Genomic DNA, 72089 nt, shown 5'->3' on the forward strand with positions numbered 1-72089 from the left:
TTTGCACAACTATAATTACCCGGTGGAATTTTCTGAACGCTTGGACATTTCACGGCTGAAAGAATGTCAGTGGCGTTACAAAATTAATATTAGGATTCATCATGATTTATTTCTATACACGTCTATCAAACAGTCGCTGTCATTTCCAAGTTATCTTCAAGTCAATAATATGGTCTGCTTTCTTTCAAAATACGGTTTCGCTTTCTGCCCATTTTTCTGTTGTGTACTTCTGCTATAAAATGGGATGAAGTGAATTCACTGTTAACCTGCACACACACACACACACACACACTCACTCATTGTCTATGCTGCTTTATCCTGTATACAGGTTCGCGGAGGGCCTGTAGCCTATCCCAGGAGACGAGATACAAGGTGTCGTATACCCTGGACAGGGTCCCAATCCATCGCAGGGCATACACACACTCACACACTCATTCACACACTATGGGCAATTTGGAAACACCAATTAGCCTAATCTGCAAGTCTTTGGACTGTGAGAAGAAACTGGACTACCTGGAGGAAACCCACCAAGCACGGGGAGAACATGTAAACCCCATGCACACAGAGACGGGACTCGAACCTGGCTTGGAATCGAACCTGGATCCTGGAGGTGCAAGGTGACAGTGCTAACCGCTAAGCCACCGTGCCACCCACCAACAAGCAGTTAATGTTTAAAATGTTGCATGGACATTAAATATAGGTTGAAGGAGCAGAAAAGTGATCTGAGAAACAATTTTGTTTACCACTTTATCACATACAGTAAAACTCCAAAATTATTGAATAATATTACTTTAAAGTATTATTCATTATTTAATTATTATTATTAAATCTGGGATAAAACAATTATAAATATGTTTTAGTGATTAATTAACTGGCCAGCAGATTACCCCAGTAGTTAATTGTTTCAAATTTATGAAATAGGGTTCTAATTGGGATTGTTTCCGAAGTACTATAAGTACTAAGGTCAATCATTAAATGTAAAAGTAGAAGGGTCAGGAGGTACTTAAGTATTCAAGACACTTAATATGATAAAGTGGGTTTATTCAAGGGTTCACTGAATAAATGAGGGTTCTTAAAGTAGACAAGGGTTCTACTCGGAATACTTTCTGACAGTTAAAGGTTAAAGACTGGATCTGTAACGTATGGATTAGAGTGCTCTTCTAATAAATATTGAAATGCACCTGACACCCTTCCACAATTTTTTTTTCAGCAGTTCATTAAGGGCTCTTTACAGGTTAAATGCAAGTGTTCTTAGCTTAAAAAAAAGGTTGGTTACCTTTTTAAAGAAGAAAAATTCTTCTTTAGAGTTTGAGGGCTTGTTGGATAATTATGGGGTTCTAGCTTACAAAAGAAATCTAATAGGAAACTGTTGTTATATTAAACACTTCAAGTAATCAAGGGCACAAAGCTAGTGATCTATGGAGTGTATAAATTCTAGTAGAGAAGTACACTCTAGCAGATACAATCTAGCTTTTCTTTCATTTCTCCATCCCTTTCTTTTGTAGCGTTTTAAATAAATGGTTAAAGTTTCCACCAGAGGGAAACCTGAACAATCATTTAGATGCTAGACAGAATGATTTTTATATAAGCTCAATTTGCATGAAATAGAAAATTAATTTTAAGTCAAATGTCTGGCTATCAATAGATTTAAATGATAATGTGTTCATTTTTTTTGCTTGGTGGTATGAATGAATGGTTGATGTAAAATATGTTCTTCAATTAAATCAAAACAGGAATGGAAATAAAAAGAGATAGTTGTTTAGTTTGAATAAAGACACAAGTTGATCAAGAAGAACTAAAATAAATGAAGAAGGAGTGGGTGTGTGTTTGGATAAAACCAGTCTTTTGCTTTATCAATAACTTGCCACTCCTTTTCAGAACATTCAGTAGGAGGGCAATGCACCATGCGTGGAGGTGTGTGATCCGGGCCGGTTTTCAGACAGCTGAGCTGGAGAGCTTGACCCAGCCCACCTCTTGGTACGCTCCAGTGATGTGCCAGTAGAGCAGTGCCATCAGTTTGGTCCAGGCCACCTGCACCTCATCGGTGAAACATTCACCCAAGTCTTCAGAGAGAACCTCGAGAATCACGCCGCTTAGTATCTGAGGTGTAAAAGAAGGGAAAGTATTTAAGGATATTAACAGTTTTGATATCCTCGACATCTTATTACATGACCCAAACATTCATGAAATTTAGGTTATTGTCTTGTACCTTAAAGTACATGGGTTCCACTTTATGTTTGACAGCATGGGCTTTGCCCACCAGATCCAGCACAGATGAGACCTTCTCTGGATCGTGGATGTTTTCCACCACTGTATTGATGGCGTTCATGACACGACAAGCATGCTTCCTCAGCTGGGAGCTCCTCTCCATCTCCTCAGGGTCTTCCAGGTCTTGAAACTGAGTGAAGTACTGCTTGGCAGATGGGAAGTTCACAAAGAATCTGGAGAAGAAAGGAGGTCCATCAAATTAGGAGATTGAGTTATGGAGGAATCTGACTTGTCTATTCAGAGCAAGAAAAACGTGCATAAGGCAAAATTTTAATCTTCTGACAGGTACTAGATATTAAGAAGAAACAAATAAGTAATAGTTTGGTGTTTGTTTCTTGATCTATGTACTCTTTTATAGTAAGGGATTATTGGATCTTTTACAAAAATGATCTGGCTTGGACCCGTTTATGATAGGAAAATACACTATTAAGTTCTGCATAGACACTTTAGTTGGTTCTTCAGAGGGACAGTAGGAGAATATAGTTAGTGCAGATGTACTAATGTACTAAAGACATCCCAGTGAATGCAAAAATGGCTCTTTAGGTGATTTGAGAGTTTCTTGGACAATTATGGGATACCTTTGAAAATTGTTCATACTGGAACCTGATAGAAAAAAAAAAAACATTGTTGTTGGGTTAAATCATGACACCTTTTTTCCCAATTACATACAACAATATTTTAATTTGCCATTTGACCACCAAAAACAGTATGCATGTGTGTGGGAGTATGACAATGTCTGTAATTCCTAAATGGTTTATGTGACAATTTTGTCGAGCCCATTGAATTAAAGCAAATGTTTTAATTGTTCAAATGTTCAAGTGTTTTCAAATTTAGTGTGAAGGTGTGCAGAGTCCAAACGCCAAGAGACTTACCATTGTTCAATAATGTATGGACTTGACAGTATGAAACACTCCAGTTTTTCGTTTTTTAGTACGTACACATGTGTTATAGGTTCCCATTTGAGAGTTCATCAAATAATTAGGCTTAGCTTGCGATGTTTCTGATGGAAACATTGTTTTTTGCACATAACCATCAAGGGGTTCTCCTTAAGAGACATCTAAAGAAGTTTGTAAATAAGTCTTGTGGCAGAGACATTAAGTTACATTGTTACAACAAATATAAAAATTAATTATACTTCGAGTCCTTCCTAACCGAGAAACAGGTTGTTTTAGAGGTCTACAGAGACAGCGCCTAAATCATATAGAGTAGATAGGTTAGAGGCACCATTGGACAATTAATGCTTCTTATCCTTCAAAATAGCATTCTATTTCGAGCATTTTATTTATTTATTTTTTACAGAGAAACACTATTGTAGGGTTCTGCATATGATGTTTAAAGTCTCCGCCAGAGGATTATATGGCGGGTGTAGAGGTTGAGAAGTACCAGAGAGACACTTCAGTATAAATATAAACTTGTGGATACTGTATGTGCGTGCAATTGTGACGGGCGGAAGAAGACCCTGAAAGGAGGGATAAAGACGTGGGGGTTAAGGAAGATAGAGGAAGGGAGAAGAGAAGGAGGCGAGTGTGGATGTGGATGATTGCACTGCAGAGCCGAAGTGGTTTTGATGCTTTGACAAGAGGGATGTCATTAACTCACAGCATGGGAAATGGGAGGCAGGTGCAGAGGCAGGCAGAGAGAAAGAGAAGGAGAGAGTGAGAGAAAAGGAGAGAGAGAGAGAGAGAGCGTGAGAGAGACCTATCCCTCTGCCAATATTTCACTCACTATCTCTGCCTGCCAGAACGCCTCAGTGTTGATTATGAGCATCCCATAATAAGCACGTCGAGCGCAAATTGTGTAACCCTGTTTCTGCTTGAGATTCTGCACAGTGCGTTCCGCTCCCTTCAGAAATAATCCACCGGATTCACTTTCATCCGACGTCAAGACGCTAATTAGCGCACTTTTATCGGATGGAAACACGAAGCAGGAAGCGCGTGCTATTAAGACCACGACGTATTAACAACGGCTTTTCGTAGATTGACTTTCCGTGTTGTTAATATAAGCGAATCTGGGATTGGATGCAATAAAGTGGTACGCTTGAAAGACTCTTTGACAAAAGAAATCCCGGAGGAATGTATATGTTTATACCAGTTGTGCCAACGACAAAGTAAATGGAGTTTACTTTGGAACCCCGAGCTGACCTCATTTTCCTGAACCAGTGTTTATGTAGGGAGCTATTTTAAGTGCCATCTTAGCTGTAGAAACCTCAATGAAACAGAGGTGGCGTACAGCCAGGGTTTTAGAGACTCTGCTGTCAAGTATATCGAGAAGAACCTCCGATGAAAGATTGGAGATTTTCCATGAATCCGGGTGACAGATTCCTAAAGCCCTGATGAAATCCATGAACCAGTTCTGGTTAAAAAAATGGCTGGCGTGGAAAAAAACCCCAGTATGACTTAAACCTCAATTTCTGTTCGATATTACTGTAGCTGGTGGCACGGTTGCTTGGTGGTTGTCACTGTCGCCCTGCACCTCCAGGGTCCGGGTTCGATTCCCCCTTGGGTCGATGTGCAAGGAATTTACATGTTCTCCCTATGCTTGGTGGGTTTTCTCCTGGTACTCCGGTTTCCTCCCACAATCCAAAGATCACGCTAATGGGCATTGCACGTGTGAATGTTGCCTGGATGTCCTACCATGGTCGTACAATGTAGATAAATCCAAAGGTGATGACCATTGGCCTCTGGGGTCCCTGGAGGTTTCCCAACACTTGCTAATGAACAATACAAGAAACACCATTTCCAAACGCACGGACCGATTTCAGTTGAGTGTGTGGTGTTTTTTTTATGTTTAAAAATGTGTATTTTATATGTATCGAATCCTGCATTCTGGAAAAACACACATTCATATTAATACCCTAATGTTATAGTTTCTATAGAAACCACACTTCTCGTTATCTACAACTATCAATAAATGATGTCTTGTTTTTTTTTTATCTATAATTGTTATTGATATTGTTTTTTTTTTTAACTTAGAAGATGTTTGTTACATTCTTATAGAAGGAGTCTCCAGTATCAGCGCTTTGTTAGTGTTATTGCTGGAAAGTGTTGGGAAAAATGAGAACAGACTTTTGTAATGACTTCAAATTTTGGCACATGTTCACCTCCTATGAGAGCGATGTTAACTTTATTTATTTATTTATTTATTTTTAAATATCGCTCGCATAACTCTGACCCGTGTTTAACTCTCATTGTAAATTAAATCTGACTTTATGATGGCATGGCTGCGGGCAGTAATGTACTCATGAAATTAAAAAACGTTGATTTCCTCCTTATGATCCTATTAGTCGAGCTATCATATTATATTTGATGCTTGCGGCGATGAATTTAACCGACTTTGTGCTGCGGAGCCAAATGGGGACGTTTTAATTAGTTAGAAAAAGAAAGAACCAAAGATAGAGATTTGAGTTTTTAGTGTCTGTGTACTGTATGGCTCTTGACCTTTTGGATTTTTAGGGAAAATGACGCCTGGAGAACATTTGATCAATCCCGGAATGCTCATTAAGACGGATAACATTAAATCCATATTTGATGACCAGCTTTTTTTTAAAGGTCACACAATATAATGTTTTTTTTTTTTTTAATATAATACTTAAAGTAATATAAGACTTTTAATGCATCTCAGATCCTGCATTTTGGCTGTTCGATTTTTTTTACTCCTTTTCCAATAAAACACCCCTGTATGCGCCTAAAATGTGTATTTTCCTAGCCAATCAGAAATGGAAACGCCCATGCAAGCGCCCATAAGTGGGAAAATATATGTAAAACCCCTCAATCATTAATATCCTAAATATTCAGCATTATACAGAAGCTAAACTTAGCGTTATAGTTACTGCAGCTCTTAAAAAATAATGCCCAGAGAACAGGATCCAGGACTGAATAGGTTTGAGCAGAGCTGTATGGAGCTGAGCATTAAGCCCAGGGGAACACCTCTATATGCTATATGAGGTCACAATAGGGGATTTCCTTGTTTAACCACTAGCCAAAACATATTAAACCACAATATAGTTTGTTTTAGAATTAGAAGTCAGCTCTGACTTTCGTCCTTTACTGTTAATAGAAGGAGAATTTAATGTTTCAGACACGATATGGCCAAAAGAATTGTTCATTTTTGCATGATGTACAAGAGACATCAAAAGAAGCCACGCTCACTGACAGCCCATTGGCTAGCCGGCTCATTCCCTCATAAAAATTTGTAGGTTTCTTTTAACGGACACCTATTATGCGAAATCCACTTTTTGATCATTTTATGGTATTCACCTGAGTCTCTAGTCTGTGTATACAGAGAACGCACAGAATCAACCATCTCTTCCTTTTTTTTCTTTTTTTTCTTATTTTTTGTCTGTAATTGTGCTTTAACACACCTTCGTCACTAAATGAAGAAACATTTTCTGAATTTTGATTGGAAAGTTTAATGCACTTCCATGAAGGGACCTGTGTGGCGGAGCAGCTTGTTTTGATTTAAAGCTACAGACGGAAATTTAAGGATCCCAGAAAATATGATCCAACTAACACATTAAAATTGTAATCAGTGTGTAATAAATCAGAATAGCACACTTCAGTACAGTAAGTGTGTGTAAATGTGTAAAAGTGTCAAGAATAGAGTGAGATCACACCGTCTGAGATGTAACCATAATAACAACAACTATATTCGCATTGCGCTGTCAGGGTTATCTATCATTTTATCTTTATCAAGTGTTTAATATCAATTTGCCTTTTTTTTCAGGCAAGAGTAATAACAAGATGCACTTGCCAGTTTAATCATTTCCAAAAAAAATATGTGTGAAATGAGATGAGAAGCCAAATATCTATCAGCTGCTAAAATCAGCAGTGAAATGAGCAACTCTCTGATCAGCTGATGAGATCACGGCTTGGTTTGTTTTTTTTCTTTTTTTATTAATAACTTCTGGAAATCCGCCTAATTTCAGTCCTAGAGATCTGGACTGGTACCAAACCGTAGTCGAGCATCATCAGCCGAGGAAAAGGCTGCAGTTGTAGATCCGAGAGATTTTAACACCTCTATACTTAAGGGAGAGAATCTCAGGACTTCCAAGAGACGAGACATCACACATCCACATTACAGGACGACTGGAACAACACCTCAGTTGGCTGTTTCTATGCTCGGAAAACACACTGTACAGTCCAATGCACGCACACACACACACACACACACACATGGTGTAGACACTACAGGGACATGCTTACCCCTCTAACCCAAAAATCACATTGTGTTTCCTGACTGTTGTCCTGGTAACCCAAAGAAATCTATTTTAACAAGTCCTCTGGGTTTCACTCATTTAGAACATTGTGTGTGTGTGTGTGTGTGTGTGTGTGTGTGTACTGTCCACTGAATAAATTACCCTACAGACCTCAATATATTGTTCCAATCCTGCCTTGTAGTGAAAAAAATACAAAACACACATCATGTACTGAATCTTTAACCTTCAGCTGTTATAAACTGTAGTGTTAATGTACGTTCCACACTGTTAGTTAAAACAAGTTATGTCCTATTACTCAATCGCAAGTCACGTACTGTCGCTTTAATGCACATTATGCACAGTACAAATTGCGTACTGTAGCTTTAGTGCAAATTTTGTTCTGTATCTTTAATGCTGTATATTTTTACATATGTTATGGACTGTAGTTTTAACACCTTACATACTGTAGCTTTAACGCAAGTTACGATCTGTAGCTTTACTGCGAGTTATGGTAGCATTACTGTAGCTTTAACATGAGTTATGACTGTAGCTTTAACGCAAATTTCGTACTGTAGCTTTAATAAAGGGTGCTGAAGCTTTAACACAAGTTACAGCTGTATCTTTAGTGCAAATTTCATATTTTAGCTTTAATGAAAGTTATTTAGTGTAGCTTTAACGCAAGTTACGTAGTGTAGTTTTAGCACAATTTTTGTACTGTAGCCTTAAAACGCACATTACATCCTGTAGCTTAAACACAATGCATTGCGAGTGCAGCATATACTGTAGCTTTAATGCAAGTTACATACTGTAGCTTTAACGCAAGTTACATACTGTAGCTTTAATGCAAGTTACATACTGTACTGTAGCTTTAACGCAAGTTACATACTGTAGATTTAATGCAACATACTGTACCTTTAACGCAAGTTACATACTGTAGCTTTAATGCAAGTTACATACTGTAGATTTAATGCAACATACTGTAGCTTTAACGCAAGTTACATACTGTAGCTTTAAAACTCATTATGACCTGAAGCTTTAAATGAAGTAATGTAATGTCGCTTTAGCATATGTTTAACGCACGTTTTGTACTGTAGCTTTAACGCAAGTTATGTGCTGTAGATTTTAAAACAAGTTATTTGTTATTTTAAGTAATTAATTTAAGTAAGTGTCTATTGTATCTTTAGTGCAAGTTATGTTCTGTAGTCTTATCACTTTCCAAAAATACAGATTTTTATTTTAACTTGACATATTATTAAAATAAATTTGATTCAACATGTTGTAAATCTTCCCATTCTTGCTCAATAACAAGATCACTTTGTCCCCCATGGTGCTTTTTCTCACGTGAGCCACCAACCTGTGACCTGATTGGTTAAAAAGTAAAAAAAAAAAAAAATCACTGGATTTTGTAAATAAGATTTTAAACATGAAATTTCTTTCCAGTGATCTTACCTTTCTCTTGAAAAATAATAATTCATTTTCTTGATTTTATTTATAATTTATTATGCATAACACATCCCTTGCTGGAGGACGTCAACTTTCGAGTGTCTTCTCGGAAAACAAACAGACATGATACAGACGTGCTCACGAACCCACTGCCAGAAACTAAATCCTTCCCACTAACCTTGTACAGGTTTCTCTTTATTTATTCCTATTTCCTGGAAAGAGTTTTTGTGCATGTGTGTATGTGTGTGTGTGTGTGTGTGTAAGTGCGTGTTCTCTGTCTGTCTACCCACGGCATGGAATTCAGTCAGGTGAGTGTTAAAAAGAGTGCTAGACATAATGCATTCTCAGAGCGTTGAGAGAAAATGTGTGACGGCACCTCCACAGCCGGCGGGCAGCGTTCCACATCAGCTGAACTATTTCAGGAGGCTGTGAGAACACTGACATGGAATTTCTGCAAAACTATGATTTAAAGTCACATCACAATGCTGTTAGAATTCGGATTCTGATTGGTCGGCGGAGGTGCTGATCAGTTTTTGAGCAGGTCTGATATAGTGCACATTTATATTAATGCAATATTACAAATTATATTTGTACAAAATGAATGTGTGTGTGTGTGTAGTTGCAAGTATGAATTGATTGAATTGTACATTACATATTGTGTAAACACTTAGGACAATTACAGTTCAGGTCAATAGACAATTGAATAGATCAACAATAAAAAAGAGACTAAATGAAAAGTTTTAATAATAAATAATGCAGTGTGTAAAATATTAGATTTTAGCACATTAAACAAAAAAATTAATACTATAACATACTATAATTATGTTTTTTTTTTTAGTATTTAAATTCCATTCAATTAAAAACTTAAAAAAAAAAAGAAAGACAGGTAGCCGTACCTGATGAGCACGGCCACGCCCACGTCTTCGCAGTTCTCATACACTCGCCCCCAGGTGTCCTGGACGATGGCGCGCTCCACGGCACTCAGGGGCTCGGCGCGCTCTCTCCGCTCCGGCTCGGCCATGTCGCGCTCCGGCTCCATGCTGCACACGCACCACGGCGGGGAGGGGGGGCAGAGGAGCGGCTGCGGGGCAGGTGGAGAGGGACAGATGAGCGGCGCGGGGGGCGGTGAGGAGCGGCGGAGGGGGCAGCAGAAGCGCAGGGCGAGAGAGCAGAGAGCGTTGAGCCACCCTCCTCTCAGCCCTCGCCCCTCGCGACCCCCTCGGGGAGGCAGTGTGCCCTCGGACTCTCACACACGACTACACGCTCGCGCTCATACACACATGCAGGCGCATGCACTCACGGCGTGTGGATCTTGTTTTTCCTTGCTGATGCTGTCTGAAAAGCCTCTCTCTCTCTCTCTCTCCCTAACTCTCTCTCTGTCTCTCTCGTTCTCTCTCTCAGTGCCTCTGGTGTGTGCTCTTCCGCAGATGTTGCCTCCGCTCTAAAGTTGAGGTTCTGTGAAGAGCTGAGATACAGAGGAGGAGGAGAGAGAGAGATGAGTGGGCGTGGGAGAGAGAGAGAGAGAGAGTGAGAGAGTGAGAGATGGGGAGGGTGAGAGAGAATTCCTATGTTACCCAACAACCCTTTCCTCTTTCTGTTCTTCGTCAACGTGATCGCGCTCCGTCTCTCTTCGTGGAAGCTGTAAATTACAGTACGAACCTGTGTTGCTTCCTTTGAGGGGAAAGAGTCACACTGGCGAATATGATGTGGATAAAGAGGAGAAGCACACACACACACTTGCAATGCTGACCTAATTAGAGGACACTCACTTCATCAGTAAAATACACAAGGGCGACACGGTGGTGTAGTGGTCCGCACTATCGCCTTGCACCTCCAGGGTTTAATTCCTTCCTCGGGGTCTGTGTGCATGGAGTTTGCTAGTTTTCCTCGTGCTTGTGGGTTTCCTCCAGGTGCTCCGGTTTCCTCACACTGTCCAAAAGCTGATTGGCGTTCCCAAATTGCGTGTAGTGTCTGAATTTTGACCGGAGGTCCTACCAAAGTCGTAAGAATGGAAATAAATCCAATGATAATCACTATTGGACGCCACGGTCCCTAGAGGGTTCTAGAGGTTCCTAGACAAATAAATGGATGGAAGATCTCAATCACAATCTGACTCATATTTGTGTGTATATGCGTATGAATTGCTCAAACGTTGCCCTGATGTTGGTTTCCTCAGAGAATTCTGGTTTCTTTCCCTCTTCCGAAAACATTCTGATTGCTGGCAAAATGTCCCAGGTGTGAATGTGTCTCTGTGTGGCGCCATGTGATGGACTGGACTGTCATCCTTTCCAAACTGTTCCACCACCAGGATTGACTTTGGATTCACAGAGAACCTGACCAGGAGGTTAAGTTAAAGATGCCGTATCCAGATCACTTAATTCCAGTTGGAATATTATCTGTTAATGCGATCTGGCCAAGCAGAAATAATGCTAGCCAGTCACATGGGTCAAGAACAGGGAATAGAGCGCTGTACTCCAAGTTCTGGAGTCTCAGGTTGGTGTGTAGTAAATGCTGGTCAAATAGGGTTGACGAGAATTTACATAATTGTTTACGACCACACAATTACAGTACATTTTACGGCGTTTGGCAGACACCCTTATCCAGAGCCACTTCCATGTATCTCATTACACATCTGAGCAGTTGGGGGTTAAGGGTCTTTCCCAGGGGCTCAACAGTGGCAGCTTGGTGGTGCAGGGGTTTGAACTTAGGACCTTCCCGTAACACCTTACAGTACTGTCACACTATTTTGTTTTCTCTCAATGCATCTTATTTATTCGTTTTCTTGTTGTACTGATTTTTTTTCTCTGATTTTGAGGGACTAGATTATTAAAGCGTTCATGATGGCACACAGCTCCTTGAGCGTTTCTCTGGAGATCTCAGCTGTCAGGAAGAGAAAGTAGGTCCTTCTCTTTTGGAGCTTTAAATAAATCTTTTCCCCCGACCTCTTGAAGTCAGAGCAATCCTTTTCCATCAGTATACACAAGTTACGTATGCTGAGTTCAAGCCAGATGTCGGGTAAAGACAGGAAGCAGAATGGCCCAGAGGTAATGGATGATCTGGGGAATGTTTTATAGCCCACTCAGCCAATGTTCCCACTCCGCTTCTGCTGAAGGAAAGGTTTTACCTGGAACTGTTACCTGTTCTTTTGAATAATAAGTCAGGCTGAAATATAACCAAAATGTTTGTTGTGGATCACAGGGTCTGTTTTTTGTTGTTGTTGTTGTTTATCAGTCTTGAACTACAGCTCTGTCATTTATGGAACTTGAGCCAGTCCTGGGAAAAATGTCTGAAAGACTTTATGAGAACACTATGGATGTGATTTAACAAGAAAACTTGTGTTGAAGAGCCATGTATAGAGAACAGAGCAGCAGCTAGCCAGCTCGTTCAAATAATGTTATTGATTAAATACTAATGATGCTGTTAAACTCACCTACACATGTCTCTTTCTGCTGAATTGCTAAAGCATTAATTTCACTGCCATCCTCAGCAGGAGTCCACTTTACGCTGCACTTTGGGGTGAAGTGTGTGTTGATTTTTGCTTTCTTGATGACTCTGTCATGGCCCTGCAGAACACTCGATTAGACTGATGGATCAAAAAGGAGATGCTGACTATAAAGCCCCGCCCACTAAGAATTGTGATAGGTTCACTTAGAGAGACATGTTGGGGGGTAAAATTTAAAGGTAAGTGGAGAACACTGAAACTAATTGCAGTTGTCTTGTACAGTATTAGGTTCAAAATTGTGATTTTTTAAAATAATTTTTGTTTACTTTATTCTTATTAATTTTTGTTCTGTTCAATCCAGTAGTTCAGTAGTTCAGCAGGTCACATCAAAGGGCTGTTCAGAGCAGGAACCCCAAATACAGCAGCAAATCAAACCTTTAAAAGTTGTACTGTATTTTACAAGTTGTTTAATTTACAGTTCACTGTTTTGAGTGATGGAGAAAACATGAAGGAAAACATTGTTTATGTACTTCTCATGTCCAAGGTTACTTAAATGCAACATACGATTTGTTTAGTTTGTACTGTGGAGTGTGGTGAATCTCATGTAAACCAGTTAAATCTTTCTAGACACCACACGTTTCATAAGGAGACATTAACACATAAATCTGCAAACAAAGTTATGGAGACTTTACATTAGCCAAAAGGTCAGAAATTCAAAATTCGCACATCCTCATCTTTAGGTCACATGTAAGGTAGCGAGCTCATAGAGTATTACTGTATGTGTTCAAAAGCTCCTCAAGTGGGAGAAAAGCAGCCCTCCATCATCACAGACGTATCTCCACCCGCTGCTCTGCTGGCACGGTTTTATTAGTTTTATTATTAGCTTATTATTACAAACATGAGCAAACACGAGCCAGGGCCATCTCTGGGGACTTTTTTAATTAACATGTGCATGAACAGGCATACAGCATGCTCATATTGTACATGCATGTGTGCATATTTGTGTTGTGTGTGTGTATCCTTAAAAAGAATGAAATACATCGTCATGTATTCAGTTTACACTTATTACAGAGCTGTGACGATCAGACGAAGTGACGTTTTGTCTGTAGGATGACTTTTTGGCTCTCAGTCTCACTCAGCCGAACCCTGATCAGTCGTAATGTTCAAACCAGCTGCCTGATATTGTGTAGGGTCTCCCTTGTGCTGGTAAATCAGAAATGGACGCCACAAGACCTCTGAAGGTGTGCTGTGGTATCTATTCAATAAAATTTTATTTGTACAAAAGGAAATTATGGAAATGTGTATAAAAATCTAAAAAAATGTGTACGGAAATGTGAGAAAATGCGTACGAATCAAATGATTAGATTGTATGGTAGCCGAGAAATGCAAAACGACATAACAAAAACAAAAACAAATAAAGTTAAATTAAAAACAAAATAACAAAACCAAAAACAAAACAACAAAACCGAAAACGAAAAACAAAATTACCAAAACAAAAACAAAATAGTAAATTCAAAAACAAAAAAACAAAAACAAAATCAAAATAACAAAAACAAAAAAAAAATCAAAAACATTGTTTAAAAAAAAAAATCAAAAACTGAAAACACTGATATCTCCAAAAACAACATACCAAATGAAACAACACAACGACAATTCATTGAAACCGGAAAAGGCAGGTATAGTTTGCAAATGAAATTCTTATCACTGATTGGAAGAGACATCCGTCACTCAAGGCATACAACAAGTACTGCGGCCTCTGTTTTTCTGTTTTTCGCTTTTTTTATTATTTTGTTTTGGACTTCTTACCCACTGTAAGTTTGTCCCCGATAAGTGACCCGAGGGCGACAGTGGCAAGGAAAAACTCCCCGAGATGGTAATAGGAAGAAACCTTGAGAGGAACCAGACTCAACAGGGAACCCATCCTCATCTGGGTGATAACGGAAAGCAGGGATTGATCTGCACTCATACTGTGTGAGTTAAGTGGCTGGAAGTTCAGTATAACAGCTGATGTCTTTGATGGCTCGTATCTGGCACCAAGATGTTAGCAGCAGCTTCCCATAGTGCAACCTCGCGCCGTCTCTTCTTCAAGGAAAGCGGTGTGCGCACACACATCCGTCCACATGATGTAGAAGAAAATGAGATTCATTAGACCAGACCACTTTCTTCTTCTATTGCTCCAAGGTCCAGTTCCAATGCTTATGTGCCAATTGTAGGAGCTAATGGCAGTAACACGGATCAACACGGGAACGGCCTCTTTTTTTTATGTGTAGTAGAAAAGTTTAACAGTCATAGATTTATTTTTCATAAACCACAAATCGTGAGACTTGATACGTTGCGACAGTGACAGTGAAGCACCAATGTGAAAATAAAAGAAGTTTGGACCGAGTCACATAAAACTTCCTAACGTTGCCGCTCTTCAGTATTCCCATCACGTCTGTGAATTTTCTCAGGGTGATTATGTGCCCCTTGCTTCTCTCTAAAATACCATTCAAAATGCTATTCCATGCCTAAGTGCTCGCCGCTAACCCCATCACACCGAGCGCGCTGCGTTCCTCCGGCTGTCAGTCAAACTTGCTGGAGGTTAACATCATCCGCCAGAAGGTCTCCGAACCTCTCTGTGCTTCTGGATTGTCTCTGTTTCTGCAAAATTTTCATCACTGCATGATGTTCTTTTCCTTTTTTTTAATCTTGATTTCTATAAATCACACTCTGGGAGAAACATCCCTGATGTCTACTATATCCCATGAAAAATACTCAATCACATTTATTCAGGTCAGATGCCTGTGCAAGATGCTTCTTCCTGATTGGCGGGCAGATGTTTGCTATGTTACACGCAATTGCACAGTAGCATCATTTTTATTAGTGAACATGGAAACAACCATCATTACCAGTTTTATCACTATTGCTATTGCTATTAAATTACTTATCTTAATTACACATAAATAAACTCCAGTGGCACAATACACGGGTAGCACCGCCAGCTCACCTTCTTGTTAATTGGTGTCATTATTCAACATCAGCAGCGAGGGGATCTCGTAGCATTGCTAGCGAGAGCTGCTAATTTAGCTAAAGCTAGGCATCTGGTTTTTTTCCTTCTTTTGGACCTTAATAAATACAGCCGACTAACTGCTTGCCGTCCTCCAGAGAAAAAACAACAACAACTGTATTTTTGCCAAAATCGCATCAATTGTTTGAAATAAATGATCCTGTGACGTATTTTAACCCAGATCACGTGAGCAAAGCCGTATGCATGTGCGGAAGTGTGTCGTTTCACAGGACAGACGTCTCCATGTTAGAATCAGATAAGAGTCATTAGTAATTATGAATGTGAATCGTCATGACATGCAAATCCGATCTGATCCTGTGCAGCAAGGCTTGTAATGTGAACTTAGCCAAAAATATCATATCATGATGCTTGAAAAGACTTGCGATGAAATGATGATAAAATGGTACAAATTAAGATCTGTTATTTTTAACTTAAATATTTTTTTCCACAAGCTATACAAACTACGTTCTAACATTAAAAAAAGAAAAAGAATTGCAACAATTTATCACAAAATTGATATTGTATGATCATATGACCGAGCCCTACTGTCTGTCCCATATAGTGTGTATTCAAACCCAGTGATTTGGGGTTTGAAAAATCATTTTGGGTATCATTGTGCTAACATATATGACTATATTACAATTACGCCATTCTTAATGGAGCAGGAGCAGGACTTTGGAGGGATAGGAAGCTTCTGGGATGAAGGAAGTCCACGTGCGTTAATGTGTGTGTGAATTTGCTGATTGTTTTTTTCCCCCAAAACCAGACAAAGTTTTCAAACTTTTGATGTGATCATACTGAGGCAGCAGTGGCTCAGCGGTTAAAGGCTCTGATCAGAAGGTGGAATTCATGTCCTTTGATACGCAAGAATCAAATATGCGCCTCTAGGTTTTTTAATACAATGTATGCATGGGAATTTTACGCAAGTAGGGTTTAGTTTTAGCACATTATTAATGATTTGTTAACTTTCTTGTAGAGGAACAGCTGGCCTAGGCGATGCAAAATGAGAGGGTTGTTCTTTTGAACAGATTTTTAAACAAAATAAGAACATACTGTATTTCAGCAACTCAGGCTTTTCATTTTTCATTATTTTTCATTTACCGCTGGTTGGAATCCAGTGAGTTACATTACCGCCAACTGTAAGTCTCATTCTTCCCAATCTTCCCAGCTGATTTTCCAGACCATCCTTTCGTCTAATGCTTCCTTCCCTGATCTTATTTTGTGTCTTGAATTCTTCGTCTGCTTTATCCGGCGCCTCCACATGCTCTTTTTTTTTTTTTTTTGACACGTTTCTCTTGAAGTACCACTCAACATCTTTAGTTGCAGTTCTGTAAGTTGCATCACCACCACCTATAGATCTCTCTCTTTCTCCTACACCACCTACTAAAAATGAGTGTTTAGTTTTTAATTATTTATTTTTTTATGGGGGGGGGGGGGGGGTAGGTTGGATCTCTGAAAGGTGAAATTAATAGAAATATCAAATAAATAAAAATGTAGTACTAAAGGTTATATGTATTTGTTGTGTGCAGTAGACCACTTTTGTGCTGCATGACTTGAGATCCTCCAATCTGCATCCTGTGAAACTGGATTAGGTGTAGAATGTTTAGCAGAGGCTCTATAATAGACGTTCCATTCCACTATTTGTTTCTATTTCACAACAATCATAATAATGGAAACACACTTACTTAGTGCATATATTTATTTATTTAAAATCAATCACACTACTGCAGCTGTCTGTTTATACTAGAGTGGAGTCTTTCCAGTACGAGACTCATTAATGATGTCACACTGGAATCCTCTCCTGCCATCTGGTGGCCGTGCACGGACACACACCCCCAGCCTCAGACACACTCGCTCCTCTCCGGTGCCTTTCTTTTTTTTTTTGGCCAGAAGTTGAGGTACACGTCAGAGTGCAAGGCTTGTACTGGTGAGCGGACGTGTGCGATGACCTCAGCAGTTTGTGCGCATCAGCTGACGCTGGCAGACACCGGAAGACATGCAGCGGAAGATGGAGATGCAGATCAACGAAGGTAACGCGCGCGGGGGGCAATTCAGGCGTTTCGCGCACCCCGCACGCGCGCGCACGCACGCACGCACGGCTCGGGCTCATGACAACCGAGCTCCGCCTGCGTGACAGGGTGCCATTAGTTTTCCACTCTCTCTTTCTCTCTCGCGCGCTGTGTCTTTTCCTCAGTACGTTAGAAGACTACGCATTACAATATGAGCGTATATAATTACTCTGGGACGCGTAGCGTTGTAGCCGTGCGCCTGCACGTACACGGGTTTCCTAAAGAAAAAAGTGCAACACACACGTAACACCGCACATGATATGCGAATATTAAAGATTGACTCATTCATATAGACAGCGCGATCGCCTCAGCGCCTCTGAGTAAGAGTGTAACCCTCGTTAGATTTTCTGTACAATGTTTATTACGCGTTACTGAAACGGCTAAGATGCGAAACGCTGCACTCCGGCGGGAAACACGGGCTCGTGAACAACTCCGTTCCGGTTTGTACGGGTTAACCCGGACTGATATCGATGTGACACCCGTGTTTTATAGTGCGATTTAACGGTTTAAAAAAAAAAGAAATAAAAAAAACTTTTTCTGTCAAATACTTTAATTTAAAGAAAAAAAAAGAAAGAAAAACAAATAATTACATGAGTAAATATTTACCTTATTTAGCAATGCTATTTGTTTTTTTTTCCCAACAAATGAGTTTCAGTGTAGGCTTTGTGTCAAGCACCGTCGCCTCGCACCTCCAGGGTCTGGGTTCGATTCCCACCTCAGGGTTTGTGTGCATGGAGTTTGCATGTTCTCCCCCCTGTGCTTGATGAGTTTCCTCCCACAGTCCAAAGACATGCAGATTAGGCTAATTGGTGTTCCCAAATTGCCCGTAGTGTGTGTGAATGAGTGTGTGAATGAGTGTGTGTGGCAAGTTTAAGTTTTAGACGGAAACTTAAGCACTTTTGTAAGTCGTCTGGATAAGAGTGTCTGCCAAATGCCTAAATGTACAGTATATGTGTGTGTGTGTGTGTGTGCGCCCTGCGATGGATTGGCACCCTGTCCGGGGTATACCCTGTCTCATGTCCTCAAATGGTCTAGACCAGGGGTCTCAGTCCTGGAGGGCCAGTGTCCAACACAGTTTGGTGATTCTTCTTCCCAAACACAACTGATTTAACTAATCTGTTAATTACTAGGTTCAGTGCATGTGTTTAGGTGTTGGTGAATTACAAACTGTGCTGGTCCCTGGCCCTCCAGGACTGGATTTGGAGACCCCTGGTCTATACAATGAGTGAGTGAGTGAATACGTTTCAGTTCCTCTCAGTATTGCCATCTTCATTATTGACGCTTTTAGAGATTTTTGCAACCCAAACAAGCTGCATCGGTTCATTCTAATTTGTTTAAAATTAAAATTTAAAGCACATTCCAAGTGATTAGTCTCTAGTTAGCCTCGTCACTGTAATAACCATGCAGTAACTTCACCATAGGTGTGTAACTAACTAACTAACTATTCACAAACTATTATTAGAGAACCAGCTAGTTAGTAAGAGCACTTGTTTCTGTGCTTTAAAACTGTATATTCGTACATCAATGGCCTAGTATTATTTTTTAATACAGCCATTCCTGTGAACATTCACTGAGTGGTCTGATCTCATACATTTCTTATGTTCTTATATTTCTGTTCATTTTTTCTGTTTCAGGATTCTCCATCGCTGGCCCCTCGTCCACTCCCCGGAAACGGCAGGTGCGTTTCTCCGCCCGCCACGACATCCTGCTCCTGCGTGAGGTAATTGCTCAGAACCCATTTATTTCGAAAGAGTCTGGCCGGATCTGGGCTCGAGTGGGTGAGATTGTTACAGCGGCACTGCAGGATGAGAATTTCGAGGTGGATGGACGCAGGTGCCGGGAGAGAACCATGCTGCTGCTCGACTACTACAAAAAGCAGGACTTTCCCAGCCTGCGCAGGTAAACAGGACTAACATTACATATAGGGTTATAGTCATTCCCTCATGTTCTCTTCTTAAGGAAGCATGATGCATGACAAAAGGTAAAGTTTCCTCGCAATCTGGTCTTTTGAACAATATTCAGGAAGGATTCTGGTTGACTTGTACATAACTTGGAAGGTTGACGGGGAACAAAAGTGAGACACACTTGAAAGAACGACTTCTAGACATTTCTGGATAACTGAATCATGACAAATAAATGTTTAAACAGAATTTTAAAATAAATATCATTTAAGGTTTGGCACAGAGAGGCTCTATGCTCAGAAGGAAGATCTGCTGCATGAGGTCCTGGAACTTGAGGCTGAGAAGAACCTGATGGCAAGTGGTGAAGGAAAATACCAGGAGGGAGAGATAAAGAAACGTTCGCTGGAGGAGCTCACCTTGGCTGAGCCGGACAAACCCACCGTGCTTCCCGTCGCCACAGCGGCGCCTACAGGTGAGTAGGCAATCAGACAAACAAACAGACCTGTTAATAAACAGCAGATGAATCCATAAAGATCATTCTGGTTTTCCTGCAGTGCCTGGTTCGTTGGAGACAGAGGAACAGGAGGACCTGGTCGAGCTGTCGGCACCCACAGCGAAGCGCCCGTGCCAGTGCTGCTGCCAGACTTACTCGGAGATCCTGAGTTTCCTGGAGAAACGTTCGGAAGCTGAGCAGCGACTGCGTGAAGAAGAAATGGCACTCCGCAGAGAAGAACTCGAGATCCAGAGGAGCAAAATCGCTCTGGAACGTGAAAGACTCGGTGCTGAGAGGAAGGAACGTGAGCGACGCTTTGAGCTGGAGAGCCAGGAGAGGCAGGTCATCCTCGACCTGCTCAAGGAGAAAGTCCTCAAGAGTGAGAAAAACACAGAGTGCTGACTATTCTCAGCACAGCACAGTGCTACATGGCACGTAGTTCGGACTCCTTTTGGTTAACCTCTTGCTAACGTTTTCCCTCACAAACTGTCCCGTTTTCTACTTGTCCAAGAGTTTATAGAGTTACTCCTAACAAGAAATAACTGTTTAAAATACGTAAAAAAATAAATTGCAATATTATTTGTAAACATTGAATTGTAATGTAGTGGCTAGTAAGAACTAGCTAAATCATCGGCTAAAAACTAATTTATAGATCGTAGCGCTTTACAAAGAGTTCAACGCTCGCACTTGAGTTTACGGCTGGGGGATTTGATAAAAGTATCTTATTATGATACATGATGACGTTTGTATAACAGTAAAAACAACTAAAAAACAAAACTAATAATGCTTTATAATAATGCTTATAATAATAATAATAATAATAATAATAAATAAATAAGTTTATAAGAATTTAGTTTAAAAAAAGGTTAACATCATATCAGCTGCGCCCAGTCAAGTTTTAAATAGTATAATTTGTAATTTATAAAAAAAATTATTTATTTAAAAAAAAAAATCTAAGTATGTTCTGACATTATTGGACATAATTTCAGTAGTATGAAATCATATTTCCCAATCCCAGCTGAATTTTTTTTTTATAACATTCGTTGAAAAACGACAAATATGAGTCAGTAGGATTTTCAAATGCTAAACACGTGTCCTCCGGCTACATGTTACAGCGAGCGTAGCTACAGTTAACTTTTATTTTATTATACAAATATTCAGAAGATGCAACTCTTTATTTCTGTGTGTTTATGTTTATGGAAACATAAAGTATACTATTAGTGAACTAGCTGTAATATCATTCTGTCTACAAATTAAATTAATGTAAATTCTGCCACATTAAAAAAAAAAATTCCTAAAGCTGTGACGACATTTTATTAAAATATTATTGTAGGTCGGCAGTTGATAATGAAGTTAACGGATATGTTATAATAATAATAATATATAAAATATATAATATAAAAAATATAATAAATAATAATAATAGGTTAATAATAACAGACGTTTGTATAGTGTCTAGATCTACATGAAGAATCATTTGCTAACATTGCTTTACAAACGTTAGCTCGCAAGAATAGCCAGAGTAAATTTACGATAACAACCTTGCACTTTTTTTAATGCTATAACTTATAGATTTTTTTAAAATCCAGAAGTATGTTCTATCCTAAAGATAAACATAATATAATATTATGTTGTGTTAAGAAAAAGCTTTACATAGTAATAAAAAGGAATGCAAGTCTAGTGGAGGGTGGTGTGGGGTGTGGGGTGTGTGTGTGTGTGTGTGTGTTGCCCAACTGTGAAGAAATCTTGTTACACCTAAAAACATTTGTGACGTTTCAAGAAACTGCTGTAAGTTGAATTCCAAATTAAAGCTTTTAAGACTGAGCCATGTTTAGACAACAAATGAAGATTTTATCAGCTGGTAAAACGCTTGCAGTTCCAGTGCCATATCAATTCACTACAAGCACCTTTCAGCTGCTAGCATCATTCCTGTACTTCCTTACATGCATTGTATAACGACGGGCGTCTATGGGTCAAAAAGGATGGAACTCAAGTTAAAAAAAAAAAAAAGCCACCACTAACCTTTTATTTTTTTTTTGATGGACTGCAATAAACAACTTGTACAGTAAATGTATGTTTTACTGAAGCTACTTAAACAGCACTGTGTTAACATTAGTCAGCTAGCTACTTATCATGACGTTACATATCTAGCATAAAATTTGATTTTCTAGAAATGTAGCTAATGCTAGATAACGTGTTTTTACTAAAGCGAGGTTTGCTAGCTTGCGGTATAATCTTAGACTAGCCATTCTATTGTGCACTTAAAACAAGTAGCAAGCTTTGTAGTAGGCTAGGAAAGGTTTATCTTTTTTTATAAGTAACATTGAACTTGTTTTAATACATTTTATTTGTGTAATATTACAATTTAAATTAGCATCTACATTTGCTAATGTTATGTAAATTATTTTATTTTTGTTAATTTTATAAATTGTTCAAGGTCATTAACAACTATTTTGTTTATTTAAATAGAACCAAGCTACGTTTATTGTCAGGTAACATTACATAAACTGTTTAGTCGTTTAATAAACAGTAACCAAAATATGTAAAGATTTTGCGATCGGGTTTGTAATTGGAGCTTGCAGTGAGCTTTCTAGTCTGCTAGAAAGATAGTTTACATTATGCACTCGACTATATATTTAAAATGGGTTGCTAGAAATCAAATTCTTCGCAAACTAGCTATTGCGTTATAGTCTTTAGCGACCAATGTAGCTATATTAAACCAGAAACCAAGTGCGTAGCAAACTAGCTAACATAACCTAAGGGAATTTAACTTGCGAAGAAAATCAGTAGAATGTATCGATGATGATGAAGCTTGTGATTGGCTGAAAGGATTCAACTTAAGCTCCGCCTTTGTTGACGCAGGGTTGCCCGCAAAACTCGACAAAATCAGGACTCGATTAAATGCTGTAATTTACTTGCAATGCTGCAAGTTGCTCATTTTCACAATTTCCACGGTAGTATAAATCAAACTGTTGCTGCATTACGTAGATCATGTGAAAGATGTAGAATCACAATTTGTTTGAGGTGTTTAAAGCTGCTTTTGTTACATTTTTCAGATTTAATATACAGTAAAGTGTTCTCTGTGAAACGATGTAGAACCATCGTTTGCGTCACATAGCCAAGTGTTCGGAGATGACAATAAATAATGTTTACGTTGTCGAATATTTACCACGTGCTGCCCATGTCTTTATTGCACTCATAGAGTTGAAGGGACTGCCCTGACTAAAACAATGCTAATAGTAATGGTAATGTTCCAGGGCTTCACTTGTATGTATTTTGAGCTATATTATTTTTGCTAAATAAAAATTAGTTGATACTACTGAAATGTAACATGACATAATTATTTGGATTACATAGCTTTATATTGTGAATAAAAGTTTGAATTATCGCTATGTGTCATTATTATACAGTAATATGCTGCTAAGGCTTTAAACTTCTTCAGCATGCAGAGTTACCGATGTTTCTTGTCTTTAGATTTGGTGACTTTTGTGATTTTATTTTAACCAACCAAGTCAGCTACATTTTGACCAGATGCTAGTAACGGCCCTGCTCTTTAGGTCATGATGCTTGCTAACGGACCCCACTTGGTTTCTAAGTTCACAAATAATAGAAGATCACAGCTTAGCTGAGTGTTTCAGGATATCTGAAATGAAAATCTGGTCATCCTGTACAAAGTAACATCCAAGTTAGATGTGTAAATCAAAAATAGGCTTAATTTTTGAGACTTCTACACAGACAACTACGAAGATTGGACCATTCCTACTTTCTTTCCCTGGAATGCCTACTACCACTAATCCCAGTCATTGTTTTTGAGAAACTGCCATACAAGTGTTTCACAATCGCCATAACTCTAGGTGATAACAAATGTTCAACATTTAATTAAGCTGGAGTCACCAGTTTTACGTAGTCAAATGCCAGGTTTATAAACCTACCACTGAGCCACCAATGCCCACTGTATGTCAAAATTTTTGTAATTATAGAAAAATTTTTTCCTTTTTTTTTTGTATCCTCAGTTTTGTTGAAGGAAAACCAGTCAACCAGTTTCTCCAATTCTTGAAGGGACTAAATAATAATAATAATAATAAGAGGAAATACCTTTTTTGTAAAAAAAAAAAAAAAAAAAATCAGAAATGTTTTAAGAAAAAATATTATCTACAAAATTATAATTTTGGATAGATGTTTTGTTGAAGGAAAAGGCATACATTTTGGCTGAAACTAAATGCAATGTAATGTCAAAACGTTGAAAAAATATTAATAAATTAACATAACTGGTTTGTAAAAGAAAAAAAGAAATTTAGGGTTAATAATAATAATGTATCCAAAACTGCTTATGATATACTGTATATATTTTTTGTTTTTAAAATATAGTTTTTTTAATGTAAATATTGGCAGAAATGTTTTGAGAGAAAATATTATTTAAAAAAAAATTGCTATGTAACCTCAAAAATTTGTCTTTTTTTAGATATTTTAAAATTTATTTGTCTGGTTGTTTACATTAAAAAATTAAGTGTTGTCATAATAATAATAATAATAATAATAATAATAACAATAATAATAATACATCCAAAATTTCTAATATATATTAAAATATATAATTGTATTTAATTATTTATTTATTTTAATTAAACTTACTATTTTTTTGTTGTTGGATTTGTATGGATGTAAAAAGAAAATAATATTAGATAAAAATTAGATAAAAGAGAAAATATTAGATAAAAAAAATCTGTTCAATAAATATTTCTGTATAAAATGTTACATTTAAAAAAATATTTAAATAAAAAAAAGATCTTTAAAAAGTATTAAAAATTTCTTTTATGTTAAAAGAAAGGCTACCCAGTTCCTACTAGTTTGTTTTTATTCTTTATGAATGTTTAAAAAATGCCAGAAATGATTCGAGAGAAAATATTATTTAATATTAATTTTGCCTGAAACCAAAAGCAGTGAGTAACGTTAAAAAGTTGCCAAAAAATTACTTTACATTTTTTATTTATTTATTACTTTTTATACTGAATCAATACATACTTTCCCGTCCTCGTGACTGCACTCTGAACTCACACGAGACGCACGCGATTGGTTAAAACCGCGGCAGCCGTCACCGCCCCTCGTGCTCCGGCACTCTAACCCGATTGGCCGGTCGGGCTGTCAGTCGTGTGCGTGTGGGCGGGGCTTGGGGCGAGCAGGCGGCGTGCTGGAGCTCTTTCTGTGACCGCATTGCAACAAAGTTTCCAGTGATACAAAAACATCGCGCGCGCGCTCACCTCAACGCAGTTTGATCGCTTTTATAGTGTCGTTAATCGGGTTGTGTATCAGAGCGAGTTCACACACACACACACACACACCGGGTCTGACTTCGAGCTGCTGCATGTCGGGAGAGACCGAAGTCCAGATGCTGGTGGATTTGTGTCCTGCTTTGCCGCGGTGGGATTTGAGATGAAAGTGAATTAAACTGAAAACAGTGACGTTATTCTTATTATCGTTGCTGTTTTTATTATTAGATTGTATTTTTTATTATTATAATAGTTGTGATAGTAGGAGTAGTATGATATAGGATATTTTCCCTTTTCTTCTGTTTATCTGGTAAGTCAGTAGATTTTTTTTTTTATTGTTTTTTTTTCCATTTAAAAATACTTACTATTATTATTCCTTGGCTTTGCATTCTTTCCTCCTACGTGATAAATCTGCTTGAGGGTACTTCTGGGCTTTGCCCCTCTCCGTCTGTCAGTTTTTCTTCTGCAATCATTTGTATCACTGCTGATTTTGTTGCCCAGTGCGCGCACAAGGGGCAGATTTACTTGACAAACTTCCCCCTTAACTTGTGTGTGTGACCATGCCAAAGAGCCGAGCAGGCATCCACAAGTTCCTCCTGTCTCGCCCACAAACCCCCAAGCTGGCCTATGGTCATAACTCCAACATGAACGTGGGCAGGAGCGGGTACAGGGTCTTCTGTGCCAACAACATCCCAGCAAGCACCGAGCTGGCCAACAAGATCACAGAGTGAGTAGAACACGATCGCACAATACAATAGATCATTGCAACGTATTTATTATCAGCACGCAACACAAGGTTGGAACTGTGTTCACGGCAAGATAATTACAGATTGTACTCATGTGAGCCGAAAGGGTTTAAGTTTCTGTACAGTCGAACCAAATTCCACCAGCGAACTGGCTGAGATTCGCATCAGCTTTTATATTTTTATATTTTTTACTGATGTCATAAGAGTGTAATACTGTAACCTTTACCTTTACCTTTGCTCATAGAAAAAACAAACAATAGAAATAAGTTAGATTTATTTTAATGTGTTTAACATTTATAGAAGGAGTCTCCAGTATCAGAGCTGTCTTTTATGTTTATTAATTTATTTATTCCTTTGGTTTCTCGGGATCATGACAAGCTGTACTTTATTTTTGTTTTGTTAAACTCCAGAGGGGACCCACGGCCCGCGCCCAGTGTTTCAGCAGATATATTATTACATCACATTATGACATAACATAATCATGCTGTCTACCGTTGCACTCTCAGTTCCAGTCCATCCATCCTAAAGGTGCTCGATGGGGTTGAGGTCAGGGCTCTGTGTTCGGGCCAGTCAAGTTCTTCCACACCGAACACATCAAACCATGTCTTTATAGTCCTCGCTTTGTAAACTGGGGCTCAGTCATGTTGGAATAAATAAGGCCTTCGCTAAACTGTTGCCACAAAGTTGCATAGAAGCACAGCATTGTCCAGGGTGTTTTGGTGTTTGCTCTTCACTGGCGATAAGGGACCTGATTGAAACACTCAAATTCAATAATTACCAGTTTGCATCAAATAGCTTTGTCTATATAGTGTAGAAAGGCTACAGGTTACCCGTGTGCAGATCCTCCATGCTAATGTGACCTGTAAATGGTGTGTGCTGTCACCTCGCTGCCGCTCCTCAGGCCGCTCCAATGATCCGGCAGATATATTATTACCTCACTGTATGACAATCAAAGGTGATAATGACACTGCAGACTGTTACACGGCGAGGGAAGCCCACTACACTGGTCACCCAAACCCCGGCCACTGGCGGCAGAAAAACATAAGATTAATATTATTATTATTAAAATGAGGCTGTTATAATGTAACGCAGAGCAGAAGCAAATTTTTTTTCTTTTTATGTTTAATGTAGTTGACGCAAAAGCAAAAACAATTCACAGGCCACTCCGCTGTGTTCGGACTAATGTGCTTCACGGAAGGTTTTTTTTTTTTTTTTTTTAATTTAGGACAATAAGATATAAAACTTACTATAGTATAACTGCACAGACACTCTTTGAATTACGATATTGTCACGTCCCGATTAACATTCTGTATGAGAGAAAAATTTCAGAACCTGCTATTTGTATTTAATCCTGCTGTACACCTACTGGACTAAACACGATGGCTTACCCTCGCTTAGGGCGCCTAAATTATTAGCCTACAGTTGTGGAGAAACATAAAACAAAACTTATTTAATAATAAAATATTGACTGTCCACGGGCAGAACGGGACAATCTGGAGAATTGTTTGTTTTTCTTATGATTGTGTGGCTCACTGGCGCCGCCTAGCATCACAGTAGAGTATCGCACTGCATGTTGTCAGGCTGGGAAGAGGTCAAAGTTCATAGTTTCTACAATGAATTAATGTATATGGATGGCTTTTACACCATTGTAAAGTAAAAAAAAAAAAAAAAAGATTTTCCTTACTGACTGTTATTTGTTAGAATGCAAAAAAAGAAAAAAAATCCAACACTTTTTCGCACTGAAGCGTCTTTACCGCCACCGTACTGGTGATGAAACGTGTGTTTCACAGTCGTGGGTTTTGCAAGCCGCTCTTGTTGGAGTGTGATCACACTGACCCGGTCAAACTGTCAGCACTGTTTAATATCAGCCTGGGACGGGCACACAGCGGCGCACAAAATCGCTCGTAACAAAAATCGGGAAACATCAAGAGCAGCGCGAGTCTGAAGCACGAAACTACTGAATTCTGCATAGTGTTTGTTTGGGGAAGGGGTTGATTTGTGTGTTTAGTTTTTTTTTCTCCCCTATAACAGCAGCTCTGATAGAGATAGAGATGTTGCACCTCATGACCTCACACATACCTGAAACAACAAGAGGAACCTACAAGTGTATCCGAGTGTTGTTGTTGTTGTTTATTTTTTAGAAATAATAACATAAAACCAATAAAATCTAACTTCAAGAATAAAAATAACTTTAAACATCGAGTAAAACAAAAAGTTAAAACTCTGATTTATATCAAAGCAATTAAAACCTCAACAGTCCAAACATCAATGCAGCTTCATAGTTGCATGCGAAAGTTTGCACACCCTAAAGACAAACTCCAAAAGCTGGACCCAGTACCAAGTCTTTAATCATTACGATACATGTTTACAGTGTTTATTTACAGTATAGCAGCAGATCAGATTTGATTATTCTCTTATTAGCGTGCTCTCCACTGTCTTTATTCAGCTTTGTTTGTCAGGATAAGACAAATATTTATTTTAGCTGGAAAAGAAAAAAAAAGGTGGGGGGCGCAAACTTTTGCACTCAGGTTTAAATGTTGAGCTCAGTAGGAGTTCCTTTAATCCTGTTAATGTTTACGGATCAGTGTTTGGGGTTGGAAATGAGGTGTGTGTGTGTGTGTGTGTGTGTGTGTGTGTGTGTGTGTGTGTGTGTGTGTGTGTGTGGTCTTATTGCACGCTGTATTTAGGACACTGAGGGAGGTTTCTCTCTCTCTTTATTTCTTTCTCTCTCTCCCTCTCTCTCTTCCTCTCTGTCTTTACTTCTCTCTCTCTCCCTCTCCCTCTTCCTCTCTGTCTTTACCTCTCTCTCTCTCTCTCTCTCTCTCTACCTCTCTCTCTCGCTCTCTTTACCTCTCTCTCTCTCTCTCTCTACCTCTCTCTCTCGCTCTCTTTACCTCTCTCTCTCTCTCTCTCTACCTCTCTCTCTCGCTCTCTTTACCTCTCTCTTTTTCTTTCTCTCTCTTTACCTCTCTCCCTCTCTACCTCTCTCTCTTTACCTCTCTACCTCTCTCTCTCTCTCTCTCTCTCTCTCTCTACCTCTCTCTCTCGCTCTCTTTACCTCTCTCTCTCTCTCTCTCTACCTCTCTCTCTCGCTCTCTTTACCGCTCTCTTTTTCTTTCTCTCTCTTTACCTCTCTCCCTCTCTCCTTCTCTCTCTCTCCCTCTCCCTCTCTCTCTTTACCTCTCTTTCTCTCTCGCTCTCTTTACCTCTCTACCTCTTTCTCTCTCCCTCTCTACCTCTCTCTACTCTCTCTCTCTCTCTCTCTCTCTCTCTCTCTGTAGGTGGCATTAACAATTAATTTATAAAGTTGTCAGTCTTGAAACATCGGTCTCGGTGTTAATTAAAGAAAAAAAAACGCAGCGTGTCATGTTTCAAAGGAACCACAAACAAGCATAAACTTCTCCGTCTTAAAGGTCTCAGGAACCTTCCCTGACACTGGAGACTCCTTCCATTAACCATTTCCATTAATTAAAGGAATGTGAGCGAGCTGTTTCCATAGCAATCATAATTATAACGAGCGCATTAATATAAACTATATATAAACTCCAACTGACCAATCAGAGTCACCACTTTACCTGTGCCCAGTGTGTGTGTGTGTGTGTGTGTGTGTGTGTGTGTGTGTGTGTGTGTGGGGTGCTTCACTGTGGCGACTCTGTAAGGTGATCCAGTTCTCCAGCACTTAGCAGGGAAACATGAAACCTCTCAGCTGAAGAGAGTGAAGTGCACTTGATAAGAGTGTCCTGCTCTCTCTCTCTCTCTCTCTCTCTCTCTCTTTGTGTGTGTGTGGGCGCGTGTAGGTATCGGTGTTTGTGTTTATGTATGAGTGAGAGTTCTGTACTGGAGCAGCGTGCCTAGAAAGTCTCACCGTGCTCATTTTAACTTTGATGCCACGCCTAATCCAGTTTATCAAGGTCTTCTGGAAAATATCTCCAGCTAGGTGTGTGTATCAGTTATACATTACAAAAGAAAGGTGGCCTGCTGTCCCTGTCTGTCCTGGGTGGAATACTGCAAGTCGGAGTGCTGTTGTACTGAATATCAGATAAAACATGTGTCCTCACACACACACACACACACACACACACCCTGAAGGAACGAGCTAAACGCGTCTGGCGGAGCTGGGGGCCGACCGTTAGGGGGTGGACAGTCCTCGGGACACTTACGAGATTTATTTGTGGTTTCACTTATTCCGCTTCAGCTCTGTTGCCCTCTGGGTCCGGGGTTCGAATCCCAAACAGAGTTAAATGTGAAGCCTAGTGCACTATGTAGGGTGTAGAATCCCGTGTGCTACATCCAGTAGCACCCTCAATCAGGATTTAGAGAGAGATTTGGGATTCAGTCTTGTATTCCGGTTCAGAGGCTGAGAAGAACGACTTTCCTCCAGGTACTCCGGTTTCCTCCCACAGATCAAAGACATGCAGATTCCCAAATTGCCTGTAGTGTGTGAATGAGTGTGTGTTTATGTGAATTGGCACCTCATCCAGGGTCTACCCCGACCTCTTGCCCTTTGCCCTCAGTCTCCTGGGATAGGCTCCAGTACCCATGCGACCCCGAGTGAGCGAGTAATAATTGTCCAAATGTCAAGTCCAGGACCAGGATCTCATTCATCCTTGTGAAGTTAAATCTGATGCAGGTGTAATGGTATCAGATCAGGTCACTGTTATTGTCTTTGTAAGGGTGGTGTCACTCCGTAACACACACTTTTCCCCCTGTCTCTAGGCGTCTGGGGGTGGAATTGGGAAAATCGGTGGTGTTCGAGGGGGCCAACAAAGGTGAGTCACGTGTAGTTTTCTGTTTTTCACGTCTGTTTATGTACTTTAGTCAGCACAGAGTGTGTAATAGTGCAAAGTGCAAACTCGTTCTGTAATATGGAGCTCATAAACACACACACACACAAACAAACAAACACAAATACAGCTCAGAAACAGGTTTGTTGTTACTGGTGGTGATGTGGTCACTTGGTCAACGACATTTCTATATAGTACATACGGTGCATCTAAAACACATTGATTACGTGGAAAAAAGAATTTAACTAAAAAAGTAATCTATTATAGATTCATTACATGAAAAGTGAAAATATAAAAAGCCTTTTATAAGCCGTTGATTACGGCTTTTAGTTTATCAAAGTCAAAAAATCCAGTATCTTGACAAAAAAAAAAGGATTTACAATATAGAAATTATGTTCATTTATGCTCAAAGCTTCTTTAAGCACAAATTACTACATCAGGGCGACATGACACGGAGGTGATGAGCCTGTGGCTTTGCTGAGGCGTTAGTGAAGACCAGGTCGCTTTGATAGCAGCCTTCAGCTCGTCTGTATTGTTGAATCTGGGCTTTCTCGCCTTCATCTTGTCCGTATCCCATCTGGAGTTCAGGTGAGGCCAATCAAGGGCCATAATATCACAGTCAACAAACCAGTTAGTGGTAGTTTTGGCACTGTGGGAAGGTGCTAAGTCCTGCTGGAGAAGGAAATCAGCATCTCCATAAAGCTTATCAGCAGACGGAAGCGTGAAATCTTCTGATAAAACGCAGTGGAGCAACACCAGCAGATGACATGATACCATAAGTCATCAACAGGTGTAGCCCATTTCCTGGAGGATGTCTGTATGTGGTCGCTCATTATGCACTGACTTTTAAAATTAAATTATGATTTTATATTATATAAATTTTAAGATGCACTATATATATATATATATATATATGACTGAATGCTGTGAATCCCCACTGATGCATTACTTCTGTGTCTCTGTAAATGTCCCGTCACAGAGACCACGGTGGAGGTGAAGGAGTCAGTGAGAGGACAGGACATCTTCATCATCCAGACCATGCGCAGGTCAGAGGGACTCTGGTGCCTTTTTCATCAGGGGCCAATTTTTTTTTCTTTTGGAATAACAACAGCCTGGAGTGTGTTCAGTGCTCCATGTGGTACAGTATGTACACTGTAACCATAACAACCAGGAGGCCAATAAATGACCATCTGGTGCGAATTTATGACTTTCACACCTAATGATCATAAACAGAAGTTTGACATGTACATGTAAATAAAAAAATAAAAGTGATGCCTTATTGTATAAATTAATAACTTTTAACCTGAGCAGTTTCCTCGTCCCTGAAACTCGACACTTCATCGGTGATCATGCAATGCAAATTGGCACCTTTCCTGTTTTTTTTTTTACTTTTTAAAGTAAAAAGTGGCTCCTTTTTCTTCTTGCTTCCTTTTTTGCTAACAATCTTATGTTATGCCTTCGCTTAATCTTGCACAAAATGAAAAAAAAAAAAAGCACAAAAAATACACAAACTCTCTTTGCTTGAGTTTTGAACGGCTCCCAGATGTACACACAACCTAGCCGGCGTTCAGTTCAGTTCGGTCTCTTGTACTGTATGCCAAAAATGCTTAGCACGTCCAGGCAAGTTTCTTGCAAAACTTTACTTCTTAAGGCAGAAATTCTTTATTTTATTTTCCTTGTCGAAAAAAGTTACTTTGGTGTAATCTGTCATTGCGGTTAGCATATAAGCATTGGCTATCAGCTAGCTTGTAAGTTAAAAATGCACCTAACTTTACACCTAACCTTCTGAACATGATAGCTTTGTGTAGTTTACCTTAAACATGCCAAAATACTAACACTAGCCTACAGGTGAAAAAGGATTCTAACGAGTATTCCTAGCTCAGGAAAAAGTACAACTTCAACTGTACGCATATTGCATTTGCATCTATAGTTAAGTCAAAAAATTGTAACTCAAACCATTGTAAATCAGTGACCATAACCTTTTAAGGTAATGCTACATTCTAACAATAGAATTCTAAGAATTCCCCTCCCCCACATTTTCTAAAAAATGTTTCTTTCTTTTCTTTCTTTTTTCCGTGCATGTTTTTGCACTTTACTGTTTGTACTGTAAATTTTTGCACCGTCCACACAAGACTAAACTTATAACAGTCTGTCTGGTCACTAACTGGTTAGTCTAGTGTGAACTAGTCTAGGCAGTTAGCTGAAAGCCCGTGTCTGTTGTTCAATCTGTTTCGGCTGACTCACCCGAGTCTCTGGTAAGGCGTGGCACAAACTGGATCATGGTACAGGACACTTGGCATCGGATCTGGCAATCAGATTGGATTGCATCTAATCGGATTCCCCAGCGAGCTTTCGGGCTGTGTTATATAAACGCATCTTGAAGGTAAAGAAGGGCTTCAGGGTTAAACTTGACTTGAGTGGACACATGCAGGAGAACGTAAAGGCAGATTAAAAATAAATAAATTTATAAGGTGTGTGTGTAAGGGGGCAGGGGGCAGGGGTGACTCGGTGGTTAAGGTGTTGGATTGCTGATCAGGAGGTTCCCAGTTCAAGCCCCAATGTCACTGGCTGCCACTGTTTGACCCCTGAGCAAGACCCCTTCACCCTCATGGCATCAAGCTGGCAACCCGACCCCATAAAAGTAACTGCCACAGAAGTGACAGACAGCTCTCCAGCGTGGGGTGTATCGGTCACCCGATGTGCCGGATTGCACGTAGATGGTCCCTCCTCCCTGTGTGTGCATGAGCTCTTACTATAGAGGCGATAACAGAAACGGTTTGAGCTGCTGTTGTAGAAAATAAATTAACACTTTCTGACCAATCAGAATCCAGAATTCTCCAGCTATGAGGTTCTTAAATAAAATAAAATACTGCATATAGTGATGGTTTATTTCTTTAGATATTCAAAATACAAGACAGATTTCGGGTTTGTCATAATAATCATAATAATAAAAACAAGTGGTTATAATTCCTTAACCCTATTAAATCATAACCTTTTTATATTACATAATGTTTCTTTAGGCTTAATGGGTCCATAATGATAAACAAAAAATGCCAAACTATTAATCACCGATAATTTTAAATATCCAGATAAAATTCTGATCTGATATTAAATAAAAACTCATAAACTGTATTATGAATAAATATAGCTTTCACTCATCTTATTGTAATAACTAGACGCTAATGAGCGACCTTAAATGTGTTTTCTGGGTCTAGGGATGTGAACACGGCGATCATGGAGCTGCTGGTGATGGCGTACGCCCTGAAGACGTCCTGCGCCAAGAACATCATCGGCGTCATCCCATATTTCCCCTACAGCAAGCAGTGCAAGATGAGGAAGAGAGGATCCATCGTCTGCAAGCTGCTAGCGTCCATGCTGGCTAAAGCGGGTAGGAAGAATTCACACGCTTGATTGGGTCTAGCACAAAAACCTTTCATTCTTACAAGCATGAGAGTCAGGCATGTTCAGCCTAAAATTCATGAGCGTGTACGCATCGTTCCAGGTCTGACCCACATCATCACCATGGATCTGCACCAGAAAGAGATCCAGGGTTTCTTCAACTTCCCAGTGGATAACCTGCGAGCATCACCGTTTCTGCTGCAGTACATCCAGGAGGAGGTAGCACACTTCTGTATACGCATACACACACACACACACACGCACACACACACACGCACCTCACTGAGTCATGCATTCCATCCTACTGCTATGGAAAAAAAAAGCTAAAATAGTAAATGATAAATAAATAAACAAGGATCAACAAGGAATAACCGCCAGGTGTCAGGTCTATTTATTACAAAGAGCTGGACACACCGGAAAACAACAACAACAACAAAAATCTTTTTATGTGTTCAACACACTGCTGATAGTTCTCAGTTTTTGTTCGTAGCGCTTCGAATGAACATTTTTTTTTAGCATTTTAAGCCACGGTCAGAGTGGGACTTTTGATTGTACAGAATAAGATAACACAGTTCTGAGAGTAAAAACTAAACAAATGCACTTATCTCAGGGTTTCACTAGTGCTTGGATAACAGGAAGTTTTCTCAGTGCCCTAGAGACATGATCGGACTGCCTGTCTGATTCACATCTGAAACGCTGGCCTCCCAGGAACTCCTTTAATAGCTTAAACATGTGGAAATGGCTTGGAGAGGTCAGGAATGTCATTCACAGACGTACAGTTTTCTTTGAAATGTTTGCATCATTCTATTTTACTCTTATTTTACTGCGGATAAGAGTCTCATCACTGTGCTGTGCTTAAAGTCTTCTGTAGAGTTTTACATAGAAATTTTAAAAAGAAATTTCATCACAAGTCCTGGTTTGACTTGTATTACTCACCCTCACTCACTCATCTTCTATAGCGCTTTATCCTGTATTCAGGGTCGCGGGGACCTGGAGCCTATCCCAGGAGGCTTAGGGCACGAGGCGGGGTACACCCTGGACAGGGTGCCAATGCATCACAGGGCACACACACACACACCTATTCACACTCTTATTCACACACTACGGGCAATTTAGGAATGCAATTTGAACTGTGGGAGGAAACCGGAGTACCCGGAGGAAACCCACCAAGCATGGGGAGAGAACATGCAAACTCCATGCACATAGAGACGGGAATCGAGCCTGGCTGACTTGTATTAATGAATTCAGATTTCAGGTGGACATGTGCACGTTTTCCTGAAATCTGTAAATCTGTACAAGCCAATAGTACGCCCCTCATGTTATTATTGTTTTATTATTATTATTATGGTTATTATTATTATTATGATGTATCATGATCTTAGTATCATGGCTGTAACTTTTCCTCTAATCCTCTTTTATCCCAGCTTATTAACTTTTAATAAAAAATGACTTTAGGAGTTACATGATTAATTTTCCTACATGAACACCTCTTTATTTTTTCCCCTCTTCAGATCATTGACTTCAGAAACGCTGTTATTGTTGCCAAATCACCCGCAGCTGCGAAGAGGTGAAAACACAGTGTGACTAGGGCGTTGCACAGTTTTATAGTTTATTTTTAAAAAATGTTCACCCCAGGCGTATTTATGTAATGTGCGTGCGTGTGTGTGTGTGTGTGTGCGTGCGTGTGTGTGTGTGTTTTTCCAGAGCTCAGTCGTACGCCGAGCGTCTGAGACTGGGTTTGGCGGTGATTCACGGTGAATCTCAGTCCGAGTCTGATCAGGTCGACGGTCGAAACTCTCCTCCTGTGTTCAGGCCCTCATGCGGACCCCCAGGCCTCGAGCTGCCCTGTAAGCACCGCACCTCTACCACCTGAGGCTCTTGGCCTATCTGTTTAAAACCTGTCAGATAAAACAGATGCTAATTACCTCGTGTCAGGCAGAACTATGCAAAGTCGGCCATTTTGAATAACAGCTAGAAGCCTTTTAGTTATTCATTTATCATCTCATAATACTTTTATTTTGTAAACACGTTAGCCCCAGCTAACAGTATACTATATGGACACAGGTAGAGAACAACTAGCGTGATTAGCATGATAAATGAACACAACATTTAAACATTTTTATGAGGTCAGTCCTGGTACATGATGTTCTTGTATACTGTAACAATTTGATCTGGGCTAAGCAGACATTACAAATGCTAATTAAACACTGAACATCATGCTAGATGCTAGGGCTAGATTGCTATTTAGTGAGCCAGCTAGCAGGTCACAACCGATCTAACTTTGCTAATGCTAGTGCTAGCTGTTTTGTTTTATTATTATTAAGTAATAAATGTTATAAAATTATTATATGATTATATATATGTGTGTGTGTTCCATATTTAAATGATTTATTCAGAGATTTTAAAAGGCAATACAAATACACCAGCTAGCAAAGCTGCTAATCAGGTAGCTAACTTTGCTAATAACAATGATGGACACATTATTAGTAATTAAATCAGAAAGAATAACACAAGTCATGACTTGCCTACTGAAACACTACTGACAAATACACAAGTGAGTTTGTTAGCAGTCGACTAGCCGACTAGCAGGTCACTAGCTACTGTAGCTACAGTAAGTTCGGACTTGTGTTATATCTAAATAGACTTGGATACTAAAGCAAAAGGTCTAAATCCAGACCTAACCTCCAACAGACATCCTGTTTATGTGAAACTTGTCGAGCTTCTGTGTTAATCCTGCTCCAGCTGGAGCATCATCATCATCATCATCGTCGTCGTTATCATGTTTTATTTAATCAGTCCTCCTTTATTTGTCGGCCGTACAGGGAAATACCAAGCGCCGTTTCCTGGCATCGAGCTTCCAAGTACGGCAGCCGAGCATCTCCTCCTAACCCTGTGTGTGCTTTAAAAGCATGACTTGCATTCTGTGTGTGTGTGTGTGTGTGTGCTTTCGGGATTTTCTCACTATTTTTTTTTTTCACATTTTTGTGTAGGTGTGTTTGTGGGGTTTTAACCCCGCACAATTCATTCAGGTTTACAAATAAAATACGTCGAGGGGCGTTCGAGTCAAAGCGGGACTTTTGTTTGTCCAAAAAAATTCCTGAAAGTAAAAACTCCCTTTATTTCTCTATATAATCCCCTGCTACACTAATGCACTTCTCCCACTGGGGGATGTGGCAGTAACTCCCAGTCGAGTTCCTGTGATGTGCAAGTGGTGTTGCTGAATGAGTGTGTGTACAGTTCCCTTGTATACTCCTTTTAAACGTTTGCATCGTTCGAATGTTTTACTGCGGCTCAGAATCTCTTCACCGGACTGTGCTTCTGTAAATGTCAGTCAGTTTTACGACTTCATTCACAAGAAATCCAAATTAAAAATCTAAAGTCCCGGTTTGAATTGAACGCCTCTTGTAAATCCCGGACATCACGATTTCAGCTGGAAACATTAACTTTCCCCCCACAATGATAAAGATTTCTTACATTTTATATGTAAAATCAAGTAAAAGAGATTACCCTGGCCTTTCTAAAATCTCTCGTACATACAGTACGGACCAGTGGGTTTGTAATAGATTTTCTGTAAATTCCTTTTCTTTTCTTGTAACATTTACATTTGTTGTCCTCAGCTCAAACAGTTTGTGTTGGCTTTTAAGTGTGGACGTGTTTACAGTTTTTTTTTAACATGGTTTGATGAGGTATAACAAGTTGTTATTGGAGTTTATTGCTGTGTGTAAGGGGTTGGAGCAAGAGGTGATGGAATGGCTTCACACACACACACACACACACACACACACACACACACACACACACACACAAATCAGCAAACTGAAAATTCTATGTCTAATGAGAAAAGTATGCAGTAAAAAATGTTATCCTACAATTGGTGCTGTGCTTTGTGTGTGTGTGTGTGTGTGTGTGCGTGTGTGATTAAGCTTCGTGGACATGGCCTAAAACAAGTAATTAAGCCACAGGTTTAGTGTGAAAAGTGATGATAAATATAACTGCGCTATTCCTTGCAGTGATGATGGCTAAAGAGAAACCACCCATCACCGTGGTGGGAGACGTTGGAGGTCGAATCGCCATCATTATTGTAAGTATTGTTTACTTTTCAAATGCATTTTGTATGAAATGTCAGGGTCCCCCCCCCCCCAGAGGCTAGTTCTTCAGGGTAATTTCATTTTAACGAGACACATTTTTCCATAGGAAATTATGTAAATGCTGATAATCCGTTCCAGCCACCCAAAAATATTACCAACGTTACCAATTTCCAACACTATAATTATATTTTTTGCATATAAAAACAATCAAAACATTTAGAAAAAAACATGGAAATTAAGTCAAATATTAAATAAATAAATATTAAACCTCACTTAACCTTAATTTACGATTCCTCTTTGCACCGGCTGCTTTACAACCCAAACTGAAAGCGGCTCCCTTTTCTTCTTGCTAAGATTCTTTGGACCCATGGGGCTATGTCTTCACCAAATCTTGCACAAAATGCAAAACAAACAAAACTCACTTTGCTTGACTTTCCACTAAGGCAAGCAAGTTTTGAACGGCTCCTGGACGTAGCCACGACGTAGCCGATGTTTGGCCCTTTTTGTTCTCTCGTATGCTCTTCTCTCGTATGCTCGTAATGCAAATTCTCAGTTTTTAAGGTTGGAGTTGGAGCATTCGTATACAGAGGGACCACTGTAATGTTATCAGCCCCTAAAATCTCTCATGGAAGTCACATAAAAGTAATTACAGAGTTCAAGTTAAACATTACTTTAATTTATTATTATATATTTTTTTACTTTTTCATTGAAAACATTTAGGACGATATCATCGATGACGTGGAGGAATTTGTGGCTGTGGCAGAGATTCTGAAGGAGAGAGGAGCGTATAAGGTTTACGTCATGGCCACTCACGGCTTGCTCTCGGCCGACGCCCCGCGTCTCATTGAGGAGTCCCTTATAGACGAGGTGAGGATGTTTTACCGGTGTAACTGCGTAGTGGTAAATGTGTGCCACTTAGTAAGTCATTTAAGTTAATTAGTAAGTAATTGTGAGTCGCACACGGTTAGAACAGAAACGTAAACCGTTTAATGACAAACAACACTCCTGTGCCGTTTAATGTTGCCGCTGTTGAATTACCGTGACAAGTCATGCGGTTTGTAGGACCGATTGTAGGACATGATTGTAATAATTGATGAACAGCCGAAAGCGCAGAGAACCCTAACTCCGCTTCCTCACACAGGTGGTGGTGACTAACACCGTCCCCCACGAGATCCAGAAGCTTCAGTGTCCCAAAATTAAGACGGTGGACGTCAGTATGATTCTGGCTGAAGCCATCCGTCGCATCCACAACGGAGAATCCATGGCCTACCTGTTCCGCAACATCACGGTGGACGACTAACGGCAGGCTAACAACGAGCGAAACGAGTCCTCGCGCTGATCTTGGATCAGCCTGGTGCCTGGGATTTTGTCTGGTAGTTTCAGATAGTGGTGTTGTTTTTTTTTTTTTGTTTTTTTTCAGAAAGCAAAGGAAATAGTGTGTATGCGGTATGAAGATTTTCCTTCTGCAGAAAGCTTATGCTCCTGGAGGAGGAGAAACACTGCATCACTCCGGTGCTCTAACAGTGTTATTCTCACTTCCACTTATTATTATTATTTTTTTGTGAAATATGCACTACACATCAATCATCATACGCCTCCTGGTCATTTTTTGTGTGTCTGTTGGTGTCATGTATAAAAAATGGTGGACCAATAAATCAAGAAAAAATTCGTTTCTCTTACATTCATTTCTTTCTTTATTTTTTTTTTTAGCTCAAATAGTAAACAAACTGCTTGACATATAAATGGATGAATGGGTGAGTAGGTTAATGAATGAATTAATAGATGGATGCATAGATGCATAGTCCATCCATTATCAAATGGGTTAATAAATATACGGATGGATGAATGGGTTGAATGGATGTATAAATAGATATACTACTGGATGGATTGATACATATATAAATAAATGGGTTGATAAATTTATGGATGTAAAAAAATACTAATAAATAGATTGATGAGTGAATAAATTGATAAATGGACGTATAAACAGATATACGAGAGACAAAATAAGAAAAAAAATATCCAGAAAATCACATTGTAGAATTTAAAAATATTTTTGTGCAAATTATGGTGAAAAATAAGTATTTGGTCAATTTATTTTATTTTATTTACCTTTTTTTTTTTTTTTTTTTTTAAATCAGGCAAGACAGATTAAGAACAGGTTTCTCATTTACAACTGTGTCCTGGAACCAATAACAATTTCATCTCAATACTTTACGTAAGTCTACACAAGGTTTTCACACACTGTTGCTGGTATTTCGGCCCGTTCCTCCATGCAGATCTCCTCTAGAGCAGTGATATTTTGGGGCTGTCGCTGGGCAACACAGACTTTCACCTCCCTCCAAAGATTTTCTATGGGGTTGAGATCTGGAGACTGGCTAGGCCACTCCAGGACCTTGAAATGCTTCTTATGAAGCCACTCCTTCATTACCCGGGTGGTATGTTTGGGATCATTGTCATGCTGAAAGACCCAGCCACGTTTCATCTTCAATGCCTTTGCTGATGGAAGGAGATTTTGACTCAAAATCTCACGATACACGGCCCCTTATATATTTTTTTTTTGACACGGATCAGTCGTTCTGGTCCCTTTGCAGAAAAACAACCCTAAAGCATGATGTTTCCACCCCCATGCTTCACTGTAGGTATGGTGTTCTTTGGATGCAACTCAGCCTTCTTTCTCCAAATACAAGTTGAGTTTTTATCAAAAAGTTCTATATCGGTTTCATCACACCATATGACATTCTCCCTATCTTCTTCTGGATCATCCAAATGCTCTCTAGCAAACTTCAGACGGGCCTGGACATGTACTAGTTTAAGCAGAGGGACACGTCTGGCACCAGTGTTGCCAACTTAGCGACTTTGTCGCTATATTTGGCGACTTTTCAAATCCCTCTAGCGACAATTTTTTTAAAAAGCGACTAGCGACAAATCTGGCGACTTTTTCTTGTGTTACTGGAGACTTTTGGAGACTCTGATGTGTCTGTACTGACTCTTCTCAACTTGCCACAGCAGCTGCCGCCGCCGGCCCCTCCCCCGTTCCAAAGCACTCACAGACAGGCCTGTCCTCTCGCAGGAGTCCTGCAGCTGCAGTTACAGCAGGAGATGCTCACTCCTCCGAGTCTCGACTGCAAATGAATTGCCCATGCGCGAATCCGCCGTTAAGTGATCCCGCCCTGGCTTGTAAGCGGGATGTAAATTAAAACTATCCTGTTCCGATGCATATTAAATGCATTTGTCTAAAAATAAATTGCTGCACAAGAATAAATCGCTGCATTTGACTTAAACAGCCTAATTACTTACCTCATCCACTGTGTGTGTGCTTCTCTGTGACTTTAGCATAAACATATAGCTCGCTAGTTCATCATGTCTCAGTCAAAACTATACTCTCAGAAATTCAGAAAGGAGTGGGAATCAAATCCTGAATTCAACGCATGGTTAAAGCCTTTTATTGGAGATAATACACGGGCATACTGCCTGTATTGCAAGACTGATTTTTATGCCAAACTTTGCGATATAAAAAAACACATGTCAACTCAGAAACATACACAAAAGGCAAAGCCTTACAATAGTTTTACACAAAACAAACTGCCATTTATGGTAAAAAATTACTCTTCAAAAAAAGCTGAAGTCACCATGGCATTAGTTATCGCTAAACACTGTTCTATGCTGGCATGTGATCACATTGGAGAAGCATGTAAAGATGCTTTTTCACACTGTGCAGCGTGCATTATGCAAATTACGTGATGACGTCATCTAGCGACTTCTACGACAGCCAATAGCTACTTTCCTTACTGACGAGTTGGCAACACTATCTGGCACTACAGGATTTGAGTCCCTGGCAGCGCAGTGTGTTACTGATGGTAGCCTTTGTTACTTTGGTCCCTGGTCTCAGCAGGTCATTCACTAGGTGCTTGTGATCATTTTGACCTCACAGGGTGAGATCTTGCGTGGAGCCCCAGATTAAGGCAGATTATCAGTGCATGTCTTCCGTTTTCTAATAATTGCTCCCACAGTTGATTTCTTCACACTTACCTATTGCAGATTCAGTCTTCCCAGCCTGGTGCAGGTCTACAATTTTGTTTCTGTTGTCCTTTGACAGCTCTTTGGTCTTGGCCATAGTGGAGTTTGGGGGGACTGAGGTTGTGGACAGGTGTCTTTTATACTAATAACGAGTTCAAACAGATGCCATAAATACAGGTAACGAGTGAAGGACAGAGGAGGCTCTTTCTTTCTTGAGAACTTGCACAGTCTTTGGACCTGAGCCCTATTGAGCTGTTGTGGGAGCAGCTTGACCATATTGTAAGGAGGAAGACTCCATCAAGCCAATCCATCTAGTGGGAGATGCTCCAGGAAGCATGGGGGTAAAATCTCATCAAATTATCTTGAAAAATTGACAGCTAGAATGTCTGCTAGACTGTAATTGCTGCAAAAGGCGTTTTCTTGTTTTGATAAAGGCAAATTTTGAAGAACACATTTATAATTTCCACCAAAATCATTATTTCCAACTCTGTAAATGTCAGCATGTGTTGTTCTTTTGTTCGTGTGTGTTTCCTTGGAAAACAATACAATTTCCAAGTGATCCCAAACTTTTTTCTAAGTGATCCCAAACTTTTGAGCGGTAGTGTATAGCGATAAATAGTTTGATAAATATATGGATGGACAAAATACTTATGGACTGATTTCTGGATAAATTGTTGATGAATGGATGTATAAACAGTATATACCCATAGATGGATGAATAGATCTATTATATATATAGATCTATAGATATACATGAATACACTGATGGATCGACACATATATATAGTATATCTGCATATATACAGTATATAAAGCTGCTTTGCGACAATGTCAATTGGTAAAAAGCGCTATATGCGTAAATTGAAATTGAAATCTCATCTTTATAAATTGACAGCTAGAATGTGTGCCAGGCTGTAGTTGCTGCAAAAGTTTTTTATTTTTTTATTTTTATGAAGGCAAAGTTTGAAGAACACATTCACATTCATTTCCACCAATATTATGTCAATGATGTCATCAATGTCAGCATGTCATGTTCTTTTGCTATATTTTCTATTCAGACTAATTTCATGTGTGTTTTCTTGGTTAACAATACAATTTCTAAGTGATCCCAAAAGTGACCCCAAACCTTTGAGCGGTAGTAGATAAATGGGTTGACAAATGTATGGATGAACAAAATACTTATGCATAGGCTCATCAATGGATGTATAAACAGTATATACTGATGGATGGATGTCTAGACATACTCTTGCATGGATATACATGAGTATACTGATGGATGGATGGATGGATGCATAGACACATGTGTTGATAAATATATGGATGGACAAATATACAGATGGATGAATAGGTTGAATAGATCTAAACTGTAAATAGATAAATTACTGGATGGATAAATACATGGATGGATGGATACATATATAAATAAATAGGTTAATAAATGTATGGATGGACAAAATACCACTGGATGGATTTATGGATGAGTATACAGTATAGGTAATAGGTTGATGAATGACTGTATATATGAAGTACAGTATATACCGATGGATGGATCTACTGTTGCATGAATATACTGATGGATGGATCGATGAATTGATAATTAAAGCTTATTTGATTGACTGCGTGTTTGAGTGAGACCGATTCCACACTGTAAAATAGATTTCTCGGATTGAGGAATCAGACTTCCAAAAGTCATCAGAAATGCAGAAGTTACACTCATCCATAAAGTCAGAGGAAGTGTGAAGGGGAATTACCGCGCTCTGAGTGTTTTAAAATAGGCTTGTTACATTGAGCTCGAAATATAAACCCATGACATGATGCTGTTCTGTCACACACCAGATGAAGGCTAACGGCTAACGTCACGTCTGAGCAAAGCGCCACACACCTACGTCCGACCGTTCACTGCGATCCCCTCTACGATCTGAAGTTCCACAATCAATCATCCTCTCAGATTGGTATGGAAGGTGTGAAATGCATTCTGGGTAATGTGTTGGAACGGAGTGTCAGAGACGCTGTACTTGTTCTAAACTCCGCAGGTTTCCGTTAAAGCCGCTGTGGAGCTTGGACCAAGTCCAGAGGCAAAGACGTGCTCAGCTTCACTGATCGGCAAAAAAAAATTAGTTTAAAACATCAAATTCAAATTTTATTTGTCATACACACAGTATGATATGCAGTGAAATGTGTAAAAGACTAAACCGTCACCTAAAGAAATATTTTGCACTAGAAAGTACAATAAAAAAAATAAAAAAAACCCTGAATTTTCAATAAAATTAATACAATATAAGGTTTTTGTTTTTAATTAGGCTGAAAATTTACAACATTTGGTGGAAACAAAAATTAAAACAAAAATAAAACAGAATTAAAGTAGAAATCATACAGGAATTACGGACTGTACAGAATAAAACTATAAGTAATAACATAGAATCAGGGCATTCATTCATTTATTCATATTATGTCTTACATTACGTAATTTATCTGCATGCTCAAGTGTCTTTTATTTGTTTACTTATGCAATCATTTAATCGCATTAATTCAATCAGATTCATTCATTTGTCCACACATTACTTGCACTAATCCATTTGTTAAGCGATTCATTTATACATTTGAAAGAAGATCATTTGTCCATTGAAACATTTATTCACTAATGTGGGATTAGTCCTTCACTCATTCATTCATTGCACATTCACTTGATCACTCATTTACATACACTTATTATTACACAATAATTTATTCATCCATCTATTTTCTTATTAGATTTTTTGGTAATTCATTCATTCATTCATTTATTCATGTAAATACTGCAAAATTATTCATTTCAGATTATTTCCTTCATTCACATATTCTTATACTTGTGCAATGTGTTTATTTGTTTATTAATTTGCTCATATAAAATGATGAACTATTGCATTCGTTCCTCATTCATTTACTCACATACTGTACTGTATTTATTCACTTGTTCATCATTAAATGTTTTATTCATTCATACTTTTATTAACTCATATATTTATTAATCTCTTTATCTCTACAATGATCCATTCATTCAGTCAATTTAGTAAAATCATTTATTTATTCTTTTACGTTTTTTACATTACATCTGTTATCCATTTAAAGTACTAAAGATCCCAGTAGGGAAAAAAAGTTACCTTTACAGAAAGTCCTCGCACTTTCTTACCCAAGAAATCAGAAAGGTTTAGCGACGGCGAGCAGAGTGCAGTTGTGCACCGTGTGTTCTGAGAGCTAAACGAAATAAAGTGTTCAAAATGTCAGACCGGCACTTACCTGAGGAGAATGTGTCTGTATGTCAGCAGTAAGAATGAGATGTGTGTGTGTGTGTGTGTGTGTGAGCATAGGCAGGATCCAAAGAGGAACTAGACAGCAACCGACTCTTGGCCACTTCCTCGTGTGAGACAATGTGCAGCTATCAGAGGTAAGTGGGAAACGGGAAACACACGGACAAGGCTGGCTTTATGTGTTTGTGTGTGTGTGTGTGTGTGTGTGTGTGTGTGTGAGTGATTGAGAACCCTGTAAGAAAGTGTGTGTATGTCATTTAAGGCAGTCGAGCTCTACCTGTAATGCGTGCGCTCCAATCCGGCTTTGTTCGTTGTTTCGTTGTAGAATTTTTTAGTTTTTAGCTTTTCAAAGAAAACACATCATACAGAAACTTGCTCGATTTAAAAAAAAAGAAGAAAAAGGTTGTAACATGTTTCCAGCAATACCAAATCACATACACACACTCACCGTACACGCAGCATCTGCCAACTGAAATATAAAGTGAAACTTTCATATGGCTAGAGCGAAAGCTTTGGCTGTAGAGGTACACTGCAACAAAAAAAAAAAAAAAGAAATGAAAGTGAAGTCGTCTCAAATAAGGGAGAATATTCCTCACTATGGGATCAATGAAATAAGTCCAAATCTCAAGAAATAAGCGTCATAACATGATATTTTCTGAGTGCATTAATGCAAACCTGTACTTTTAGAGAATGAATTGACATTCTGACCAATCAGAGGTTTAAATATTATAATAAACAACTGAACATTGTTTAAAAGGTCCCGTATTTCACTTAATGTGCCAAATCATTGCTTAATGACAAAAAAGTCTAATCTAATCTAATCTAATCTAATCTAATCTAATCTAATCTGATCTAATCTAGTCTAATCGAATCTAATCTGATAATGCATAAAAGGAACAACATGACGGTTTCTTCTCAACATCTTACACTTCATTTCCTGATTTTCTCTTTAATTTAGTCATGGCCAATTCCCACCTGACTTAGGGCTCTCCCCTGTCAAACACAACCCACCGGGGTTCATGTGTTTCCTCTGAGGCACTTAAAGCCATCAGACCGCACCTTTTTGATCTGCTGGTTCCACAACCCTAGGGGGCAGCGTCGCACACTCTGAGGAACGCGCTGTCCGCTCACACCCAATTTTACTCCCCAGGACTCCCGAACTTGGATGGCTGTGAGATCACTGGGATTTGAACTCATGATCTCTTTAAAGTCATTGACCGGGTCATGACCGAAAGGACAAGATTGCGAATACAAGCCGAAGTTGGTTTTGGTCAGAAGGGTAGCTGGCTTTTCTTCTAGACATTGTATGAGAAAAAAAGGATTGTAGTCATCTATGAGAGAAACTCAGAGTGAAGCCGCTGCTCCTTTGCGTGGAAAGGAGTCAGTTGAGATGGTTCGGTAAGGATCTAGTACGGATCTCATCAGGACGCCTCTATCGTAGGGAGGTGTTCTTGGTGTTCATGTCCAGCTGGAAGGAAGCCATGGGGCAGACCAAGGACTGGGTGGAGAGATTATATCCTCACACTGGCCTGTGAACGCCTCCACAGTCTGAGTTAGCAGGGGTGGCTGGGGAAAGGGAAGTTTGGGAGTCCCTGCTGAAAGTGGTTAAAGAAGGATGGATGGATCTCTTTAAAGTATGGCAAATGTTTGTCTGCTGTTCCAGGACCCCAAAAGGTTTGAGTTTTGATTCATATTTTCATAGAACGATTGCTGCATAACTCTTGCAGGTCTTCCAAATGCGTTTTGGAAAACCTTTTTGGGCCGTGGTGGCTCAGTGTGTTAAGGCTCTGAGTTATTGATTGTAAGGTCTGTGATTAAAGCCCTACAATAGGTCCACCAAGTTGCTGCATTTGGGCCCTTAAGCAAGGCCCTTGACCATGTCCGCTCCAGGGGCACCATTTCATGTCTGATCCTGCGTTCAGACCGCAACATAAAGCTGGGAAATGTGAAGAACAAACTATTTCCCTGTGCAGTCATGTATATAACATTTTGCTCTGGAAATTTCTTTCTTTTTTTTTGCTGCATCATGAGTGAGTCAGGAATCTCTGATCGTAAGGGCCAAAATTATATGCATATTGTTTAATTTACTTTGTGAATACACTACAGTAATAATTATCCAGACAGTTTTTAAACCACAGCAAATTCTGATGTAATTCAAAGAATAAAGTAAATAAAATACATTTCTTCAAATTTTCTGATGGTCAAGTAAAAAAAAAAAAAAAAAAAGACTTTCTAGAACTCGACTCAGACCTGCTACTGCTTTATTGTTATTTATACAGATATTTATTTGCACTGAAATGAAGCCACCACTAGGGGGCAACACTAATCCACACTAATTCTTAGTGGTTTTTAAAATTCTCTTCATGCCTTAGATTTATTATTAACACATGCAACAGGTAAAAATGCAGTGTGTTTAAAATGTGTGTGCACTTTAAAATTTTTTTTTTTAAATTTTATTATTGTGTTGTTTATAAACAGTGTAGAATACCCATAATGCACTTTGTTGTGATTTCAGAAAGAGTACACTCCTTAAAAAAACATTAAAACACTTTCAGAGTTTATTACTTCTTTGAAGCACATTTTATACATGCACACACATGTGTATATAAAAAAAGACACAAAAATTTACTTCCACTTAAAAAAAACATACTTGACAAAGTTCATGAGAACAAGTGTAAAAATGAGAAATGCATCAAACAGTGAATAATCTAAGTTTTTTTTTTTTTTTTTTTTTTACACATTTGATATTTCATTTCTCTCTCTGTTCATGTAAACATAATAAGGATAACTTGTTTCCATACAATCTTAAAACAGAATCAGTGAACACATGAGTATGTAAAATACATAATATTTATATTTGTATAATTATAATGATGTAATACATAGCTTTTTTTAGATGCACAATTACAATTTCTTTTTCTTTTGCAGGAATATTTTCTATTCACCTGTTAAGCATGTTAGTTTAATATGTACCATCAATTATTTTTTTCTTTAATTAAGCTTTTATAATTTTTTAGTCCTGAAATGGTCATCTAATGCATAAACATACTATTTTGAAATATTTGTTTGATGTGCTGAATTTCCATCCTTTAGATCAAATCCTTTAATTTCACATGACTCTACATTTCGGGTTATAACTCCTTATATAAACCCTTTAACCCTCTATTAGTAGCCGACTGTAGAAACCCCTGGCTAATTCTTGATGAACCTGAGGAACCCAGGCGACATTTCAGCATGGCGTCTAATCGCTTCTCACACGCTCATGATCACAATCAAATCTGCAAAATATTTTGAACACATTGATCGAGGGTCTTCCCCAGAGCAGCTCACACATTTCAAAGAGTTTCTTTGCCAGTTCTTTAGCTTTATATTCATTTTTTTCCTTCTTCAGGTCCTCTCTCACCCCTTGCTCAGTGTTTTTTTTTCTTTACTTTTCATTTGTTCATTTTTCTCTCCTGCATGAAAGAACGAAGCTCTCACTGTTCTTAAACAGAGAGACCAACATGGATGGAGTATGGAGGCGTGGTCCGTCCTGCAGACCTTCCCTCCTGGAGAAACGTCCTCATCTTGTCAGAAGTCTGAGGTTAGGACACCGTGCAGCTGTTGGTCTTATTCATGGGCGGCCTGAATCCTGCGTCTTTCGGAAACGTCTCCCGGCGACGTCTCAGCGCCGGGCTCAGCCGCCTGGGCAGGTTGGTCTGCTGGAGAAGTTCTCTGAACACCTCCGCGACATGCTCGTTCTCTTTCGCCGATGCCTCCAGGAAGTTGTTGTTCCAGTCCAGCTCCACCATAGCCAGGACATCTTGGGAGCTCACCTGCCTGGACTCGTTGCGGTCGCTCTTGTTCCCGACCACCACGATGGGCGTGAGCTTGTCCTCCTTGATCTCCAGGATCTCATCACGCAGGTTCTTGACTGTCTCGAGGGACTCTGCGTCATCGATGGAGTAGACGAGCGCGAAGGCATCGCTGTTGCGGATGGAGAGCTTGCGCATGGCCGGGAACGAGTAGCTTCCGCTGGTGTCCAGGATCTCCACCGTCACCTTGACGCCGGAGAACTCGTACTCTTTGCTGTGCATCTCCTCCACCGTGCGTCTGTGTTTGGTCTCGAACGAGTCGTTCAGGTAGCGGCGGATCAGAGAAGTCTTGCCTACGCCTGCTGCCCCCATGAACACCAGGCGCACCTGGGTCTTCTCCTTCACGTCCAGAGACATGGTCTATAAAGCAGATCTCTCGCTTCTTGAAGGTTCTTTGTATGATTCTTAAAATTTCAGACTCCACTTCTTCTTTCCTTCTCCTTCTCTTCACTTCCAGCCGAGAGGTTTACCTTCTAGCTTGCACGCTTGCTTTTATGACTTGTATAAAAAGCTCACGCCTCTGTCGCATAGCAGGTGCTCGCCCTTATATCCCCTCCCTCCCTCTAAGGCTCCGCCCTCTGCTCTGTCTGAGCGAATCAGATCACGACAGGGAGTCCAGCCGGCCAATCCGTCAAGTGTAATTCACATGCTGTAGATTGGGGTTTGTTTACTAGGAGGATGGTGTGTGTATGTGTGTATGTGTGTGTGTGAGAGAGAGTGTGCGAGTGTGAGTGTGTGTTTGCTTTCTTTTAATTCCCTAACCTTTTTTTTTTTTAAACAAAGAATTGGAAAACAGAAACCACCGTGAGCTCTCCTTCCAGTGAAGACTGACAGATTAATATCACGGCTGCAGGGACGAAATGTAGCAACAGCTTAAAGATGCAAAATAAAATAAAAAAAAACAACAATAATGAATAAAAAAGAAACAATTTTTTTTTCTTAATGCATGAGAGAAAAAGAAATTCCCCGTCTTCTGCAGAGGATTTTGAAAGAAGTTCACTTGTGGGTTTACAGATAAGCAGCACCAGTACTAGCGATACTTCTTTTCTTGTTTTTTTCTTCTTTTATTTGAACCAGGGATTGATCTAATATGGGTCCATCACCAGAGCACCATGAACACACACTCTCTTTTGTACCTAGGGGGCGATGTAGAGCCTGTAGACTACCTGGCGTTCCCAATTTGCCTGTGTTAGTGTGTGAATCTGAATGGTGTGAGCCCAGTGATGGATTGGAAGCCCACCCATGGTGTACCTGAACCCTGATCAGGATAAAGCAGTAGATGAATAAATAATAACGGTTTTTATGTATATTCGGCCAAAACACAGTATTGCTGCTGATTTTATTAATTTTTTTACGTTATACATATCATACAGAAAATGTGTTTGCCAGCGAAGCTACTTCTGTAAGTTTATGCAACATGGATGTGACCAGTCTCGTTTCCCATTTCAGAGAGATGGTTTTATACGTGCCCCAAAATGGGCATTTTTCAGACAATACTGATTTAAAATGCAAATTATTCGTACTTCTTATATGAGTATTGATACTACAATTGGTGTAAGCTTCTAAAAAAATATGACCTGTAAAAACTGTTGCTTAATGTTTTTTTTTTGGTAAAAGCTTAAAAAACAAAAAATCTGTAGTGTCCGTAACCATGACAAATTCATGTTGCAATATCTTAACAGTTTAGCATTTTAGTAGAATAATACACTTTTTCAGGTTCATGTTTTTTCATGTGAAATTGAAACTGGCTGAGTTTCATCTGAATAACAGTTAAGATCGTTGAAAGATTTTGCAGCAAATCCTTTTATTTGACAAAAATATAAATGTCTATGCATATTTACAATAAAATGAGGCATGGATCAGGAGATAAGACGTTTCAAGTGTTTTGGTGTGATGGTGTCATATGATCCTGTACAAGAATGATGAAACAAAAATAAAACACAGCGATCCATGGACTTCTTCTCTCCTGCGGTGCTGTTCTGATGCACAGATGGAGGAGGTGTTCTGCACTGGACTGTAAATGATGAGGCGCTGGTAGAAGATGTATGTTCGGGTGATCAGTCATGGCTCTTAACAGAACGTGACGCTCTTGTGTATGAAGATTAGTGTATGAAGCAGTGTTATGTCCCTGGGTGCTGCTGCTTAAATCTTAATCAAGGTTCTGGATGCATGCACATCAAATTCTTTGAGCTGATTTCCCCCGAGAGACAAAGACAGGGACAGGAAGAGAGAGAGAGATGTGTCTTTTTGCATGCAGATATTTTTATAAATGGATGTGAACAATGTTAGTGATGATCTTACAGACTATACTGTATAGCGCTGTGTGACATGTTTAACGAGGTAGGCTATAATATAATAAGCTGTAATATAATAAATGCAGAGAAATTAGAACATGTTGATGGAAAGTCCAATAAGAAATTAATAAGCGCTTCAGGCTCGAAATGAGAGTCACGGAACAGAAAGAGTCGATTATCTTTATGGAGACATTTCGGTGTGACATGATTATGTGAGACAGGCTGGTTCTTTCCTTCCTGTCTCTCTCTCTCTCTCTCTCTCTCTCTGTCTTGACCAAAAATAAATATTTGCTTGTCTTAATTAGTCACATGAAGTGAACGGTTAAACCTTTGGTTGTTCTGGAGCATGTCCAATAATAAAAAAAAAACAAAATGTGGACATGCCTTGTACAAGTTAAGTAATAATAAAATAAGACAGTTTTAGGTTTACATTTCCTAAGTATTTTTTTCTCCTTAAACAAAAATTTGTATTTAATCTGAGATGTGAGTCCCTGACATCTATTACGTCACCACATCACGTGTTCACGTTAAGAAAACAAAAGCATCTGAATGTCGTCAGAATATCAAAAAAAAAAAAACAAGCGCTGACATCCGAAATGATACAGTACGTTTACTCAGAGACCATTCTGTGTTAATACAGACCTGTGATTTGCAGCTGCATTACTTTCACAGCTGCCGTCCTAGACAACTAATCAACAAATTCAGATTTTAACAGAATTTAAAACCACAGGTTTTTTTTCCCCTCCCCATTATTTGTTTTGTATATTTTTTTTCCTCTTCATGGAAGGTTTATTGTACGATAGAATCGTCTCATCATGTTTACAGTGTGTGAGTTCCTGTCAGCGTTTCTGCTTTATCAGCTTTGATATCCTCACATAGATATGGAAATATCATCAGCACAACATAATGGTTAGACATGTGATCCTTGTGTGTGTGTGTGTGTGTGTGTGGGTGTGTGTGTGTGTGGGTGGGTGTGTCCAATGAATACATTTTCCAAAGAACTCCTCTAAACTTGGCTTTTTTCCCCCGTCCTTATCGCTCCTGTGAGAGAAGCACAGAGAGAGAGAGAGAGAGAGAGAGAGAGACTGTAATATGGAAACGGAGTGTTTTCACTGGCCGATACTGTGATTAGTCTGTAATCAAACAGTCTGGAGTGTTTTATTTACCGGATCAAATCAGTGCAGGGCAGTTCTCGTAAAAGAGAGGGGGAAAGCGGAGCGTCATCCGAGGGCCGTGTTTACGAGAGCTGGCAGGATGTTTGAGAAGAGGAGAAGTGGAAGAACATGGCTTGCCATATCCAGGTATATTAGCCAGGAACAGAATGTTGGAGGTTCATCTGTTAATCTCTCTGTCCATAATTATCTCCATCCATCCATCCGTCCGGCCATAAAGCCATTATTTTATTCATCCTCACATTGATAGGCTATAAATACACAGTACAGAGATTCACCTGTTCAATACTTTATCCATCCACCAGATCACCAAACACATTTGTTAATCACTCATTCATGCATCCTACCATCCACCATCCAACCTTCTTCTCATTCAGTCTGATCATTAATGTAATTCCCTTCATCCCCTTACTCATTTATGCAGTACATCCATTCATCCAGCTATGCATCCATTTGTTAATTGATTAATTAATTCATCCATCCATCCATCCACACAGCCATTAATTGACCCTTCACCCCTTCACCCAATCACCATTTTTGGCATTTGGCAGATGTCGTTATCCAGTGCGACTTACAGTACACTTTTGTCTCATTATACATCTGAGCAGTTAAGGGTTAAGGGCCTTGCTCAAGGGCCCAACAGTGGCAGCAGTAGTGCCAACACCTTACCAACACCGTAACCACTGAGCTACGGTATATAATATATATCCATCAACTCACCCAATTAATAATCCAGAAGCCTCTTGATCCATCCACATATTCATCTACACAGCTTTTAACTCATGTCAGCTCATCTACTGTCTTCAATTTATCATTAATTAATTTGTTTATTTGTTCATTCGTTTAACTATCAGTAAAAAGTCTATTTCTTTATTGATCCCCAACCAACCATCCATCCACCCCTCCGCTTATTCAGTGCATCTATTAATCTAATTCCCTTCCTTTCTCTGCTCATTTATCCATCCATCCATCCATCCATCCATCCATCCATCCGTCCATCCATCCATCCATCCATTAATCCAAATGCTTACTGATGAACAAATCTACAGTATATATTTATCCATCAATACATTACTCTGTTAATCAGTTAATGCTTACAAAAATCCATCTATTTATTTATCTGTCCATCCTTGTGGCTCTAAATTTTAGAGTGTGATCTTCTTCCTCTCTGTCTCTTCCTTTTTACAGGGTTGACCTTTAGCCTGGAGAAACTCTCTTGTGTACTCTTACTTATGCTATATTTATGACCTGAAACAGTTTCGAGAACATACACATTGAGATATGAAGCTGAACTTCTCTTTTTATTCACTCCAGTGAAAACCCAGCTTCTCTTTTTTCTGTTTCAGTCCCTTTTGTTTTGTACTCATTTAATGTTTATTTCTTTGTATCTTTCTTCCCTTTCTGTCTATTTTTGATACCCCTTTCAGCCTGATTGATGTGATAATGGGGCTGACCCACAGACTAAATGAGAGAGAGAGAGAGAGAGAGAGAGAGAGAGAGAGAGAGAGATGGATGACTACAGTTCTGGCTGCTTAAAACACACTGTATTTTGTAGAGTTTGGGCAAATAAAGAGTTTCTATTTCTAAAGGTTTCTCTCTCTCTCTCTCTCTCGCTCTCTCTCTCTCTCTCTCTCTTTATTGTCCATCCATCCATCCATCCATCCATATGTCTTCAGTATAACTGCTGCATACACCCTTCTTTGACCTACTTACAATTTGTGATGCATCTGATTTTCAATGCTTTTGGCGCTTCTCATGGCTTTAGTTGAATTTATATAGATTAGATTGTTTGAATTTCATTTATTTATGAAATGTATTATAGATTATAGGGTCTGTATAAATTTTTCATTAAAATATAGGATTAGCTGCTAGTCAATTATGCCTCTTTCAGCCTGATTGATGTCATAATGGGGCTGACCATCAGACCGAATCACGCACAAGATGTGACTTTTAAGAGAGAGAGAGAGAGAGACCTGAGGTGAAATTGTACATTGGGCAACATTGGAGGGAATGAAAATGAGGATGAGATGTCACCACCCATCAGTCAAGAGGAGATGAGAGAGAGAGAGAGAGAGAGAGAGAGAGATGCAGAGATAAAGAGACGAGGACAGGGAGAGAGAGGGAGGAATGGAAATAGCAAATTGCACTCGATTGATTTATAGATGTAAAGACAGGAGTGATGAAAATGAAGAGAGAGAGAGAGAGAGAGAGAGAAACCTTCAGAAATAGAAACTCTTTATTTGCCCAAACTCTACAAGGTACAGTGTGTTGTTTTAAGGAGCCAGAAAGTTAGTCACCCATCTACAGTACCTATCCATCAATATAAAGATTCCTCCAATCTCATGCATTCATTTCGTTACCTTCCACCATACCATAGTTTCAATCATATCCATATTCATTTATCTAGATTCCATCCATCCATCCATCCATCCATCCATCCATCCACCAGTATATACTGTAGATTCTATTAACCTCTTATGCAATCATCTCTTTATTTTTTTTTAACAAACATAGCTTCTATCTTATTCATTTATACAGACTCCATCCATCCATCCATCCATCCATGCATCCATCCATATGTAATATACAAATTTCTCCAACCTATTATACTGCATCATGCATTATATTATCCATACAGGTTTTTCCATCCATCAATCCATCTATCCATCTTTCCATGAGTATATGCTATCGTCCATGCATGCATCCATTTATACTTATACTGTACCATAACATAATTTCTATTTTTACAGCATCCATCCATCCATCCATCCATCCATCCATCCACATGTCTTCAGTATAACTGCTGCATACACCCTCTTTTGACCTACTTACGATTGTCTTGCATCTCAATGCTTTTAGTCAAAGTCAAAGTCAACTTTTTTGTCAATTCTGCTACATATAGAGAATCGAATTACGTTTCTCTACAAATAACACTGAAATAAAAACCTTAAATAAACCTTAAAAAGACTTTCAAAAAATAACACAAACTTAAAAAAAACAACAGAGGTGAGGTAGTTGAGTTACTGTCCTGCAAAAAGGGACATGGAGAAAAACAGAACAGTGCAATGAGAATAGTGCAAGTGTGCTTAATTTAGTTGATTAAAGTGACAATAAGGAGCAATTTAAAGCAGTATAACGAAACAGGGTACAAGTACAGTATAAACGAGGTATTTTTTTTTTTTTTGGAAGTTATTTTCTGGGTTGAGGTAGTGAAGTACCAATGGTGCATGGAGCATAAAGAGACAGGTGCAAGTGTGTGATTGAGTGTATGTGTGAGTGTGTGTGTGTGTGTGTGTGAAATGGAGGAGTCAGAGTATGACGTTGGGAGAGGCCGAAGAGCACAGGGGAGGCAGAGCTGGAAGGGAGTTGAGCTTCCTGATCGCCTGATGGATGAAGCTGTCCTTCAGTCTGCTTGTCCTGGCTTGGAGACTCCTAAGTCTCCTCCCTGATGGTAGCAGACTGCGGAGTCGGGTGGGTAGGGTCACGGGCGATGTTGAGAGCTTTTCGTGTGAGGCGGGTGTTGTAAATGTCCAGGAGGGAGGGGAGAGAGACACCAACGATCTTCTCTCCTCAGCTGCTCTCACTATGCGCCGAACCACACAGTGATGCAGTTTGTCAGGATGCTCTCAATGGTGCCTCTGTAGAAGGTGCGCATGATGGGTGTCGGGGCTCCGGTTCTTCTCAGCTTATGGAGAAAGTAGAGATGCTGTTGTGCTTTCTTGGCTAGTGCTGCAGTGTTGGTGGACCAGGAGAGATCTTCCGTAATGTGCACACCCCGGAACTTGGTGCTCCTTACCCTCTCCACGATCGCACCATTGATGGACAGCAGGGATTATTGGGTGTATGTTCTCCTGTAATCGACCCCAATCTCCTCCGTCTTTTCCACGTTCAGGGAGAGATTGTTGTCTGTGCACCACCTGGCCAGGCGGCTCACCTCACTCCTGTAGTTAGTCTCATCTTTGTTGCTAATGAGACCCACCACAGTCGTGTCGATCGCAAACTTGATAAAGAGGTTGGAGTCGTGTGATGGTATGCAGTCGTGGCTCAACAGCGTGAAGAGGAGGGGGCTCAGCACACATCCTTGGGGAGCTCCCGTGCTCAGCGTGATGGTGCTGGAAGTGTTATTGGCGACCCGTACTGCCTGAGGTCTGCCAGTCAGGAAGTCCAGCAGCCAGTTGAACAGTGGGGTGCTGATCCCCAGCTGAATCAGTTGAATCAGTTCATGAGTTTTAGCACTTCTCACAGCTTTGGTTTTTATTTACATGGATTATATTGTTTTTGTTTCATTTATTAATTATAGATTATATGGTCTTTATAATGTCTTTATTAAAATCAAGGATTGGCTGCTAGTCTGTTATTATGTCCAGTTTGGGTGAGTTTGTTTCTTTATGGTGTGTGTGTGTGTGTGTGTGCGTGTGTGTGTGTGTGTGTGTGTGTATTCTCTTTTCCGACACCAGGTTATATAAGTCAGAGGTAAATAGAATTGGTTTTAATCTCCGCTGGTTGTCCATGAACTTGAATATCCGTGTTGACTTTTTAGGAAGAGGATCACATGTCAGTCATCGCTAATCAGCTAATATTAGCTCTGAACAATTACGCAATCTGCTATTATTTTATTACTGCAGCCACATTGATTAATCGTTTTCCTTACAGCAGACCTGGATTAAAGCTGTGTAATGTAAAGAGAATGCAATTAAAACGAATACCTTTAATTTTTAAACATTAATAATAATAACAACATAACAACAACATCTTACAAAAACAAGCTTTGAATTTGTTTTTCAAAAAAAGCAATTCCTCATTAAAATATATATTTGTGTGTTTTATGTCAAAACCAAATTATATATATATTATATTTCATAATATATGTTTTATTTAATAATATAATACATAATTATAGTACTGTGTCTGTACTGTACACACTGTATTTGGGACGGCGTTAGCGTTTGCGTGCAGCTGTAGCTCCTCTTGCTCTGTGGTTACTGATTAAAACATGGTCTTTTCTTAAGACCAGCGAACGTTCATCACACACACACACACACACTGTCCTCAGACCCTGTGATGTGTATATTGGGTAAACATGCCATTAGCCCGGCTGGACATTTTGTATCAGTGTAAAGCAAGACTAAGTGACAAATACTGGACAAAACAGGCTAATCGCTAACTGCTGCGGAGCACACTGGAAGAATCCAGCTCAGACCAACAGGCTAATAAATCCCAGGGAAGAGTTTTAACCGCCTGTTTTTACAGACTGACATCACCTTACTCGCTCGGTGATTTCCCACCATTCTGTACTTGTAAAGGTCCGGCTACATAAAAAAAAAAAAAAAAAAGTATTAAAAGCAGTCAAGGTAGGTAATGAACATGATGGTGAAAAACCTTTTAATGTTTAAACAATAACGATTAGTTCATGGCTATAAATAGAGCTCATCAATCCGAGGTGGACAAACGAAGAAGCCCAGGGCATCCGGGACAAGCTGATTATGTAACGCTGCAGACGACGTTCCTCCCGTCTAACAAAGAGTCAATACTTCATCATGGTCTGAAGCTCGACTAGCATCTGCTTTTTGTCCTGCATCATTAAATAATAATTATAATAATAATAATAATAAAACACATTTGCTTGTTTAGATGAAAGGCATATTATTACCATAGTAATAGTAAAAGTAAACAATTAAGCAAATTTGTTAGTAACTATACGTATTATCTGTGTAAGTAAGTACATATGTACATAAAGTTTATTGCAAGTGTTTGATTAGATGTGTATACAAGTACTTATGTTGGACCAAAATGAAATGTATTAGTAGTACTTAAGTTTGTTCAATGCATGTCTGTGTATGTATGTATAAACAGTATGTACTGTATGTGTGTACAGTATGTATGTATGTACAGTAAGTCAAGTAGTCACGTCACACTTTTTATTGACATTTCCATCATATATAGTTCAGTACACATGAAATGAGATCACGTTTCTTCAGGACCAAGGTGCTTCGTACTGTACGAGTAACATAAATGCTAACTAGGACACCTGATTTGCTGACTATCCACGACAGACCAAATTGACACTATAAATGATCAAAAACTATTTCAAAAGTACTATACAAAATACATTACTATACCATAGATAACATAAGACGAATGCAAATGTGACAACAGCAACTTGACAACATGACACGATGCGATATACTGTGATACACTGTGATAGTGGATTTAGGTACAGTAGTGCAAGGTAATGGCATGATAGATAAAAGCAGTAAACATTTCCGGTATGTACTGTAGTAGCAGAGACGAGAAAGAGTCCTCGTAAATAACAAAAAGGAAATATATATATTTTAGCAAAAAAAAAAAAAATTTCAAGTTGATCATGTGTATGTGCGTGTGTGGTTATCAGTCCAGTTCCATTGTATAACGGTGGGATTTATCTGAGGAAGTGTGTGTGTCTGAGTGTGTGTGTGTGTGTGTGTGTGTGTGTGTATCAGTCCAGTCCTTTCTTGTTGAGTAGATGGATGACATGCAGGTAGAAGCTGTTGCACAGTCTGGATGTGAGGGCCCGAAAGCTTCGGTATCTTTTTCCGAAGTGTATCTGATCAGCAACGATGCTGGTGGCTTTAAGGATGCAGTGTGTAGTGTAGACGTCTGTGATAGAGGCGTGAAGGGCTGCTGGTGATTCTCGACTGTCCTCATTATCCACTGTAGGATCTTGCGGTCCGAGGTGGCCCAATTCCCAAACCAGACTTTGTGCATACAGTATGTATGTATGTATATATGTATGTATGTATGTTTTTCTGTCTAACTGTTTGTGTTTGTATTAATCTGCTTGTTAAACATTACAGACAGTACAAACAGAAGTCACATTAAAAAGCAATTAAAGTACACTCAAGGTTTTTTTTTTTCCACACCTGGTGTGTTTACTGTGTGTGTTTAATCCTTTTGCATGTTAAGCTGTTATGCAGACAAGTAATTATGTAGTACAAAAACAAGTAAGTACCTTAAAGTAAGTACATACAGTAAGCACCTAAAAGAAAGGTTTTGTCTGTACATTGGTCATAACTCGCCCTTTCAAATATATCTTTACATTCCATACATTGGAGGACCAAAAATTCTGTCTGTCTGTCTGTCTGTCTGTCTGTCTGCATATCTGTATGTCTGTCCTGTTGTTTTTCTCACAGCATCACACAAAAATGGCTGGACAGAATTTAATGAAACTTTGCCAGTCTTTCGGTATTTGCCTGAAGTTACCTGCACCACACGTTAAACCAAAATGTTGAGTGTAATGTTGAGTTTTGGGACGAATGCTGCACTTTTGCAAAGTGGGCGTGGCTATACGCGTCACTCAACAGAGCCAATCAATGTGATAGTTTACTGTAAATTACACATGGTTAAGGAAGTATGTAAGCTAGTAAGTAAGTAAGTAAGTAAGTACTGTAAGTACATACGGTTGAGAAACCACCTAAGCTACTAAATAATTTAGTAATTTGAGTATGCACCAAGTAATTCCTATTGGTTGAGTTGAGTAACTACCAAAACTAGTAAAGAATGAAAGTATGATTAATGAAAGTATGATTTCATAAGGTTGAATAAGTATGTAAGTTAATTATAAAGTTTAGCCAAGTACATAAATAAATAAGGATGAGTATTCATTTGGTAATTTACTTAAGTAAGTGAGTAAGTAAGTAAGCAAACAAGTACAGTGCAAAAGGTTAAGTAACTACATTATCTAGTAAATAATTCTACATACATAAGTAACTAGATAAGTATGTAGTTTCATAGGGTTGAGTAAGTATGCAAGTTAATTATAAATTTTTGTATCAAATTGGGTAAGTTTGAGCAAGTATGTAAGCTAGTAAATAATTTAACAAAGTATATAATTACATTTCTCTCTTAACATGATGCCATAAAATACAATGTGAAAGAATTCTAGACATTTTATTGATGATGATGTAAGCATGGTTAGGATATGGGGTTAAAATGACTCTGCGGGATTGTTTTTAATTACACAACAGAATGTCTGACCTGTTCACCATGTGATCCCAGCACTTCCGTTTTTATTATAGCAGTCCTGCTTGTCATATGATTTGGTTAGAAACAGGAAATAGCAGAACGTTTCGCGAGCTGTCTGCATCCACTCGGTTTTATTTTCACATCTCACTTGTGTAGGAGGTAAAACCAGACATTTGGGTATTTTATGTCTCTTCCACTCTTCTGTAGACTTGCATGAGCACAGGATGTAAACCGTAAAGATCAGACACGTGACCTGGAGTGCCTGTGAAGCAGCAGAACATCAAGCCTAGGGATTATGTTAGGGCAGCGTGATTTTATAATGTGCATCATAAAGAGGCGCGGTGCAATTACGTTAAACTACAACATAATGATGGGTTACAAGCAGGATATTACATCACGTTTATATCTCTGTGTGAAAAAACAACAAAAAAACAATGAATAAGTGACAAACTAACAAGTGACGAACCAAAAGTATTCAGCAAATAATTCTGTATCTGAATATGTTACGAAGGTTAGCATAAATGTCATGCAGTGGTTAAGAAAGGGTTGCTGTAAGTTATTAATAACTGCCTTGTTAGACACACTGTATAGTGTAGAGATGGTTTATTCTGCTATAGATGTGGACATTAATTAATATATAATATTAAACCTTCTCTTTGCTGCTTCTGATCATCAGTTACATCTCTGTATAGAAAAACTTTATGGAACATTTATATTCTGCATGCTGTAACACTAAAGGCTGTTAAAAAAAGTGTTTGCACTTGAAACAAACAAGAAATCAATACATCTGTATTGAAAAAATAAATATCTTTGAAGGTGCTTGTGTGTGTTTCTATAAAAAAAATCCCACATTATTTATTTAATAATGAAATTTTTCATTTTATTTCCCCAGACAGAAAAAAATCAATAACTGATCCGTGACCTGTGTTTGACACACTCAATTACCTCTCTCTCTCTCTCTCTCTCTCTCTCACACACACACACACTCACACACACACACACACACACACACACACACGAATGATGGGTTTATCTCTACTTGCCATAGTTTCCCATGACTTTCTGACTAAGAGAAAGTGATACAAAAGATGCTAATAAACTTAACACCAGCGTATAAAGTACTGATTATTTTCAGCATTGTTTCTGAAAATCTACTGTAAAAATCTGCAAAAACAAGTTGTCACTTACATTATAGCAGCTATAAACAGTCATGCCCTCTACAAACTCTTTATTGTTAAACCCCCCCCCCCCACACACACACACAGATTTTCATGTTACCAAAGATGCTCACGTTTTTACCTTTTTATCTCTGACAATGAGACTTATAAAATAAAATAAACAAAAAAGAAAAAACTTCAAATATCTGAGCAGGCACGCAGGTTCTGATGCTTTCTAATAACAAACCACTAATAATTTGCATATCGGATAGGATTGGTTGAAACCTCGTTTGTGATGTCACAAACTGAGCTCATATCTGAAAAAAAAAACCCTCAATAATACAAATTTTTTTTTAAAAGAACGAGAACCTGAAAATATTTATTACTGAAAATGTTATAAAACAATGAAGATGTGAGGTTTCCATACTTTTGTGAGGTTTTCTTAATTTTGAGATGAACTAATGATTTTTTCAAGGTCGTCTTTTTTATGATACAAGGGTGTTTTTTCTATAAAAAATTTAAAGTAGCTTGTCTTCTCTTCCCGTGGGCCGACTGCAGCGAAACAAAGCCTATATATTATCTCAAGCTCGTCTTTAACTGTCTACTTCATGTCCGAAACACTGGCCTCCCAGGAACTCCTTTAATGGCCCAAGCATGTGGAATTGGCTTCAGGACTAAACCGGGTTGATTTTACGATTCTTCGAGATAAAGTATAAGCCGAATACATCTTTAACGCTTGCATCAAGTCTTTCTATGTTCGTTCTGCTGGTGGAGGTCGTGCCCTGTGCTGTTTCCCCTCGGCAGTAAATCTACAGAAGAAAGAGATCTGAATTATCACACAAACCCAGACGATTGCACGTCCTTCACATTGTGTGTTTACATGAGAGAGAGAGAGAGAGAGAGAGAGAGAGAGAGAGAGATGGAGTGTACAGGCCCAGGGAGCTCACTCAGCCGTTTCTGTCAGTAATTGCCGCTCCATTGTGTCATTGTGGTGCAGATGAAGGACGCTGTGGACTCGTGAGGGTTGAGGTCTCCTCATTGTCTCTACCTCGCTCCTCACTGCACCTGAGCTCGATCGGCTGTTATTACACATTCATGAAGCCGGGCACGACAGCACAAAACACACACACACACATTGCACAATGACACAAAGCACACCGTGCTCTTATCATCATCTGCTGTTAAACGTCTTTTATGTGAAATTTTCTCGATTGTGAAATTTCAGCTGATTAGAAAAAAAAAAGGAGAGATTTATCAAAACTCTTTGACTGAACATGAGAGAACATTAAACACGGATAAACTCTGCGCTCTATTAGCATTATCTAATGCTAACAAAGTATTTCACCATATACTGTAAACTTCCCAAACATGTTCCCTATTAGTGTCATTCTGGCCAATAAATAATAAGCCTGGACATTTCCTTGTTCTTTCTTTTTTTTTTCTTTTTTTCCTTTCATCTATTTCTTTCATTGGTTCTTATGTATCTTCCGTTAGCATTCACGTTATAGCAGTGATGAACATTAAAAGTTCAAAAGACAAAAAAGATTGCAAACTGTGAGCTGTGAAGTGAGTGTGTGTGTGTGTGTGTGTGCGAGTGCGTGAGTGTGTGCACGCACGATAACCAAATCTGTAGCGATAACATTTAGATTTCACGTTATCTGTCAACATAACCTACATTTCAAAAGCCTTACATCACTTTCGTGTAAATCTCCCACACAATCACAGTCACTGATCTGAGGTCAGTCTGACAGGCGCTAACCTTATACACCTACTCACTACTGACCACGCAGGACTGATCAGGAGTCAGCTCGAAAGAGTGCGCTTGCTTAATGTTAGTGACTTCAGATCAGACCTGCTGTGAAATCTGAGTTCAAGGTCCTGCTGCTCTTTGTCTTCACGGTCAGCTCTCTCTCTCTCTCTCTCTCTCTCTCTCTCTCTCTTTATCTCTCTCTCTTTATCTCACACATCTCTATATTTCTATCTTCCTCCTTCTCCGTCTAGGTCATTATCTCTTTCCTGCTATGCCAGTTTTTTTCTCGTCCACTTTCTGTCTCTCTCTCTGCATCTCTCCCTCTCTCTTTGTCTTTCTGTCTTTTTTCTGTGCCTCTATCTGTCTTTCTCTCTTTCACTCTGTCTGTATCTGTTTTTCTGTCTGTCTGTCTCTCTCACTCTCTATATACAGAACTTGGCAATCTAAATGTTTTAATATGTAAACAATATATTTTGTTTAATAAATATAAAAATAACTAACATAAAACAAAATAAAACATGCATTTATAAATGAATAAATACCCGTCAATAAGTCAAAATGTCCCTAAAGCACCGAAGAAGCATTGAATATTTAAATAACGTCTGTAACATAAACAAATGGCTTTGTTTGTTTTTGTGTTTTATGTTTGATCTCCAAACATTAAACACCAGAGAAATAAATAATTAGGTTTGCTTTGCAGGCAGGTCGAAGTCACGGCAAATACATCGTCTGCTCTCACGCTGACCAGACAGCAAGCTCACGACATGAACTTTAGCCGACCTTCACGAGCAAACATGGCCGCCTTCCTGCACTTCAACTTCCCGACTGGCACTCAATCCAAAGTTCCAGATGAAACAAACAAACAAACAAACAAACAAAAAATCTAGAAATGAATGTTAATCGATGTTCCTCTTCAGACCGCGCGACAGCGACCTCGCTCAGCTTCACCAGCATGAAGTAGCTCTACAAATCTAGGTCAAATCCACCCGTGACCTCTAACACATATTTAGTTGAATGCATGGCGACTTCTTCTTATCAGGTTGTTCAGCAGGTACACACTCGACCTCGTCCTGAGCGCCTGTGCTTCAGCTTTGACCTCGGTGCAACAAATTTGTAACGACTTATTGATCGCTGAGCATCTGGTGTGTTAATAATGGAGCTGATGGTCATGAGCACACAGAGATTGTTCTGAACCTTCATACATTTTACTTTAACATCCGTGATGTAACCCGTCCCAGATATCGGGCTTATTACACATTTAGCAATAGTTAACTAATATAACACTCGTTATAATAAGACACTGATTATCAGCAAACCACAACTGTTGAGCGACAGAAAGATAGTGTAATTAACAGGAATGTTAAAAAAGTTTTCACCGGGTTACTTATCAGAAGGTCGGGGGTTCGAGACCCATAACTGCCAAGTTGCCCCTGTTGAGCCCTTAAACAAGACCCTCAACCCTATCTACCCCAGGGGGCGCTGTATCCTGGCTGACCCTGCGCTCTCACACCAGCTTTCTAACTGGGATATGTGAAAAACGTATTATTAATTTTACTGTGCTGTAAGAAACATGAGACAAATAATTTAATCTTTTTATTTTATTTTTATTTTTTATATCCGCTCAATTAAATTTTAGGTTCTGGGGCTAAATCCCAAATATTAATAAACGTAAAGCTAGTGTGCTGCTGTATGTAGGGTGTAAAATTACTTGTTCAACACACCATGTAGTGCCCTTGATCAGAGGTTAGAGAGGGATTTGGGATTCAGCCTTGTGTTAGAAGATGCAGCAGTAGATTAAACAACACAGATGGTTTAGAGGCATTTTTAGAACATCTTAAAAGTGATTACTCAGGAGGCAATGTGTTGTTTAAGATGACATCATCTGATAATTATCAGGTGTGTGTTCCTGCTGGAAGTGCTTATGTGACTGGTGGCGATGTGGGTTTTGTCAGGCAGCTGCTCTCTCCTCGGTACTGCGGACCGTCGGACGTTCTCTCACCCGAGCTGAAACCCACAGTTAGTGTCATTAACCACTGGACAACACCTGGGACATGAAGTCAGACACATAGAAAATAAAACAGTGCTATTACTGTACATTATCATCATTTCTGGCATTCCTCTCGTTCCAATCAGTTTGATCAGAAATAACTTTTGTATAATAAACAAAATAATAGATACACTTTAAAGATATTTCTAATGGTATATAGTTTTCAGCACTAATACTACATATATAAAATACTACATATATAAAATAATATATATATATAAAATACTTGGGCGGCACAGTGACCTAGTGGTTAGCACGGTCTCCTCGCACCTCCAGGTTCCGGGTTCGATTTCTGCCTGTCTGTGTTTGGTGGGGTTCCTTTCAGGTTCTCTGGTTTCCTCCCACAGTTCAAAGACATGCAGATGAGGCTAATTGGCGTTCCCAAATTGCCCTGTAGTGTGTGAATATGTGTGTGATCGTTGTCCCACCATGGTCAAAAAATGGACATAAATACAATAGTAATCATCACTGGCCTCCAGGGTCTCTAGTTGGACTACAGAGATTCCTAGATGGATGGATGTATATACAATATTGAGTTAAAACATGACAAAAATATAATGAAGTACAGGTATAATTATAATTAACCCCAGTAAAAAAAAATGCAATTACTTACTTTGTAGTGTGTTTTGTTTTTTGATATTCGATCCACCATTTTGTTCCTGGGATCGTTCGCTCCTGATGCTCATCCTGGATATCAGTAGAAAAAAGAAAAAAAAAAAGAAAGCCAATAAATAAATAAATAAATAAATAAAAGAGAGAAAAAAAATCTGTTTTATTGGTTGCATAGAGTGAAACAATGCATGTTATATTTCAGTGTACTCTCGGCACGTGTCCATTTTTTCTCCATTAAGCCCCCGAGCTCTGCTACAAAATCCAATTAAATCTAATTCTTCATGCTAAATTATTTAGCAGCAGGACGTAAAACCCAGGTGCAGAAAATGAAGATATTCTGACTGTTTTTTTTTTCTTTCTTTTTGCATTAGCACTTGTGCAGCAGCCGTTACAGATGTTTATTTGGTTTGTGTTGTGTTGTGGTTGGTGTGCCTTGCTGGAGGCGGAGGTGTTGTGGTGTGTGTTTAAGTTCTAATCTTGTGTTTGAACACTGAGGCACACCCATGTCAAATTAGTTCTCCCTCTCTGTCTCTCTCTCTCTCTGTTTACTCTCTGTGACTAGGCCTGGTAGGAATTTAAGCACACGTGCAAACATCATCATCATCATCATCATCATCATCATCATCACCACTGCATGGACCTGAGTTGCAAATCCTTAATCATTAAAACTCTGGCTCTCTCATCAGTGTGTGTGTGTGTGTGTGTGTTTGTGATGTCCATAAGTAAGCAGGGTCTCCGGATGTTCAAAAAAACATCCCTGTACACATTACCTGAAGGCAAATTTAGCTTGCGCGGTGTTGACTGAGATGGGTGGGGTGATGGGCTAATGAGACGGGGAACACTCTGCTGTTCTGTGTTTAGTGTGCTTAACTAATCCTCCCTCTAGGTTTCCTACTCGAACAGTTTGTATTTCATTAAGTGACCTGAATAACCCGTGGATTTATTTTGATGCATCAGAGTCTGGAAATCCCGCAGCTACACAACTAAGGACTGTTCTTGTTATGAAAAATGAAGCCAAAAAGAAGAAAAAAATGGCCAAACCTAAGTATCACCATGGTCCAAGAGCTTGCAAATCCACTTTTAGCAGCAATAACTTGAAGTAATCGTTTCCTTTATGACAGTCACATAGTTTTGGTCCATTCTTCTTTACCCCATCGCTTCAGTTTTATGAGGATTTTGGGTGTTTTCTTACACACAGCCCTCTTAAAGGTCTGGACTTTAACTGGACCACTCCAAATCATTGTTTCATTAATGTTTTCAGCAATTCCTTGGATCATTGTCCTGTTTTTACCAAACTTTGTCGGACAGATGTCCATACATTTGCCTCTAGAATACGGATGAACGTTCATGGTCGACTCAATGACTGCAAGGTGCCCAAGTCCTGTGGATCCAAAAACAAGCCCAAATCATCACCTCTCCACCACCTTGCATGACAGTGAGTGTGGTGTGTTTCTGTTAAAATGCTGTTGGTTTTTCACCAAACATTAAGCATTGGGCATTAAGGTCAAACAACTCCACTTTGGTCTCATCTGTCCATTGGACATTGTTCCAGAAGTCCTGTGGTTTGTTCAGATGCATTATTTTTTACAACCACAGATGTGCATTCATAGTATTTATATATATATATATATATATATATTTTTTTTTTTCCTAGAGACGCTTCCAAACAAACCGCACTTGTTCAGTCTTCTTCTAATTGTGCTGTCATAAACTTTAACACTGAACATGCTAAGTGAAGTCGGAATGTCCATTCCTGGGAATACTGTATACAGTAGGCAACTGTCTTGAATGCTTTCAACTTGTGAGTAATCTTTCTCACTGTAGAACGCTGAACTCCAAATTGTTTGGAAATTCTTTTATAACCCTTCCCAGACTCATGTGCAGCAACAATTGCGTCTTTAAGACCACTGCCCATGTCTTTCCCTCTTAGCATTGTGTTACCAGACCAGCAAACTGCAAACCCAAACCTTTATAGACCTCTGCACACCTGCTGATGATCAATTAACCAAGGGCTGATGATCAGCAGCACCTGGTGGCAACTTACCCTCTTAAATCCTGTGGAAGCGGTAAGGCCAATTGGCCTTTTTGGCTTCATTTGTGTTAATTAATATTGACACGGTGAAAAACATTATCTGTTGTTATTCATCCAATATTGCTACCAGCTACAATCAGATGATTTGTATTATATTTTTACACAAAAAACTAAATGAAATCAAATAAAAGAGGGGGCACTAACTTTTACATATGACTGTAAATGTCTTAGAAAATGGCTTTTCATTCTAAATAGAAGAAAATATTAAAATAGAATACATATTGTGTGTATATATATATACACACTGTATGTCTTTCACAGTATGAAAGAAAAACATGTGCATTAAAACTCCATCCCTCTGTAACCCCGAGCAACAATAAATAAATAAATAAATAGCAAACCAAGACTCTTCTCATTAAACCGAAGAGAAGCTGATGTTCCCTCTGCTACCTGACTAGCCTGCAAATTGGAAAGACAGGGTGTACGTACGTACTCTACATCACACACATACCAGCCAAAGCATGCACACATACAGTATTTATGTTTTTCTTTCTTTTCTGTTTTCTTTTTTTTTTTGCATGCACAAGTGTCTTATTCAAGTGAACAGAGCAGCAGAAGCAATCTTATAGCACCTTATTGAATGGATTAAGAGATTAGCGCGACAAAAAGGCGCACTTATCGATTCTAAAGCGGTCGATGCTGGTGAAAAGATTACGCTTAAGTCTTAATCACTAAAACGCAAAGATAAACTCGAGTACAGGTCAGGGAGAGGTTGTGAGGGAGAGGTACGTGCTGTAAATGTTTACTTAACCTAACTTAAATTCAAGGACACGCCTCACCCTTACGGTGCGATATTAACTACATTGTTTATGTTTTTTTTTTTTTTTTTTTGCATTTTGGAAGTGAATAAGATTAAAACATAGTGTCCCGTATACGAGAAGATCTATTCGTTAGTCACACCAAATTAAATCAGATTAATTAAATGTGTTATATTAGAATCTGTGTATTGAAAATCATATAACCAATGATGATGACATCCTATTTCACAAGATGATGATCTGTAACAGAATTTATTATTATTATTATTATTATTATTATTAATAATAATAATAATAATAATAATAATAATATGGACTACCGAATGCAATCAGATGCCGGTTTAAAGCTGTTCATTCCCAATCCGAATAAAGTTCATTATCCTTCTGCTCATAAATCGATATTCCCAGTGACAGAATCCGTTACCATGGCAACTATCACATCCAGCTCCATCACCCGTCTAGGAGTCACCGTGCTCCACTTCAAATATAGAGCATGACACTTTCGCATTGATCTCATTTACCTGAAGACTAACACACCTGTTTCCTGTTTCACGCAGAGAGGGTTAATGTTTGTCCCCCTTCCATGGCCTCACTAAAAATCTATCCAGAGAGATTTAGCTTTCTGCAAAGGCTCGGACGTCAGTCCACTTTGCACAAAATTTTTTAATCATGTGCGCGATGTGCGACCGTGGACCGAGCAAAACTGACTCTGAGTGACGCGCTCGAGTCTTTGTTCAGCTTGGGATGGTGGTTTTCTCGGTCGTGTTCCAAGGAGGAGTTCGTGAACAAAGACACATTTTTTTTTGTAATTTTTTTTTGTATTTGTACTTCTATATTATTTCTTTAATGCTTTTAAAAGTTCCATATTACTGTGTCTTTAGCAGTTTAACGCAGGTCTCAGTCCTCCAAACAAAGTGTGTGTCATTGTTAATGCTCCAGCTGAAATACCGCTTAGATGCAACTAATGCTTTCGTTATTTCATACTGTATCTCGAACTTCCTCTGTTTCGCTCCTCTTCCAAATGCACCGGTCCTGTGTTTATGTAAATGTGGTTGGTATTCCTGAGCCACACCCCTTGAGAAAACAGCAGAGCTGAGCAACAAGCTGGGGGAGGGGCTCTTCTTATATGAGGTCACAATGAAAAAATAACAAAAAAAGCAGGGAATGTTTTTGGACATCTAAATTTAGCATAATACAGGACGTGGCCTTTAAAAGTCAAATGATGTAACCCGGTCAGCAACAAACGGTAACAAAGGGTGTTTTAGTCGTCCATGGTACAAACATGAGCTACAAACATGAGCTACAAATAAAATCATTATCGTTATGGCAGACATTTCCAATATTAACTCTAACTAATGATGATGATGATTACATAATCACACATCTGTCCCGTGTCTCAAAATAGCTCAAGTTTAAACAAACCCGGTGTCCAGATGTGATCCGTCATGTTGCTGGCTCAGTGCCAGATTCCTTGTTGGGGTTTCCGTGGCAACAAGAAATCGCTTTGCCCGTTCCATGGTGGGGGTGAATGTGTGTGTGTTTGTGTGTGTGTGTGTGTGTGTGTGTGGGGGGGGGGGGGGGGGGGGGGGGGTTATGTGATTTTCTCTGGCCATGGCAACCAGATATATATAACAGGCAGAGTGTTTCTGTAAGAGACGTGTTCAGACTGCAGGCTTTGAAGCCTGGCCTGGACCACCTTTGTGGGTTTTTTTTATTCAGTGTGTGTTCAAAGCAGAGAAAGGTAAGAGTGAGAGAGAGAGAGAGAGAGAGAGAGAGAGAGAGAGGTTCTTTTATAACATTCTGTACTTTAAGACTTGAAAGCGAGGAATCTTCAACTAAGATAATTCAAAAGCCTTGATGTTAATTTGTCACAGAGAGAGAGAGAGAGAGAGAGAGAGAGAGAAGTGCTGAAGACGGACAGTTTTAACACTTATGCTCGGATTTGTAAGTCATGCTTGAGTTAAGTATTGAGACAGACTGTGTGTTAAAACTCCGTGTGTCAGGTTGTGATAGGAAAATAATCAACAATAACTTCAGTTAGCGTTGTTCCCATTTGTCTGTCTGTATGTCTGTATGTCTGTCCAGACGATTTTGTCACAGCCTCATATGCAAAACTTTGCCAGTCCTTCAGTATTTGCCTGAAGTTAAATCTGCACCGGACACTTTCTCTTGAAAGTGGGCATGGCCATACACGGCACTCAACAGAGCCAATCAAGCGGATAGTTTACTGTGTATGTGGAAGACACAGTAATTTATATCCAATTCAATTCAATTTTATTTATATGGTGATCATTGTCTCAAAGCAGCTTCACTGAATAAAAGGGAATTTAGGAAAGTTTGTATGAGTGACAAAAAATGTGTTTAGTTAATAAAGAGATAGTCCCTGATGAGCGAGTCGAGGATGTTGGTGACAAGGAAAAACTCCCTGAGATGGCAATAGGAAGAAACCTTGAGAGGAGAACCAGACTCAACAGGGAACCCATCCTCATTTGGGTGATAACGAACAGAAATTATATAACGACATCATGTGTGTTAGGCAGCTGGAAGTTTAGTATAACAAAAGTTGTCCAAGTTATCAAGGAGTCCAGTTCAGCACAGGGACGAGTCAGCAGGTGCAGAGGACAGAGGACAGATGGGGTCTGGATCACTGGGAGCTCAGGAGCAGCATGTGTAGATCCAAACCATCATGAAGTAGAATTCAGCTGGAGCTGGTCCTTCTCTGGATGCCTCAGGATCCTCTCAGCGTTGGCCTTTGTCTACTGGAGCTGGAACAATCTCCAGATGTCTCAGGATGGGTAGAGAGAGGAAGAACAGATAGAAAAGAATTAGCGTAGATGGCGTTCAGGATATTAAGCAGCACTAGATAGGAGTGTGTATTTAGATGTACTGGAGTATGAGGTTATGG

At 39.2% G+C, this 72089-nt stretch overlaps 4 protein-coding genes across 7 annotated transcripts; 2 read left to right on the forward strand and 2 right to left on the reverse strand.

Moving 5' to 3' along the window:
* Positions 1 to 1319: 1319 nt before the first annotated feature.
* cygb2 (cytoglobin 2) lies at positions 1320 to 10140 on the reverse strand. The gene is made up of 3 exons (XM_053498151.1): positions 9802 to 10140; positions 2210 to 2441; positions 1320 to 2100 (listed from the first exon to the last, which is right to left on the reverse strand). Exons 1-3 carry the CDS (start codon positions 9942 to 9944, stop codon positions 1936 to 1938), a joined length of 540 nt encoding a protein of 179 aa, XP_053354126.1. The 5' UTR covers positions 9945 to 10140; the 3' UTR covers positions 1320 to 1935.
* A 7145-nt stretch (positions 10141 to 17285) lies between these two features.
* On the forward strand, positions 17286 to 23205 carry si:dkey-45d16.4 (uncharacterized). 2 transcript variants are annotated; one of them, XM_053498146.1, is made up of 4 exons: positions 17286 to 17423; positions 19097 to 19361; positions 19636 to 19835; positions 19918 to 23205. In XM_053498146.1, the coding sequence occupies exons 1-4, from the start codon at positions 17390 to 17392 to the stop codon at positions 20256 to 20258; spliced, it is 840 nt and encodes a 279-aa protein (XP_053354121.1). In that variant the 5' UTR covers positions 17286 to 17389; the 3' UTR covers positions 20259 to 23205. The 2 variants fall into 2 exon arrangements, with proteins under 2 accessions (XP_053354121.1, XP_053354122.1); XM_053498147.1 differs by lacking the exon at positions 17286 to 17423 and adding an exon at positions 18492 to 18687.
* A 1818-nt stretch (positions 23206 to 25023) lies between these two features.
* On the forward strand, positions 25024 to 39548 carry LOC128526354 (phosphoribosyl pyrophosphate synthase-associated protein 1-like). Of its 3 annotated transcripts, XM_053498142.1 has the most exons (12): positions 25024 to 25433; positions 25693 to 25850; positions 30586 to 30638; positions 31633 to 31699; positions 33869 to 34041; positions 34156 to 34271; positions 35564 to 35619; positions 35757 to 35899; positions 36875 to 36913; positions 38063 to 38133; positions 38861 to 39007; positions 39282 to 39548. In XM_053498142.1, the coding sequence occupies exons 2-12, from the start codon at positions 25768 to 25770 to the stop codon at positions 39438 to 39440; spliced, it is 1107 nt and encodes a 368-aa protein (XP_053354117.1). In that variant the 5' UTR covers positions 25024 to 25433; positions 25693 to 25767; the 3' UTR covers positions 39441 to 39548. The 3 variants fall into 3 exon arrangements, with proteins under 3 accessions (XP_053354117.1, XP_053354115.1, XP_053354116.1); XM_053498140.1 differs by lacking the exon at positions 25024 to 25433 and having other exon boundaries at positions 25446 to 25850; XM_053498141.1 differs by lacking the exons at positions 25024 to 25433; positions 36875 to 36913 and having other exon boundaries at positions 25448 to 25850.
* Positions 39549 to 47963: 8415 nt separating this feature from the next.
* LOC128526357 (GTP-binding protein Rhes-like) lies at positions 47964 to 49843 on the reverse strand. The gene has a single exon (XM_053498148.1). It carries the CDS (start codon positions 49656 to 49658, stop codon positions 49032 to 49034), a length of 627 nt encoding a protein of 208 aa, XP_053354123.1. The 5' UTR covers positions 49659 to 49843; the 3' UTR covers positions 47964 to 49031.
* Positions 49844 to 72089: the final 22246 nt, after the last annotated feature.

This window comes from Clarias gariepinus, chromosome 6 (genome assembly GCF_024256425.1).
Source record: "Clarias gariepinus isolate MV-2021 ecotype Netherlands chromosome 6, CGAR_prim_01v2, whole genome shotgun sequence".
NCBI lineage: Eukaryota > Metazoa > Chordata > Actinopteri > Siluriformes > Clariidae > Clarias > Clarias gariepinus.

Excerpts from the sequence above, each read along its gene's own strand:
- LOC128526354 (XM_053498140.1), top strand. The coding sequence starts at position 25,684 with ATGCCAAAGAGCCGAGCAGGCATCCACAAGTTCCTCCTGTCTCGCCCA. Across the intron at positions 35,620-35,756 it reads TCACCCGCAGCTGCGAAGAG|AGCTCAGTCGTACGCCGAGC; the intron begins GTGAAAACACAG and ends GTGTTTTTCCAG. Across the intron at positions 36,914-38,062 it reads TCCTGGCATCGAGCTTCCAA|TGATGATGGCTAAAGAGAAA; the intron begins GTACGGCAGCCG and ends TATTCCTTGCAG.
- LOC128526357 (XM_053498148.1), bottom strand. The coding sequence starts at position 49,658 with ATGTCTCTGGACGTGAAGGAGAAGACCCAGGTGCGCCTGGTGTTCATG.
- si:dkey-45d16.4 (XM_053498146.1), top strand. The coding sequence starts at position 17,390 with ATGCAGCGGAAGATGGAGATGCAGATCAACGAAG. Across the intron at positions 19,362-19,635 it reads GACTTTCCCAGCCTGCGCAG|GTTTGGCACAGAGAGGCTCT; the intron begins GTAAACAGGACT and ends ATATCATTTAAG. Across the intron at positions 19,836-19,917 it reads CGCCACAGCGGCGCCTACAG|TGCCTGGTTCGTTGGAGACA; the intron begins GTGAGTAGGCAA and ends GTTTTCCTGCAG.
- cygb2 (XM_053498151.1), bottom strand. The coding sequence starts at position 9,944 with ATGGAGCCGGAGCGCGACATGGCCGAGCCGGAGCGGAGAGAGCGCGCC. Across the intron at positions 2,442-9,801 it reads GGCGTGGCCGTGCTCATCAG|ATTCTTTGTGAACTTCCCAT; the intron begins GTACGGCTACCT and ends TTTCTTCTCCAG. Across the intron at positions 2,101-2,209 it reads TGGAACCCATGTACTTTAAG|ATACTAAGCGGCGTGATTCT; the intron begins GTACAAGACAAT and ends TTTACACCTCAG.